The sequence below is a fragment of the Bufo bufo genome, chromosome 2, assembly GCF_905171765.1.
Source record: "Bufo bufo chromosome 2, aBufBuf1.1, whole genome shotgun sequence".
Classification (NCBI taxonomy): domain Eukaryota; kingdom Metazoa; phylum Chordata; class Amphibia; order Anura; family Bufonidae; genus Bufo; species Bufo bufo.
This window is the reverse complement of record NC_053390.1, coordinates 498733821-498805909: the sequence shown is the minus strand read 5'-3', so window position 1 is coordinate 498805909 and position 72089 is coordinate 498733821. Positions and strand designations below refer to the sequence as shown.

The 72089-nt window shown below is 44.1% G+C and overlaps 1 long non-coding RNA gene across 1 annotated transcript; it reads left to right on the top strand.

Annotated features, from left to right (window-relative positions):
- Positions 1-31591: 31591 nt before the first annotated feature.
- LOC120991640 lies at positions 31592-51788 on the top strand. Its single transcript, XR_005776747.1, has 4 exons — positions 31592-31693; positions 37831-37836; positions 39329-39336; positions 51779-51788. It is a non-coding gene; the product is annotated as an uncharacterized LOC120991640 (long non-coding RNA).
- Positions 51789-72089: the final 20301 nt, after the last annotated feature.

The window sequence follows — 72089 nt, the reverse complement described above, 5'->3', positions numbered from 1 at the left end:
GGCCATGTCTCTGAGTATTGCACACCTTGTGCTTTTGGGCACTCCAGTGATGTTGCAGCTCTGAAATATGGCCAAACTGGTGGCAAGTGGCATCTTGGCAGCTGCACGCTTGACTTTTCTCAGTTCATGGGCAGTTATTTTGCGCCTTGGTTTTCCCACACGCTTCTTGCGACCCTGTTGACTATTTTGAATGAAACGCTTGATTGTTCGATGATCACGCTTCAGAAGCTTTTCAATTTTAAGAGTGCTGCATCCCTCTGCAAGATATCTCACTATTTTTGACTTTTCTGAGCCTGTCAAGTCCTTCTTTTGACCCATTTTGCCAAAGGAAAGGAAGTTGCCTAATAATTATGCACACCTAATATAGGGTGTTGATGTCATTAGACCACACCCCTTCTCATTACAGAGATGCACATCACCTAATATGCTTAATTGGTAGTAGGCTTTCGAGCCTATACAGCTTGGAGTAAGACAACATGCATAAAGAGGATGATGTGGTCAAAATACTCATTTGCCTAATAATTCTGCACGCAGTGTAAATGGATCGTTTCATTGAATACAGTAAGGCTCAATCAAGCAGTGAACTTTAAATCCTTCTTATGAATGGCGTTTTTTTTAATGTTGTTAGGCATTTGTCTATTTTTATTTCTTATTCATTAATGTTTTTGTTTCTAGAGTCATGATGCTTCCATTAATTTTTGGATGTTTTTATCATCCTGATTATTACTGTGAAGCCTGGATGCAGCCTATATGACTATCAATCATTCTGTCATCAATTAGTCTGTCAATTCTTGTGCATTTCTTGTATTGGGACATACAAGGTACTAGTTGTTTGTGGTTATTATACATCAGATTTTGATAATATAGCCTTCCATTTATCATCTATTTTAGGTATATGTTTGCATATTTTGACACATTATTATTATCTTTCCATTATGCCTGTTGTGACATGATTTGTGGATCACACTGCTGTGTACACTCTGCATTGTTGGAGTTATCTTCAACAATATACAGCAACATCATATTTTTTAGATTTTGTACTAATAAAAATGTCTGATACTTTTATTCTTTGGCGTGCTTATTTTTCCTTTGTGGTTTAAGCTAAGTACTATAAACTGTCTCATCATTACGCAAATTTGGCGCCCTCGGAGCAACTTTGATTCATGTAGAATCAACTCGGATACAAATAAAAAAAAAATGAAAATTCAGCAAATCAAACACAAAACAAATTTCAAGAAAATTGCTCATTCTTAATCCAGATCAATCTGGTGTCCTTTTTTGTGCTAATTACATAGTATAGTATTGTTAGCAAAAATGATATTTTACTGTGCAACCCCTCTTACAAAATCATTAAAGGGGTTGTCCCACAAAAAATATTCTACATTTTTCAAACCAGCACCTACATCTGAATACTTTTGTATTTGTATGAAATTAAAAATTTTGCATAGCCACTGAGTTATTCAATAAAATCTGTATAGTGTCACCTGCTTAGTTTTTTTCTTATTTCTTTGACCTGCTCACTAAGAAGGCCACACATGATCAGTTTCATCCTTCAACTGCCTCCTGAGCTGTCACAGGGACAGCTGAGACATGCCCCCTTAGCTGCAGCAGAAAGTACACTCATCTTGAGCTTTCAGCTTGATATCAGTTTAACAGAGAAATAAATGGGGAGATCTCTGCATCCTTGTGAAGTACAGGGCTGGTTCTAGCTTTGTTAGAAAGAGACTGCCATGTACTATATGATGTCTCATTTTCATGTTTTACATTATTCATGGGATAACCCCTTTAATAAATATATTAAAGAGAATAGGACCCAATACTGACCTCTGAGGTACCCCACTGGTACCCAATTTGAGTATGTACCATTAATAACCAGTTACTTAGTCTCATACACACATTTTCTCCCAGTCCGAGCATTCTCATTTTATGTACTAACCTTTTATGTGCCACAGTATCCAATTCTTTGGCTAAGTCAAGATATATATGACATCCATTGACTCACCCTGGTGTAGTATAGAAATTATCTCTTCATAGAAACTAATTTGATTAGTTTGACCGGACCAGTCCCCATAAAGCCATGCTAACATGGCATTATACCTGTATTTCCATTGAGATACTCTAGGATAGCATCTCTTAGAAAACCTGCCAATAGTTTTCAGGCTCTATTTTGGATCCCTTTTTGATTATTAGCACCACATTTGCTAACTGCCAATCTTGTAGAACACTCTGTCTTTATAGAGTCCTTAAATATCAGAAAAAAGGGTCTATTACATTACTTAATTTTTGTAGGATCCGAGGGTGTATGGCATCTGGTCCCTGTCATTTGTCTATTTTCATCTTTTTAAGAAGCTGCTGCACTTCTTCCTGGAAAGAAAAAAGGAGTGGTGTTTGTTAGGGGTAAAAGTTTTTTTTGGGGATAAGGACGGGGGTGTGAGGCGCCAAAGGGTGAAATACCGGAGGGTGATGTGTGCAGAGGCAGATGTGAAAGAGAGGGCGGCAGCTCCCCAAACCGAAAAAAAGTATCAGTCCACAATCGTGAACTGTATGGCAAATTGTGGAGTGCAGGTTGATGGGATTTTTTCAGGAATCTCCCGAAAGAGCTCCAGGGGGCACCAAGCCACAGAGTGATTAGAAAAGGATGGACGGGTGAAAGTGCAATACCCTTGATAGGCAATATTAAAAGAATGACATACATAAAGAGTGTGTCATTGACACGTTCTCCATGTATTTATGGTTTAGCACATACTTCACAGGGGAGGAGGGTTTAGGATAAAGCTCAAGACTCTGCACAGGCCACATTTATTGGAGAATCACTGAGCAAAATAAACCCCTAAAATATAACTTTTAATAGTATACAAAATAAAATTGAATTGATAAACGCCAATGTATATATAAATAAACACAGGTATGATGACCTATATCCGATGTCCGTGCTGAAGATAAGGTATCAGCACAGTGAAAAAATACACAATAACAGCAAGGAAAAAAGGTAACCAGCCTCACATCTGCATTTCTGGTAGACTCTCTAAATCTACACACATTAGTGAAGTTATCTGATAAGGACTCACGGTTAGTTGCATAATAGCCAGCAATCTATTTGATAAAGACTCACGGTTACTTGCATACAGGAAATCTCATGATTGAGAGAGACTCCAAGTAACACATCATCAGGTTGTCTGTGGGTCAGCAGCCAGGACCATGGGGTGGGGAAGATCTAAATTCCCTAAGTTGTCGCTGCCGGCTAACCCTGCCTAAAAGCAGAGCACTCGGCCCAAAAGGGGCGACCCCACTTCTCGGTTGCTTAACCCTCAGACGCCCTAAATATCCCTGCTGAAAAGATGATCTTCTTCCCGACGCGTTTCCCCAAGTGGAGATATCCAAATGGTTAATCAGGGGACAGCGTTTTGTTGATACAAATTAGCTGCAGATCAGACACATATGATAAGGGCACCAAGGTAGAAAGAACTGCACTAGTGAATGATAATATTCCCTTTTAAAAGCCGCGCGTCTGATGTCACTTCCGGTCATGTGATCATACTGAAATTCCCAGCGAACTATAATGTAATTAAAATTCACCTCTTAGAGTCATATCCACTTCGATTTCCAGGAGATCGATGTCCTTAATGATGATAATCATAGGTTATCAGAATACATATATGTTCGGGCGGAATTACCTCATCAAAGCGCCATCAAAGCGCATCAAGGAAGCGCCGATATCCGGTGGAACGCATACTGCGTTCCAACAACCGGAAATGACGTACATCAGGCCGGATATGCCTCTTTTGGGCAGCGCAGATACCACAGAGCGCTGCTGTCATGCCCTGCTCAGACTATGTACGGAGGTCTGCCAGATTAGCAGCACGTGTCTAGTCATTTGTTTTGTTTTGGAGTCGTGCTAGATCCGCCTCCCTTCAGGTGCACTGGGTGGGGTCGTTGGTTCAAATTACTCCCCTCCCAGTGTTCCGTGTGGGTTATAGCTTCTGTCAGGCTGTGGAAGCAAGGAGTGAAGGATTGGCTTTTCCTGCTCAGATAAGATAAGTTGGTTTCTTATTTCTTTGGTTTGCTGTCTAGGCTGTTTGTGTGTCGTCTGTCCCCTCCTGGTTCTGAGGGAGCAGGCTGCCCCTTTTCCCCCTTCACCATCTCAGGGATTCTAGGGTATTCTCAGTCCAGGCACGAGGACACATTATTCCCACCTTTAGGGTCTGAATGTGGGCAAAGAATAGGGAGAGCTGTTAGGGATTTGCTAGGAGGTGACCTTATCCCCAGCTTCTCGCCTAGAAAACTTGTTTGTTTAGTTATCCGTGTATCTTATATCCTGTCTGCCATGACATTATAACCCGCCAATACTTTGACTGCCATTACTCAGCGGTTTAGTGATGGCGTCAATTGATGCGCTAGTTGACCGCATGCAGGGATTATATCTAGAGGTTGCGGATCTGCGTAGTTCGGTCACACGGTGTCAGAATGCTCTTGCATCAGGTGCAGGTCAAATTTGTGGGGAGCCTAAAGTCGCTCTTCTTGAGAGATTTGCAGGGGGTGCGGATGACTTTGTCCGCTTTAAAGAGTCATGCAGGTTGTATTTTCGGCTGCGTCCATATTCGTCAGCCTAAAGTCGCTCTTCTTGAGAGATTTGCAGGGGGTGCGGATGACTTTGTTCGCTTTAAAGAGTCATGCAGGTTGTATTTTCGGCTGCGTCCATATTCGTCAGGTGATGAAAGTCAGACTGTTGGTATAATCATTTCTCTGCTTAAAGGGGACGCGCAGTCCTGGGCCTTTTCTCTGCCGCCCGATTCTCTGGCCCTCCGGTCGGTGGAAGAATTTTTCAAAGTGTAAAAACATCGCTTTAATTGAATGAGATAAAAAGGCCCCTACTGTACAAACAACGGATAAGACGTGCCTTCTTAATAAGTTGGGCAATGACGACGCAACATGCAAAAAATATCACTAGGGAAAAGGTCAAGAACAGGGTGGGTGAATATAGGGGCGGGGGCTGTAGTGTATACCATCCACTGGCCCTAATACCTCCCTACTTGTCCTGTAACACCCTATGAGGTATCCAAAGGACGGGGTCCAAAATGCCCCGCAAGGGGTGGCCCAGACAGGAACTCTGATCCTAGTAAGTAGCCCTGTAAAGGCCCTAGTCAAAGTAATTAATCAAGGAAAAGAGTACACACTTTGGAACACAATGAAAAAATGATAAACACGAAAAAAAATGGGTATACCACCAACCAGACATAGAGAATGGATCAGGGTGGCGGCATACTCCGGTGTCCCGACGCGTTTCTTCGGTTAGAGCCCCAGGAATCTTCAGGGGACACGGGGCTAGGTGTTAGCTGTCTTTGGCTAAGCTCATTTGTGGCTGCGGTCAAGGGTGGCTGTTGGCGCACTGGACAGCAGGACCCAGGGTGGTGGTGTCCGCAAAGTTGATGGCCGGTCATCAACTTTGCGGACACCACCACCCTGGGTCCTGCTGTCCAGTGCGCCAACAGCCACCCTTGACCGCAGCCACAAATGAGCTTAGCCAAAGACAGCTAACACCTAGCCCCGTGTCCCCTGAAGATTCCTGGGGCTCTAACCGAAGAAACGCGTCGGGACACCGGAGTATGCCGCCACCCTGATCCATTCTCTATGTCTGGTTGGTGGTATACCCATTTTTTTTCGTGTTTATCATTTTTTCATTGTGTTCCAAAGTGTGTACTCTTTTCCTTGATTAATTACTTTGACTAGGGCCTTTACAGGGCTACTTACTAGGATCAGAGTTCCTGTCTGGGCCACCCCTTGCGGGGCATTTTGGACCCCGTCCTTTGGATACCTCATAGGGTGTTACAGGACAAGTAGGGAGGTATTAGGGCCAGTGGATGGTATACACTACAGCCCCCGCCCCTATATTCACCCACCCTGTTCTTGACCTTTTCCCTAGTGATATTTTTTGCATGTTGCGTCGTCATTGCCCAACTTATTAAGAGGGCACGTCTTATCCGTTGTTTGTACAGTAGGGGCCTTTTTATCTCCTATTCAATTAAAGCGATGTTTTTACACTAGTCTACTGCCCCTTTAGTTTCCTTTGTTGTATCTCTTGAGCAGTACATCAGGGAGGCTCTGACTGCCCCTCCTGAACGACCACTTTTTGAGAATTTTTCAAAGCCCTGGGATTAATTTACGATGACCCGGATCAGGTCTCGATGGTGGAATCTAAATTGTGTACTTTATTACAGGGTGAACATACTGCAGAGGTTTACTGTGTTGAGTTTAGGAGATGGGCTACAGAGTCAGAGTGGAATGACCCCGCGTTATGTAGTCAGTTTTGTCAGGGGTTATCTGAGAGATTGAAAGATGCCCTTGCTTTTCATGAGTACCCAGATTCTTTGGAGAATGCTATGTCTTTGGCAGTACGGTTAGATAGATGTATTAGAGAGAGGTGTAAGGCTCCCTCCGCGCAAGGGATCCCTTCTGTGAGTGGTTTTGTCTCTACTGCTTCCCAGGGTCATGTTACAGGTAACTCTGGGGTAGGGGAGGAACCCATGCAGCTGGGTCAGGTATCTTTCCGTTCTGGTAGTAGAGCCTTTAGGAAATTGCATAATCTATGTTACTACTGTGGGAAAAGTGGTCATTTTGTTTTTGCTTGTCCTTTTGTTAAACCGCATGATGATAAGAAAGAGGAAAAAAAAAACTTCCTGACTCTTGGTAGCGTGAATGGTGTGGTGGAGCTGGCAGGTATGCAAGCTCCCTGTAGTACTCATTTTCTCCTTCCAGCTATGGTGGCGCTAGACTCAAGATTTTTTTTTTTTGAAGTATTCATTGACTGTGGTGCTGGGGTAAACTTTATTGACTTTCTTTTCTTCAAAATCTGGGTCTAAGTACTTGCACTTTAGAAAGAGAGATTCCGGTTTTTGCAATTGATTCTTCCCCTCTTTCTCAAAGGAGTCTCACTCATATTGCTCATGGTATTCAGTTAAGGGTGGGTGATTCACATGTTGAGATTATGTCTTGTTTTGTCATGAGGGATTTGCCCGCTCCTATAGTCTTAGGGTTACTGTGTTTGACAAAACATAACCCAATTATAGATTGGCAAGCAAGACAAATCATTGGTTGGAGTGAATTTTGTTCGGATAATTGTCTTGGCACATCTATCTCTGGTGTGTCCACTTCGGCTCTACCTCAGTATCTCTCAGATTTTGCGGATGTCTTTTCGGAGGGTGGGGCTCAGGAATTGTCCCCTCATCGTGACTATGATTGTCCAGTTAATCTCATCCCAGGGGCTAAGTTGCCAAAGTCTCGGCTTTACAATCTTTCTCAACCCGAAAGAGAGGTCATGTGGAAGTATATCGCCGAGAGTTTGGCAAAGGGTCATATTAGGCCATCTAAGTCTCCGGTGGCAGTAGGTTTATTCTTTGTAAAGAAAAAGGATGGATCGCTGAGACCTTGTTTGGATTTCCGGGAATTGAACAGTATTACGGTCCGGGATCCGTATCCCCTTCCTTTGATCCCTGACCTTTTTGATCAGATTGTTGGTGCCAAGGTGTTCTCCAAGCTGGATTTGAGAGGGGCCTACAATCTGATCAGAATCAAGGAAGGGGATGAGTGGAAAATGGCCTTCAATACGCACGAGGGTCATTTTGAGAATCTGGTTATGCCTTTTGGGTTGACGAACGCGCCAGCGGTATTTCAGCGATTCGTCAATGACATTTTCCTTCATTTGGTGGGGAGGTTCGTGGTAGTTTACTTGGATGACATTTTAATTTACTCTCCTGATCTGAAGACCCATCAGGATCACGTGATACAGGTTTTGACGATCCTTCGGGAGAATAAATTATATGCCAAATTGGAGAAATGTGTGTTTTCTGTGCTGGAGCTTCCGTTTTTGGGATATCTGCTTTCTGACTCTGGTTTTCGTATGGACCCCGAAAAGGTCCGGGCGGTTCTGGAATGGGACCGACCAGAGAATCAGAAAGCATTGATGCGGTTTTTGGGGTTTACTAATTCTTATAGAAAATTTATTTTTAACTATTCTACCATTGTAAGACCTCTGACTGATATGACTAAGAAGGGCGCCGACGTCTGTCTGGTCGGATGAGGCATTGCAGGCCTTTTTGATTATTAAGAAGTGTTTTGCGTCTGCTCCCATTCTGGTGCAGCCCGATGTGTCTCAACCATTCGTGGTGGAGGTTGATGCATCAGAAGTGGGGGTTGGAGCGGTGCTGTCGCAGGGTTCATTTCCTGGCAAGTGGGTCCCGTGTCCTTTTTTTTCCAAGAAGCTCTCGGTCGCCGAGAAGAATTATGATGTGGGAGATAGAGTTGCTGGCCATCAAGTTGGCCTTTGAGGTATGGCGTCACTGGTTGGAGGGGGCGTCTCACCCCGTTGCAGTATAAACGGATCATAAGAATTTGGCTTACCTGCAATCTGCCAAGCGTCTGAACCCTAGACAGGCCAGATGGTCACTGTTTTTTACCAGGTTCAATTTTGTGGTTACTTTTCGCCCGGGGGTTAAAAACGTCAAGGCAGATGCTTTGTCTCGCAGTTTTCCTGGGGGATGTGATTCAGAGGATCCTGCTCCGATTTTGGCTGATGGGGTGGTGGTCTCCGCTCTGTACCCCGAATTGGAGATGGAGGTGTTGGGAGATCAGGAGGGGGCTCCTGGTTCTTGTCCCCCAGGGAGGTTGTTTGTTCCTGAAGGACTGCGATTCAAGGTATTCAAGGAACATCACGATACTGTCCTTGCTGGATATCCTGGTGGTAAGTCCACCTGTGACCTTGTGTCCCGGAGGTTCTGGTGGCCCGGGTTACGCAAGAGCATTGAGGATTACGTGGCAGCTTGTGAAACCTGTGCACGGTCAAAGGTTGCTCATACTCGACCGGCTGATTCACTTCTTCCTTTGTCGATTCCGTCTCGTCCTTGGACGCACTTGTCTATGGACTTTATTACGGATCTGCCGAGTTCCTCCGGGAAAACAGTAATATTGGTGGTAGTTGACCGTTTTAGTAAAATGGCTCACTTTATATCGTTAACTAGTCTGCCTAATGCCAAGACTCTTGCGCAGATTTTTGTTGATAATATCGGGAAATTGCATGGTATTCCTTCGGATGTGGTTTCTGATAGGGGCACGCAGTTTGTCTCCAGGTTTTGGAGGGCGTTCTGCTCTCGGCTTGGCATTCAACTTTCGTTCTCTTCGGCTTTTCATCCGCAGTCGAATGGATAAACAGAGCGTACTAATCAAAACCTGGAGACCTACTTGAGGTGCTTTGTGGCTGAGAATCAGGAGGACTGGTCCTCATTCTTGTCCCTAGCAGAGTTTGCTTTGAATAACCGTAGGCAGGAGTCCACGGGTAAGTCGCCATTTTTTGGCGCATACGGTTTTCATCCTCAGTTTGGTACCTTTTCTGGGACTAGTTCCTCTGGGATGCCAGAGGAGGAGAGATTTTCTTCTGCCTTGTCTTCTATCTGGCGGAGGATCCAAGTGAATTTGGAGAAGATGGGTGAGAGGTATAAGCGAATGGCTGACAAGAGACGTGTGACTGGTCCGGACCTGTGTGTGGGTGATCTGGTGTGGTTGTCCACTAAAAATATTAAACTGAGAGTGCCATCTTGGAAACTGGGTCCAAGATTTATTGGTCCGTACAAAATATCTGCGGTGATCCATCCAGTAGCGTTTCGGCTGGATCTTCCGCAGACTTGGAGGATCCATGATGTGTTCCACAAGTCTTTACTGAAAAAATATGTGAAACCGGTGGAACCATCGCCATTGCCCCCTCCTCCTGTTCTGGTCGATGGAAATTTAGAGTTCCAGATCTCCAGGGTTCTTGACTCTAGAGTTCTTCGGGGTTTCCTTCAGTACCTGGTACACTGGAGGGGATACGGCCCTGAGGAGAGGATGTGGGCCGTATCCCCTCCAGTGTACCAGGTACTGAAGGGAGGTCACCCGTAGAAGGGTGGGTACTGTCATGCCCTGCACAGACTATATTACGGAGGTCTGCCAGATTAGCAGCACGTGTCTAGTCATTTGTTTTGTTTTGGTTTCGTGCTAGATCCGCCTCCCTTCAGGTGCACTGGGTGGGGTCGTTGGTTTAAATTACTCTCCTCCCAGTGTTCCGTGCGGGTTATAGCTTCTGTCAGGCTGTGGAAGCAAGGAGTGAAGGATTGGCTTTTCCTGCTCAGATAAGATAAGTTGGTTTCTTATTTCTTTGGTTTGCTGTCTAGGCTGTTTGTGTGTCGTCTGTCCCCTCCTGGTTCTGAGGGAGCAGGCTGCCCCTTTTCCCCTTTCACCATCTCAGGGATTCTAGGGTATTCTCAGCCCAGGCACGAGGACACATTATTCCCACCTTTAGGGTCTGAATGTGGGCAAAGCTGAATAGGGAGAGCTGTTAGGGATTTGCTAGGAGGTAACCTTATCCCCAGCTTCTCGCCTAGAAAACTTGTTTGTTTAGTTATCCGTGTATCTTATATCCTGTCCGCCGTGACAGCTGCCATGGCTACATGACGCTACTCCCAAGTCACGGTGATTACTCACACTATGCAGCATAAAGTAAAAAAAAAAAAGGGGTAATCAATCACTAGAAGGCTGACTTATGGTTCCCTATGGGGAGTATAGACAGGGACAGTTATTAATAAACCCTAGTGGGTCATACCATACATAAGGTGATCCAGGGTTCCCTATATAGTGGTGTACATTAAATTGGCCATTTTTCTGGCTATGGTATACAGGCAGGATTTTAGTCTGTACACTAACGTGGTACCCAGATACTTTTTTATATATAATAAGAACACTGTTATTTAGATCATATAGGCTACAGAAAGCAAGAGTAGGAAATATGTTCATTGAGACCCATTGGATTCACTGTTTTGAGCCGGTGAATCCACTGGGCCTCCTTGCGGAGTATCCTTTTATCCCAGTCCCTGCCTCTGGCTTATTTTTGTACCACCTCAATAACTTGAAACCGTAGGGCGCTAAAGTCACCAGAGTGTGATATTCCAGGACATGCCTGGCTACCGGTTTATCTCTCCGATGTTTTACATCTCCGATGTGGTCTCCCACATGTCTTCTCAGTTCCCTTTTTGTTTTACCCACATAGTTGAGTGGGCAGGGGCAGGTACACAGACAACTCCCTCGGTTTTGCAGTTGGCAAAGTCTCTCATAGTATAGTTTTTCCCAGGGGAAACGCTGCAGAAAACCTTCAACTTCAGGATAAGTGGACAATAAATGCAGTTATTTCCACATCTAAAGGTTCCATAGACCTTCCGACTGAGCCAACTGCCAACCTGAGGTGGTGCTTTGTAATGGCTATGAATTATCCTATCCCTCAGTGATCTGCCCCTTCTATATGTTATCATTGGTCTTGGGGGCAAAAACTCCTTTAAATCCAAGTCAGATAGTAGGATACCCCAAAATCTCCTCAAGATACCCATGATTTTCTGATTCTGGACATCATAGGTGCCAACGATTCTCATCATGTTTTTATCAGGGGCAGGTTGTTCACGTGGGGACAGTAGGGATTGTCTGTCTCCATGGAGGGAGAATTGAAAAGCCTCTTTTAGAACTTCAGAGGGATAGCCCTGTTGGGTAAATCTGCTCCGCATATCCCTAGCTTGCTCCCTAAATGATTCCATAGAGGAACAGTTCCTACGTGTCCTCAGATATTGTCCCTTGGGGATCCCTTTATTTAGACTCCTGGGATGGTAGCTGTCCCACCGTAAGAGGCTGTTTGTAGAAGTGGGTTTACGGTATGTGGTTTGTAGTTCCCCATTGGCCTTAGTAATACGAATATCCAGAAAGGCGATACTTTGTGGTTTGATTTCAAATGTAAAGCCAAGGCCGATGGGGTTTCTGTTTAAACGTTGGACAAAGGTTTTAAAGAGGTCCATGCTACCATCCCAGAGAATCAGGATGTCGTCGATATAACGACCCCAAAAGACAATATGTGACGTAAATTCGCTAGTCTCATCTGAGAATACCATCGTATCCTCCCACCAGCCCAGGGGCAAGTTGGCATAACTGTGGGCACAGGGGCTCCCCATTGCCGTGCCCTTGAGCTGGTGGTGGTATCGGGATTCAAACAGAAAATAATTGTGTGTTTAATATGAATTGTAAGGCTTCCACTACAAATGAGTTGTGTGCCTAGAACTGATTGCCTCTTGACTTCAGGAAATGTGCGACCGCACAGAGACCACTGTCATGTGGTATGCTCGTATACAGGGCTTCCACATCAATGGACGCCAGAAACACATTGTCGTCAATCGAGATCAAATCAGTAGTGTCGCTGAGGTATGACGGGAGGGAAACAACAAACGGCCGAAGGATTTCATCAATGTATGTACTAATATTCTGGGTGATGGAGTCAATCTCTGACACTATGGGTCGGCCTCTATAGGGGGGGAAAGCCCTTATGGACCTTAGGTAGTGTGTAAAAAGTAGGAACCTGAGGACATTTTGGTATCAGAAATTTAATTTCATCCCTGGATATAATATCATTTTCAAAAGCCTGTAGGAGTATGGTCTCCAATTTAGCTATGAAGACAGAAGTAGGGTTATTCTCAAGTACACTGAAATCGAACCACAAAGTATCGCCTTTCTGGATATTCGTATTACTAAGGCCAATGGGGAACTACATACCACCACATACTGTAAACCCACCTCTACAAACAGCCTCTTATGGTGGAACAGCTACCATCCCAGGAGTCTAAGGAAAGGGATCCCCAAGGGACAATATCTGAGGACACGTAGGAACTGTTCCTCTATGGAATCATTTAGGGAACAAGCTAGGGATATGCGGAGCAGATTTACCCAACGGGGCTATCCCTCTGAAGTTCTAAAAGAGGCTTTTCAATTCTCCCTCCATGGAGACAGACAATCCCTACTGTCCCCACGTGAACAACCTGCCCCTGATAAAAACATGATGAGAATCGTTGGCACCTATGATGTCCAGAATCAGAAAATCATGGGTATCTTGAGGAGATTTTGGGGTATCCTACTATCTGACTCGGATTTAAAGGAGTTTTTGCCCCCAAGACCAATGATAACATATAGAAGGGGCAGATCACTGAGGGATAGGTTAATTCATAGCCATTACAAAGCACCACCTCAGGTTGGCAGTTGGCTCAGTCGGAAGGTCTATGGAACCTTTAGATGTGGAAATGACTGCAGTTGTTGTCCACTTATCCTGAAGTCGAAGGTTTTCTGCAGCATTTCCACTGGGAAAAACTATACTATGAGAGACTTAGACAACTCCCTCGGTTTTGCAGTTGGCAATCTGTGTACCTGCCCCTGCCCACTCAACTATGTGGGTAAAACAAAAAGGGAACTGAGAAGACGTGTGGAAGACCACATCGGAGATGTAAAATATCAGAGAGATAAACCGGTAGCCAGGCATGTCCTGGAATATCACACTCTGGTGACTTTAGCGCCCTATGGTTTCAAGTTATTGAGGTGGTACAAAAATCAGCCAGAGGCGGGGGACTGGGATAAAAAGATACTCCGCAAGGAGGCCCAGTGGATTCACCGGCTCAAAACAGTGAATCCAATGGGTCTCAATGAACATATTTCCTACTCTTGCTTTCTGTAGCCTATATGATCTAAATAACAGTGTTCTTATTATATATAAAAAAGTATCTGGGTACCAAGTTAGTGTACAGACTAAAATCCTGCCTGTATACCATAGCCAAAAAATGGCCAATTTAATGTACACCACTATATAGGGACACCCTGGATCATCTTATGTATGGCATGATCCACTAGGGTTTATTAATAACTGTCCCTGTCTATACTCCCCATGGGGCACCATAAGTCAGCCTTCTAGTGATTGATTCCCCCTTTTTTTATGCTGCATAGTGTGAGTAATCACCGTGACTTGGGAGTAGCGTCATGTAGCCATGGCAGCGCTCTGTGGTATCTGCGCTGCCCAAAAGAGGCATATCCGGCCTGATGTACGTCATTTCCGGTTGTTGGAATGCAGTATGCGTTCCACCGGATATCGGCGCTTCCTTGATGCGCTTTGATGGCGCTTTGATGAGGTAATTCCGCCCGAACATACGGTATATGTATTCTGATAACCTGTGATTATCATCATTAAGGACATCGATCTCCTGGAAATCGAAGTGGATATGACTCTAAGAGGTGAATTTTAATTACATTATAGTTTGCTGTGAATTTCAGTATGATCACATGACCGGAAGTGATGTCAGACGCGCAGCTTTTAAAAATGAATATTCTCATTCACTAATGCGGTCCTTTCTACCTTGGTGCCCTTATCATATGTGTCTGATCTGCAGCTAATTTGTATCAACAAAACGCTGTCCCCTGATGAACCATTTGGATATCTCCACTTGGGGAAACGCGTCGGGAAGATCATCTTTTCAGCAGGGATATTTAGGGCGTCTGAGGGTTTAGCCACCGAGAAGTGGCGTCGCCTCTTTCGGGGCGGGTGCTCTGCTTTTAGGCAGGGTTAGCCGGCAGCGACAACTTAGGGAATTTAGATCTTCCCCACCCCATGGTCCTGGCTGCTGACCCACAGACAACCTGATGATGTGTTACTTGGAGTCTCCCTCAATCATGAGATTATCTGTATGCAAGTAACCATGAGTCTTTATCAAATAGATTGCTGGTTATTGTGCAACTAACCGTGAGTCCGATTACTTCACTAATACAGTTGTGTTCAAAATTATTCAACCCCCAATGCTGTAAAGGGTTTTAGGGAATTTAGTGTACATTTGTAATTGTGTTAAGAATGAAATCTTACAAGGACTTTTTAAAGAACCAGATGCAACTAAAATGACATCAATTGTTTTTGCAATACAGTATTAAATGTTTTTTTTTGTGATTTCTTCATTGACACAAATATTCAACCCCTTAAAGACTACCGCTCTTAAGAACAGAGGTTCATTCAAGTTTTTTCGATCAGGTATTGAAAACACCTGTGGATGTCAAGGAGCAGCAATCAAGCATAATAAGCACCAATTAGGCAGATTTAAAAGGACTGTGATACTCAGCTCCTTCTAGACATTTACTGGTGTGTTTACAAACATGGTGAAGTCAAGAGAATGGTCCAGGAAGACAAGAGAAGAGGTGATTTCTCTTCACAGGAAGGGCAATGGCTATAAGAAGATTGCAAAGATGTTAAACATACCAAGAGACACCATAGGAAGCATCATTCGCAAATTCAAGGCAAAGGGCACTGTTGAAACGCTACCTGGTCGTGGCAGAAAGAAGATGCTGACTTCGACTGCTGTGTGCTACCTGAAGCGCAAAGTGGAGAAAAGTCCCCGTGTGACTGCTGAGGAACTGAAAAAAGATTTGTTAGATGTGGATACTGAGGTTTCAGCTCAGACAATAAGGCGCACACTGCGTAATGAAGGCCTCCATGCCAGAACTCCCAGGCGCACCCCCTTGCTGTCTCCAAAGAATAAGAAGAGTCGACTGCAGTATGCCAAAAGTCATGTGGACAAACCACAAAAGTTTTGGGATAGTGTTCTGTGGACTGATGAAACAAAATTAGAACTGTTTGGGCCCATGGATCAACGCTATGTTTGGAGGAGGAAGAACAAGGCCTATGAAGAAAAGAACACCTTGCCTACTGTGAAGCATGGCTGGGGGTCAATCATGCTTTGGGGCTGTTTTGCTTCTACAGGTGCAGGGAAGCTTCAGCGTGTGCAAGGTACCATGAATTCTCTTCAGTACCAGGAGATATTGGATGAAAATGTGATGCAGTCCGTCACAAACCTGAGGCTTGGGAGACGTTGGACCTTTCAACAGGACAATGATCCCAAGCATACCTCCAAGTCCACTAGAGCATGGTTGCAGATTAAAGGCTGGAACATTTTGAAGTGGCCATCGCAGTCACCAGACTTAAATCCGATTGAGAACCTCTGGTGGGACTTAAAGAAAGCAGTTGCAGCGCGCAAGCCTAAGAATGTGACTGAACTGGAGGCTTTTGCCCATGAAGAATGGGAGAAGATACCCGTAGATCGCTGCAAGACACTTGTGTCAAGCTATGCTTCACGTTTAAAAGCTGTTATAACTGGAAAAGGATGTTGTACTAAGTACTAAGATTGAATGTCACTTGGGGGTTGAATAAAACTGATAATGATGTGAGCACAGAAAAGACATTTGTGGTTATTTCATTATAATTGTTATTTTTACAAAGATCACAGCAGATAAATGAAATGTTCTTTGTGTTTTTCTTTTATTTTGTTTCAAAGTAAAGCATAGTGACATACGGCAATACGTGTAAACGTTTTCGGCTATGCAAAGCCTTCCTCAGACACTAAGAGATTACAAAAAAATGACAATCAAGCCCTATGTAGATACTATATTTGGTTAACAGCATATAGTTCTAGCAAATAATACCAATACCAATCTGACCCCATTTCCATACAATATATATTTTTCTCTCATAAGAACATAAGAGACATAAGTGAATATTGGAGAACAATGATGGGGGGGGGAGATGGGAGGCCGCACACTGGCCACCAATGTTGTTAATGCTATAGAGGGAGGGGGGGCCGATGGGGGGCGCACACTGTGCCACAAACAAATTATTACAATAGAGGGAGGGAGGGGAGGGCGCACACTGTGCCACCAACAAATTATTACAATAGAGGGAGGGGGGGGCCGCACTGGCCACCAACCTATTATTACAATAGAGGGGGGGGGCCGCACTGGCCACCAATGATATTCAAACTGGGGAGGGGGGGGAGGGTCTGCCCCCTTCTGCCTGGCAGCCCTGATCTCTTACAGGGGGCAGTGATCAGCACAATTAACCCCTTCAGGTGCTGCACCTGAAGGGGTTAATTGTGCTGATCACGGCCCCTTGTAAGAGATCGGGTGCTGCCAGGCAGCAGGGGGCAGTCTTGTACACAGTTTGTAGTGTATTCTAACTAGAAGCGTCCCCATCACCATGGGAACGCTTCTGTGTTAGAATATACTGTCGGTTCTGAGTTTTCACGAAGTGAAAACTCAGCTTTGAAAAAGCTTTTATGCAGACGGATCTTCGGATCCGTCTGTATAAAAACTAACCTACGGCCACGGATTACGGACACGGATGCCAATCTTGTGTGCATCCGTGTTCTTTCACGGACCCATTGACTTGAATGGGTCCGTGAACCGTTGGCCGTGAAAAAAATAGGACAGGTCATATTTTTTTCACGGCCAGGAAACACGGATCACGGATGCGGCTGCAAAACGGTGCATTTTCCGATTTTTTCCACGGACCCATTGAAAGTCAATCAAACCTGTGTTTATTTAGATATAAGTTGGGGTTTATCAATTCAATTTTATTTTGTATACTATTAAAAGTTATATTTTAGGGGTTTATTTTGCTCAGTGATATTCCTATTGTTTCCTCTACGCAAATACATTTGCATGTCAGTGATATTACACATTTATTGGAGAGTTTACTCTGACATTTGATTTTCCTCAGTGAATACAGTGGAGAAAAAATATTAAATAAATTCATTTTCTCCTTACCACCGTCTACAACTCCTCCTTCATCGCTATTCAAAAACTTTCAGATTTAAACTTTTTACCATTGATATACCTGAAGAATATTTTAGGGATAGTTTTACTCTTTTTGGCAATAAGCCTCTCTTTCTCCAGCTCGACTGCCTTTATATCTCTTTTACACATTCTATCTTTTTTCCTTATAGTGCTTCTTTGCTACCTTCCTGTTTTAGTAATTTAAATGCTTTCTTTTTGTTATTTATTGTGCCCTTTACATTTCTATTTATCCACATTATTTTTTCTTCTTCTTGTCCCTTTAATTCCCATAAGGAATTTACTTCTCACAATAAAACTTTAGGATTAGGATACTTTCAAAAATATCCCAGTTTGTGGCTGTAGTTATATTTCTGAGGACATTATCCCAGTTAGTGAGGCTGATGGACTCTCTAAGCTGGTCAAATCTTGCTTTTTGGCAGATCAACTATTTTCTGCCTCTGCCTGTTGTTCTGTCAGGTCTATTGGCTAATTCTAAGTCCAGTAAGACTGTCCCGCTAGTCGGATCCTGAACCAGTTGGTAGAAATAATTGTCTTTAGTTATTAACATGAACCAATTTCCTTTATAATATCCACAGGTTTGAGTTTCCCAGTCTATATGAGGGTAATTGAAGTGTCCCATAATGACTACCTTATTATGATTTGCCGCCTAATCTATTTCCCATAGTAGTAGATTTTCTGTGGACTCTATTATATTAGATAGCTTATAACAAATCTCTATCAGTATTCATTTTTCCACCATGTATTTCTATTCACAGTGGCTTCACATGTTCATTACCTTCTCATATTTTCCTGGAGTGTGGCCTTTAGACAGGAAAAAACTCCTGACAGGCAAACATTTTCTTTCTATTTTTTTTGTACAATCTAAAAGTTTCTAAGCATATTGTAAAGGTGGATTTTGATGAACCTATAATCGTCCAGATTATTGGGAATGACTATTCCTGCGAACACTAGTTGTCGATAATCTAGCAATCTAAATGTGCTGTCTATCACCTGATGAACGAACAATGCTTGTTCATTGGATGATCCTGTTGTTCATGCAGGCACACCAATTATTGTTTCTGGGCAGCAGATCATGCTGTCTAAACAACGATCTGCTGCCCTGAAACAATGATTCTGTATGGGGACGAGGGATTGTCCTCATACTGTGAAGGAGATCGCTGCATTACATGCAGTGGTCTCCTTAACTGAGCAAGCAGATAACTGTCAGGAAGGAACGCTTCCTTCCCAACAATCGTCCACTCAATCGGCCCATCTTAACCCTATAAGTTAACTGCTCAGTCATAGTGATCATCCAGCCATGTCTCAGTTATTCCCACTATGTTATAGTCCTCCTCAGACATTACTAATTTCAGTTCACCAATTTTATTGGTCAGGCTCCTGGCATTAATATACATACAATTAAGAGGTTTTTTGATATTTTTTAGCCTACAACTTTCCTTAAGAACTATTCTAGTCCTTCCCCCCCATTCCGCGCCCAGTTCCATTACTTAGTCCTAGGTCACTATCTGCACTTCTTCCACTCCTATAATGTAATTATCCATCCTCCAGTCCCTAGTTTAAATAATCCTCCAATCTTCTAGCCATCTTGTCCCCCAAAACAGCTACACTTTCCTGATTGAGGTGCAGCCTATCCCTCTGAAAGAGACTGTAGCCAACACAGAAGTAGTCCCAGTTCTACAGGAACCCCTCCTTTATACACCAATTCTTGAGCCACTGGTTTACCTCCCTAATCTCCAATCCATTTTTTAAAGAAAGCCATAAGAAGTCCCTAATAAGAGGTCTCAAATTAGTACTCTCCTTGCCTGGGCTGTCAGTTTAGGTGGATGGCCATGTCTTGTTAGGTTTGCAGTCGTGCCATACTCCTCCTATTTTCAGATGATGGATTGAACAGTGCTCTGTGAGATGTTCAGAGCTTGGGATATTTTTTTATAACTTAACCCTCCTTTACCCTTCTCCACAACTTAATCTCTGACCTGTCTGGTGTGTTCCTTGTTTTTTTATGATGCTCTTTAATCATTAATGTTCTCTAACAAACCTGTCCTTCACAGAACAGCTGTAGTTATACTGAGAATAAATAGGACATAGGACTCTATTTACTAATTAAGTGACTTGTGAAGGCATTTGGTCACACTGGATTTTATTTTGGGGTATCAAAGTACAGGGGGCTAACTTTACACTTCACATGTACTTGCTACTTTGTTTTGGTCACACATAAAATCTCAATAAAATACATTTAAGTTTGTAGGTGTAACATGAAAAATGTGGAAAAGTTTAGGGGGTATGAATACTTTTTCAAGGCACTGTATACTCAGTTAGCTAACTGTAGATATGGTCCAAGCAAAGATAAATAATTTAAATGTGAACAAGGCTCCATGTCCAGATGGATTACACCCAAGAGTTCTTGAAGATTTCAGTTCAGTTATCGCTGTGCCCCAGGTCATAATTTTTTGAGATTCTCTAGGGACTGGTATAGTGCCAAATAAATGGCCAAGGCGAAAATGGTGCTCATATTCAAAAAGGGCTCTAAGTCTTCCAAGGGTAGTTATACAGGGAGTGCAGAATTATTAGGCAAGTTGTATTTTTGAGGATTAATTTTATTATTGAACAACAACCATGTTCTCAATGAACCCAAAAAATCAATATCAAAGCTGAATTTTTTTGGAAGTAGTTTTTAGTTTGTTTTTAGTTTTAGCTATTTTAGGGGGATATCTGTGTGTGCAGGTGACTATTACTGTGCATAATTATTAGGCAACTTAACAAAAAACAAATATATACCCATTTCAATTATTTATTTTTACCAGTGAAACCAATATAACATCTCAACATTCACAAATATACATTTCTGACATTCAAAAACAAAACAAAAACAAATCAGTGACCAATATAGCCACCTTTCTGTGTAAGCACACTCAAAAGCCTGCCATCCATGGATTCTGTCAGTGTTTTGATCTGTTCACCATTAACATTGCGTGCAGCAGCAACCACAGCCTCCCAGACACTGTTCAGAGAGGTGTACTGTTTTCCCTCCTTGTAAATCTCACATTTGATGATGGACCACAGGTTCTCAATGGGGTTCAGATCAGGTGAACAAGGAGGCCATGTCATTAGATTTTCTTCTTTTATACCCTTTCTTGCCAGCCACGCTGTGGAGTACTTGGACGCGTGTGATGGAGCATTGTCCTGCATGAAAATCATGTTTTTCTTGAAGGATGCAGACTTCTTCCTGTACCACTGCTTGAAGAAGGTGTCTTCCAGAAACTGGCAGTAGGACTGGGAGTTGAGCTTGACTCTATCCTGAACCCGAAAGGCCCCACAAGCTCATCTTTGATGATACCAGCCCAAACCAGTACTCCACCTCCACCTTGCTGGCGTCTGAGTCGGACTGGAGCTCTCTGCCCTTTACCAATCCAGCCACGGGCCCATCCATCTGGCCCATCAAGACTCGCTCTCATTTCATCAGTCCATAAAACCTTAGAAAAATCAGTCTTGAGATATTTCTTGGCCCAGTCTTGACGTTTCAGCTTGTGTGTCTTGTTCAGTGGTGGTAGTCTTTCAGCCTTTCTTACCTTGGCCATGTCTCTGAGTATTGCACACCTTGTGCTTTTGGGCACTCCAGTGATGTTGCAGCTCTGAAATATGGCCAAACTGGTGGCAAGTGGCATCTTGGCAGCTGCACGCTTGACTTTTCTCAGTTCATGGGCAGTTATTTTGCGCCTTGGTTTTTCCACACGCTTCTTGTGACCCTGTTGACTATTTTGAATGAAACGCTTGATTGTTCGATGATCACGCTTCAGAAGCTTTGCAATTTTAAGAGTGCTGCATCCCTCTGCAAGATATCTCACTATTTTTGACTTTTCTGAGGCTGTCAAGTCCTTCTTTTGACCCATTTTGCCAAAGGAAAGGAAGTTGCCTAATAATTATGCACACCTAATATAGGGTGTTGATGTCATTAGACCACACCCCTTCTCATTACAGAGATGCACATCACCTAATATGCTTAATTGGTAGTAGGCTTTCGAGCCTATACAGCTTGGAGTAAGACAACATGCATAAAGAGGATGATGTGGTCAAAATACTCATTTGCCTAATAATTCTGCACGCAGTGTAGACCAGTAACATTAACTTCTGTTGTGGGACTCTTAAGGGACTATATACAGGACTGTTAATAATATCATAAGTGATAACCAACATGTGTGTACCAAGGACAGAAGTTGTCAGGTTAACCTTTGTTTTTATAAGGAGGTGAGTAGAAGCCTGGACAGAGGGGTGACTGTGGATGTAGTGTTCTTGGATTTTGCAATGGCATTTGACCCTGTCGCTCATGTTTAATAAGTAAAATAAAGTCTATAGGCCTAGAAAGTATAGTTTGTAATTGGATTAAAAACTGGCTGAAGGACCGTGTCCAGAGTTCCCAGGTTATAAGTGCTGTACCCCAAAGTTCAGTGCTGGGTCCCCTATTATTTAATTTAATTATTGATGATATTGAGGATGGGATTAATAGCACTGCTTCTATTTTTGCAGTTGACATCAAGCTATGTAGTATTATGCAATTATTTGAGCATCCACTTGGCCAATGATGTTGAATGCGGATAACTGTAAAGTTATGCCTCTGGGTAACAATGTAAGTGAACCAAATGTCATAGGGTGGGTAACACTGGAAGAGTCATGTGTAAAGAAGGATTTGGGTGTACTTGTAGATAAGTAAATGCATATAATGTCAATCACCTGTTTCTAAGGCTAGTAGGATATTGTCATGTAGTAAACGAAGCATGGACTTGCGGGGCAGGGATGTACTATTACAACTTTACAAAGCTTTGGTGTGGCCTCATCTGGAATATGTCGTTCAGTTCTGCGCACTGGTCCACAGAGGGGATGACCTGGAGCTTGGAAAAGTACTAAGGAGAGCAACTAAACTGATAAGGGGCATGGAGGGTCTTAGCTATGAGGAAAGATTAAAATAATTACATTTATTTAGTCTTGAGAACAGACATCTAAGGGGGGACATGATGAAAGTGGTTGTGCAGGGAATATTTATTGATGACCTATTCTCAAGATAGGTCATCAAATTCTGATCGGTGGGGGTCCGACACCCGACACCCCCGCCGATTAGCTGTTTGAAAAGGAGGATGCTCTCCATGCAAGCACTACTTTCTCTTCATAAAGACAGCTGAACATACCACTGGCAGACTACACACATGCTGCACACACCACTGACACACGAGAGATATGCGGCACACCCCACTGACATGGTCACATGATACAAAAATGCCACTAATACATCACACACAGTGCAACTTATCACGTCACATTTCAGTCATATACCGTACTTTTAACACCAAAACTATCACTACAAAAATGAATTAAACACATCAATTCAATCTCATAATTTAGAAACCAGTGTCAGGCAGCTGCTGCCAAGGCCAATAAGATTATGGGGTGCCTCAAAAGGGGCATAGATGACCTTGATGAGAAGATAGTTGTAACAATGGCAGCTGGCAGCCGCCAGCGTGCAGCGCATCCTGCTATTTACCTCAGTCGAACTGCACACAAGGCTCCTCTTCTCTGCTGCAGGCTTCGGACCAGCTTTCCTGCACTGTCGCGGGCGGCGACAGCTTCAGTTGCACCTTGTAGGAGCCGCACGCTTCCTGTTTCTTTAAGGGTTCGTGCACGCCCCTAATTCCGCCTTCTCTCCAAACCCGGCCAGGCACCACCTTTATAAGGGTGCTTCCCCCTTCCTGTGATGCCTGAGCAATATTGTAGTTTTCTACAGCGAAGGTTTCAGCTTGTTGTTCCTGTGTTGATATCCTGCTTCTGACCTTAGCCTGTATCCCGACCTCGTCTCTGCCTGATCCTCCTGTACCTCGCTGCTCTCAAGTGTATGATTCGGATTGTCGACCACGCATCTGTCTGCTGTTCAGCTTGTTACACCTGCTGCACCTGAGCTATTCAGCTCTGCTGTTCTAACAGCTCCAGCTCTGCTAAATCACTAACTCAGCTCTGCTTCATCTGACTCTGCTGCTGCGCTCCTTCCATCCAGTGACAGCTCGCTCCACCTGCCTGTATCCCCAGTGCTTGCACTGGGGCGTTCTGGCATGCTCGGCCAGCTGCCACTTAACAGGGACCACTCTTGCGGTAGCGACCTGGTGTCTCCCCTGCAGCTAAGACCAGCTTCCGCATCTTAGAGCGGGATAAAGGGTGAAAACCAGGGGAACACTTAGATTCCACTGCACTACAAGTCCCAGCAACTCCTGCAAATCCTGTTGCATCGCATTCACACCATGGCATAACTGCTGTCCAGCTGCCTTTGCCTCCACGCTACAGTGGCGATCCAAAAGCCTGCAGAGGGTTCCTGAATCAGTGCCTGATCTACTTTGAGCTATATAGAGACAAGTTACAGTCTGACCGAGCGAAGGTAGCTTTCTTAGTCTCTCTGCTCTCTGGAGAAGCTCTAGCCTGTGCTAACCCTGTATAGGAGTGTTTTTCGTATGGTGTTTGAGAAACCAGGTCGTGCCTCGTCTGCAGCCTCTGCGCTCCTTCGTCTGCGTCAAGGCGCAATGACAGTGGGACAATATGCAATTCAGTTCCGTACCCTGTCCGCAGAACTGTCCTGGAATGATGAAGCCCAACAAGCCGCATTCTGGGATTGTCTTAGTGACAGTATTAAAGACGAACTTGCGGGAAGGGATCTTCCTGTCTCTCTGGACGCTTTGATCACATTGGCCACACGTATTGAAGTGCGATTTCGAGAACGTTTCTCTCAAGCCGCAAGGATGAGACGGACATCTAGACTCACACCTGTCTTCCAGAGGACTGTTCAGACTCCTGCTATGGTTCTGCCTGAAGAGCCTATGCAGGTGGAACGCCTGAAGCTCTCTGACCAGGAGCGCAGCGGCGACGAGCAGAAGACTTGTGCCTCTACTGTGGCGGAAAGGGTCACGTTGTTCGTACCTGTCCCCAGAAGGCGGAACTGCTGCGCCTAGGCCCTATGGGTGAAGTGACTCTAGGTGAAAGAGGCAATTCTCCCAAACTTCTTATTCCTGTTGTCTTGTCTTCTGGGAAAACCAGTATATCTGTACCTGCCATCCTGGATTCCGACGCAGCCGGAAATTTTGTTAACTGGCACTGGGTCACCAGGGCTTGATTATCCACCACTCGTCTGGCGAAGCCTCTGGTGGCAACTATTGTAAATTGACAACCCCCACCCAGACCTATTCAGTTCCTCACGGCTTCTGTTAAACTCCAAGTCGGGGTGCTACATTCTGAAGAAATATCTTTCTATGTCCTGCCGGATTCCACGGACCCAGTGATTCTGGGATTGCTACAGCAGCATTCTCCCGTCTTAGACTGGCGTACGGGGGATATTCCCCGCTGGGGTCCTCAGTGCCATTCTTCCTGTCTGTCGGTAGTTCGCCCAACGTCTCCTCGTCCGGTCCCTATGAAACTGTCTGGTCTGCCTCCACAATATGTGGCATATGAGGACGTCTTCTGTAAGAACGTTTCTCTCAAGCTGCAAGGATGAGACGGACATCTAGACTCACATCTGTCTTCCAGAGGACTGTTCAGACTCCTGCTATGGTTCCGCCTGAAGAGCCTATGCAGGTGGAACGCCTGAAGCTCTCTAGTTCGCCCAACGTTTCCTCGTCCGGTCCCTATGAAACTGTCTGGTCTGCCTCCACAATATGTGGCATATGAGGACGTCTTCTGTAAGAAGAGGGCTGAGACCTTACCACCTCATCGATCTTATGATTGCCCGATCGATCTTCTTCCTGGGACTTCTCCACCTCCGTCCATGCATAGATTATCGTGGGCTGAACAAGATCACGGTCAAGAACAAGTACCCTCTGCTTTTGATTTCTGAACTGTTTGACCGTATCTGAGGCGCCCAGATATTTTCTAGGTTCGATCTGCGTGGTGAGTCTAACCTGATCCGAAGACGAGTGGAAGACGGCGTTCAATACCCGTGATGGCCACTATGAGTACCTGGTCATGCCGTTCGGCCTATGCAACGCTCCTGCAGTTTTTCAAGAATTTGTGAACGATATCTTCCGGGACCTGTTGTACAACTGTGTAGTGGTGTATCTCGATGATATTCTCATCTATTCCCCCGACTTGACCACTCACCGGAAGCAACTGCGTCTGGTTTTGCAGCGATTAAGGGAGAATGGTCTGTACGCTAAGCTAGAAAAATGTGTCATTGAGCAGTCCACCTTACCCTTCCTGGGATACATTGTTTCCTGCTCTGGTCTGCAAATGGACCCCGACAAAGTCTCAGCCGTCCTGAATTGGCCTCGTCCTCAAGGTCTCCATGCCATTCAAAGGTTCCTGGGGTTTGCCAACTTCTATAGACAGTTCATCCCAAACTTCTCTTCCCTCACAGCTCCTATTTCTTCTCTGACGAAGAAAGGGGTGGATGCAAAGAAGTGGACCCCTGAAGATTAGTCTGCTTTCCTGCATCTCAAAGACTGCTTTGCCGTTTCTCCTGTTCTCCGTCATCCGGATACCTCCAAACAGTCCTTCCTTGAAGTGGATGCTTCCTCTATTGGAGCAGGCGCCGTCGTGCTACAGAAGAACTCCAAAGGGAGATTTGTCACATGTGGTTTCTTCTCTAAGCTCTTCTCTTCTGCGGAAAGAAACTATTCCATCGGCGATAGAGAGCTGCTGGCTATCAAGATGGCCTTGGAAGAATGGAGATACCTTCTGGAGGGGGCTCTGCATTCCGTGGTGATATACACTGACCACAAGAATCTGACATATCTACAGTCTGCACAGCGTCTAAATCCACGTCAGGCTCGATGGGCACTTTTCTTTGCCAGATTAAATTTTCTTCTGCATTTCCGACCGGCTGATAAAAATGTAAAGGCTGGTGCACTTTCCCGTTCTTTCGACCCAGCGGATCAGATTGAAGAACCTCAACATATTATAGAACCGTCTCGTCTGGTTTCTGTGGAGCCAGTCCGTGTGAGAGATATTCCTCCGGGGAAGATCTTCGTTCCGCAGGCCAAGAGGAGGAAAATTCTTTCTTGGGAGAATGTCCGGGAGTTTGTGGCTGCCTGTACTTCCTGTGCCCGCAACAAGGCTTCCCGAACCAAACCCACGGGCTTACTACTATCGTTACCCATTCCTGAAGTCCCCTGGCAGCACATCGCTATGGATTTGTCACGGCTGAGGATGGGGGAAATCCTCAGCCGTGTGAAGCCCGGTGATGTTACGGCTGCTTGGCCATGAAGACAGGATTAGGGAGCAGGTCACCTCCTAAACGTATCCCTAACCTGACCCTGGCTCCTAGCTACATGAGCCAACCTTGATGGTAGGAGGGCCCATGCTCCGGAACCTAAAAGTCCCTGCTAGCCCTCAAGATGACCCTCACCTAGGAGCTGAGTAAGACAAGCCCACTCCTCCTAGACACGGAGGAGCAGGAGTCTCAACGGCCAAGCTGCAGGAAAAGGGGAGACATAAACAGCTCTATGGATATGGCAGGTGAACAAAGAGTTCCACCTACCTGCCACAGCCTTGCTGACTGGATCCCTGTGTTAGCAGGGTGCAGATCACAAACGCATCCCCACACAGGGACCCAGATCCATAGCTGCACAAAATCACATATAAAACATCACACGGACATCACACATAACTAGAAATAACTTAAAGCGACATTATGGTTATGACCACAGGGGTGGCTCTTACTGGCAGGTAATAAAGACATGAGGCTGCTCTCAGCTAAGCATGGCTGAAGCAACCTGCAGGCCTGCAAAAGCAGTGAGGCTTTATAGGCCAAGAAGCCACACCCCACAGTCGGACACACCCAGTGCACACACACACTAGGAAGGAGATTAACCCTTCCAACACCAGGGAAGGGAAAACACCACTTAAAGGAGACGTGCACACAATAACATAAAAAGGAAGTGCACACATACACACATCACACAAAACCGCATGCACAACGTAGCGAGCTGCAATGGCACAGCTCCGACTGCTACGCTGCCACATACATACTGTTGCCAGCGGCAACCACAGGTGAGGCAAATACCACAGCCCTCACCTGTGATTGAACACCAAAGAAAACCGCTGACAACCGCATGCGGTTCAGGAGTCACGGTCATAGCCATGGCCGGGACACTCCCACCCCTCAAAGCCCCCCCACCAAAAATGACACGTGAGGGACTCACACAAGGGGATGAGAGAAGAGGACGTCCACTCTCAGGACATGGTTCCCAGAAAGTCGCTGTCAGCTGCATCCTCTCCCAGCACAACACAGCCAGTCCGACGAGGCCTGCAGCCCGCACCAGCGACACAGGAATGGAACCACTGAGAGTGGACGAGGGGACTCTCCACTCACGTCCCCACTCCAGTCGCTGCCAGCAGACACTCCTAACCAGCACGCAGCCGGACCACTTACGGAGTGCTGCCAGCAGACGACCAGAGATGGGAACATGGAGAGGGACGAGGGATCCCCAACACGGACACGGAAGGTAAGGTGGCGGGGAATAAGCCACCAACCGTGCCGTTAACGGAGAACCCCCAGGAACGCTCTCCCTCCGGAGAACGCGCATGCAGGCCACAAGGATATGGCACTGCATGCTGCACCCTCTTTCGAAGGTATGCATACCGCATACCAAACACACACCACGTGTAACTAAAATCAGGGGGAACGCCAAACGAGGCAACGATGATGGCGGGGAAAGCCACTCACCGCGCCCTCAGAGGCGAAACCCCCAGAACGCTCTCCCTCCGAAGAGCGCGCATGTACCCCTTCCGCAGACGGCGGTACATGCTTAATCCTCTTTCGAGGGATGCATACTCCCACCCCTCAAAGCCCCTCCCAACAACAAAAGGGGAAAGTTGGTGAGGCATAAGAAACAATGGGAGGGGGGGAGGGGAAAGACAAACAAAAAGGGGACACCAACACGGACAACGGTGAGCTGGGAATGCCACTCACCGCGCCGTAAATGGTGAAAGCCCCATAACGCTCTCCCTCCGGAGAACGCGCATGCACCCCATCCGTAGACAGTAGTGCATGCTTTACCCTCTTTCGAGGGAGCGCCACGTAAGAAGCGACTGTGGTCATACTGTCACGGCTGAGGATGGGGGAAATCCTCAGCCGTGTGAAGCCCGGTGATGTTACGGCTGCTTGGCCATGAAGACAGGATTAGGGAGCAGGTCACCTCCTAAACGTATCCCTAACCTGACCCTGGCTCCTAGCTACATGAGCCAACCTTGATGGTAGGAGGGCCCATGCTCCGGAACCTAAAAGTCCCTGCTAGCCCTCAAGATGACCCTCACCTAGGAGCTGAGTAAGACAAGCCCACTCCTCCTAGACACGGAGGAGCAGGAGTCTCAACGGCCAAGCTGCAGGAAAAGGGGAGACATAAACAGCTCTATGGATATGGCAGGTGAACAAAGAGTTCCACCTACCTGCCACAGCCTTGCTGACTGGATCCCTGTGTTAGCAGGGTGCAGATCACAAACGCATCCCCACACAGGGACCCAGATCCATAGCTGCACAAAATCACATATAAAACATCACACGGACATCACACATAACTAGAAATAACTTAAAGCGACATTATGGTTATGACCACAGGGGTGGCTCTTACTGGCAGGTAATAAAGACATGAGGCTGCTCTCAGCTAAGCATGGCTGAAGCAACCTGCAGGCCTGCAAAAGCAGTGAGGCTTTATAGGCCAAGAAGCCACACCCCACAGTCGGACACACCCAGTGCACACACACTAGGAAGGAGATTAACCCTTCCAACACCAGGGAAGGGAAAACACCACTTAAAGGAGACGTGCACACAATAACATAAAAAGGAAGTGCACACATACACACATCACACAAAACCGCATGCACAACGTAGCGAGCTGCAATGGCACAGCTCCGACTGCTACGCTGCCACATACATACTGTTGCCAGCGGCAACCACAGGTGAGGCAAATACCACAGCCCTCACCTGTGATTGAACACCAAAGAAAACCGCTGACAACCGCATGCGGTTCAGGAGTCACGGTCATAGCCATGGCCGTGACAGGATTTTATCACAGATCTCCCGTCCTCTGCTGGCTGTTCCATAATCTGGGTAGTGGTAGACAGATTTTCCAAGATGGCACATTTTATTCCGCTTCCTGGATTGCCTTCTGCTAATCGATTGGCCTGTCTGTTTATAGAACACATCTTTCGCCTTCATGGTCTACCTCTGCACATTGTGTCTGATCGCGGGGTACAATTCACTTCCAAATTCTGGCGAGCGCTCTGTGGGCTACTTGAGGTTAAGTTGGATTTCTCTTCTGGTTACCATCCTCAGTCTAATGGGCAAGTTGAACGAATAAACCAGATCTTGGAGAACTACCTACGTCACTTTGCTCAGCATGATGACTGGGTTTGGCTCCTGCCTTGGGAGGAATTCTCTTACAACAGCCATTCCGGAGAATCTACAGGCTCTTCTCCCATCTATATAGTGTATGGACTTCATCCCCGTGCTCCTTTACCCCTGTCTGCATCTTTTGAGGTACCAGCTGCTAATTCTTTGTTCAGAGACTTCCTCAGCATCTGGAGACAGACTAAGCACTCTATCTCTCAGGCAGTTACCCGTATGAAGAAGAATGCAGATACCAAACGTAGACCACCTCCTCAGTTCTCTCCTGGTGACAAATTCTGGCTTTCCTCCCGGAACATCCGCATAAAGGTACCCTGTTACAAATTTGCTCCCCGGTTTCTGGGCCCGTTTGAGATCCTAGAGCGCATCAACTCGGTTTCCTACTAACTCCAGTTGCCTCCTACCCTCCGGATTCCAAACTCCTTCCATGTATCTCTCTTGAAACCATTGGTCCTCAACTCCTTCTCCAGAACCCCCTCCAGCACTACTTCCGTTCCTACTGGCGAAGAATCTGAATTTGAAGTACAGAACATCCTCGATTTCAAGGTAAGTGGTGGCAAGAGGTACTTCCTTGTAGACTGGAAGAATTATGGTCCTGAGGAACATTCCTGGGAGCCGGAAAAAAATGTACATGCTCCGAATCCTCTCAAAAGATTTTTTCAGCACATCAGGACCAAGAAGAAGAAGCGTGAGAGGGGGGAAACTGTAACAATGGCAGCTGGCAGCCGTCAGCGTGCAGAGGGTGCAGAGCATCCTGCTATGTACCTCAGTCGAACTGCACACAAGGCTCCTCTTCTCCGCTGCAGGCTCCGGACTCAACTTTCCTGTGGGTGGCGACAGCTTCAGTTGCACCTTGTAGGAGCCGCACGCGTCCTGTTTCTTTAGGGTTCGTGCACGTCCCTGATTCTGCCTTCTCTCCAATCCCGGCCAGGCACCACCTTTATAAGGGTGCTTCCCCCTTCCTGTGATGCCTGAGCAATATTGTAGTTTTCTACAGCGAAGGTTCCAGCTTGTTGTTCATGTGTTGATATCCTGCTTCCGACCTTAGCCTGTATCTTGACCTCATCTCTGCCTGATCCTCCTGTACCTCGCTGCTCTCAAGTGTATGATTCAGATTGTCAACCACGCCTCTGTCTGCTGTTCAGCTTGTTAGACCTGCTGCACCTGAGCTATTCAGCTCTGCTGTTCTAACAGCTCCAGCTCTGCTAAATCACTAACTCAGCTCTGCATCATCTGACTCTGCTGCTGCGCTCCTTCCCTCCAGTGACAGTTCGCGCCACCTGCCTGTATCCCCAATGCTTGCAGTGGGGCATTCTGGCATGCTCGGCCAGCTGCCACTTAACCGGGACCACTCTTGCGGTAGCGACTTGGTGTCTCCCCTGCAGCTAAGACCAGCTTCCGCATCTTGGAGTGGGATAAAGGGTGAAAACCAGGGGAACACTTAGATTCCGCTCCCAAGTTTGGCCCAAAGCCAAGCCGGTAAGTGGCACAGCGGGTCCACACCCGTTGGAGCTTTACAATAGTCCTGGCACTTTACAAATCATTAGTCAGACCACACATGGAGTTTTGTGTACATTTCTGGGTTCCTGTGCACAAGAAAGACAGAGCTGGAGAGGGTTCAGAGGAGGGAAACTAAAGGAATAAATGGAATGGGTAGACTACAGTACCCAGAAAGATTATTAAAATTTGGGTTATTTATTTAAGAAAATGATGACTGAGGGGCAGTGTAATAACTATGTATAAATATATCAGGGGTCAGTACAGATATCTCTTCCATGATCTATTTATACCCCGGATTGTGACTATGACGAGGGAACATCCTCTACATCTAGAGGAAAGAAGGTTTCTACACAAACATAGAAGAGGATTCTTTACGGTAAGAGCAGTGAGACTATAGAACCTGAGGAGGTGGTGATGGTGAGTTCACTAAAAGAGTTCAAGAGGGGACTGGATGTATTTCTGGAGTGTAATATATTACAGGTTATAGTTACTAGAAATGGGTTGTTGACCCGGGGAGTTATTCTGATTGCCTGATTGGAGTTGGGAAGGGATTTTGTCTCCTACAATGAGGAAAATTGCCTTCTACCCCATGGAGTTTTTTGCCTTCCTCTGGATCAACTTGCAGGATAACAGGATGAACTGTATGTATGTCTTTTTTCAGCCTTACAAAATATATTACTATGTTACATTGGTATAGTTACTTGCTTTCTTTTGGACACTAATAACTCTTGGCAAGTGACAAGCAGGATTCTGGCAGGACACAGACCTGAGGCATTCCTTCAAGCCCCTCCCATCTACCCACTAAGCCTTGCCACTTGTTCAGAAAGCCCTACTCATTAATTAAACTTGAACCTCCTTCCTAACTGTCTAATCCTCCAGCTCCTGCTATGTAAATAAGCCCTCCAACTGCCTCCTCCCATCATCACTTCAGCATGCACAAATATGCTGGCACATCAGTCACCAATATCATACCTTGCAGGGACTGGTTGATGAGCGTAATTGGCTGAGGCTTAGGGACTGGTTCTCCTCTCCACTCATGAGCTGCAAATGGTTCAGAAAACAAGTCTTCTGCACTGAAAAATGACATCACTAGAGTACACAGCACAGCATCTTCTGATAGATGTCGTTTTGAACACCATCGTTTTGAACACATCTAATATTGATGCTTCATCCCACCACTGTCTAGTGTGGGCATCCATCATCCGCTGCTTACCAATCTGACATTTTCATTAGCTACCAGATCAACAGTCCTGCCCCCAAAGAAATCTTATGGGCACATACCCCAGACTGCAAATACCCAGCAAGTTTCTATCTGCCCCTTTCAAGAGACATAACTTTTTATGTTCTAGTCAACATAATGAAATAGTTTTTTGTGGGACGAGTTATGCTTTATAATGTAAATATACTCTTTTGGGCTACAAATAATGTAGTGGGAAGCTTTTAAACATTTTTTAATTGGGGTGAATAAAAAAAAAAAAAAAAAAACATTTTTATAGCATTCACTTTACCGTAAAAAAAGACATACTAACGTTATTGTTCGTCTTATGATTCAGACGGTTAGAAACTTTTATAGTTTATGTTATGTTTTAGTGCTTTTTTCCCCCCAAAATTTATTTTGTATTACCATATTCTGACAGCTATAACTTTTTCATTATTTAGTCAATTGAGCTGTGTTAGAGCTTGTTTTTGTTGGGCAAACTGTAGTTTTAGTGTATGTGTGACTTTTTAATCACTTTTTATTCCATTTTTTGTGGCCGGTGGGGTGACCAAAAATTACCAAAAAATGTTGGCATTGTGATTTCCTACTAAGCCCTCTTGTTGCAGGCGGTCCAGGGAGCATAGAGGAGTGACGGTGCAGGGTAGAACTGGGGGTGGAGCTGGGGTCGGCCCCAAAAAAGTGTCTGCATGGACCTGAAATTCCTGATGGCAGCGCTGGCCAACACTCCCAACAAAATGGCTTGCGTGGCTACTTTGATTTCACGGGACCCCCGCCGATCAGCTGTTAGAAGAGCATAGGCCATCATTATCAATTTCTGGATAACCCCTTTAATCTTTCTTCTCCTTCTTATGTCCTAATCTTTAGTAACTAATGAGACTCTTCTATCAAACTTTTTCACTCAAGGGGAGCTCCGCATCCCTCCTATTATTTTGCATACTCCAACATCGCATTTAATCTTATAGGAAGCTCAAAAGTCTTTAGGGGCAAATGCATATTTGTGGCATCCAGACACAAGAGGGATGCTAAGTCATGGTACAGTACCTTTACTGCGAGAATGAGCTTTGACAGGTAGAACAAGCTATGACATTGCACCCTTCAAAATATCTTTTAAAAAAGCCTACTGACTTTTTCACTTTTTCATTATCTGAGGTTGAAAGATTGATTTGTTACTCTAAACATTGTTTCTATGACTATGTAAATAATGTACACACGTTATTAGTCAAACAACTAGGGGACAATAATGCTAAATCAGCCCCATTCTTGAGTAAAGATTCAGTCTAATAGGTACATCCCATTATGATCCCACTAAAGTAGCCAAACGTTTTATTTATTTATTATTATTATTCATTTTGAGTTGGAAGTGATTAAAGAAATGGATTGCCTTATTTATATAAAAAAAATATGGGGACATGCTATTCCCTCATATGGATAAATTATTCAGTTCATTTATGGTGGGTGAAAGTATCCCATATTCTATGTTGCAATCCTTTAATACAGCCATTCCTAGACTGGGGAAGGACTCCTTAAAGTGCCCCAACTACTGCCTAAGAAGCCGAGTGAATTCTGATTTAAAGATTGTTTACCATGCTACTTACTAACCGAACTGAATTGTTGGCTACTCCAACTTGATTAGGTGTAATTTGTCTGCTTTCTTCACTAGAAGGAAGGTGGACCTTGTTGATGCTGCAAATGGGGGGTGGAAGCCCTTCTTCTTGAATACAGAAAAGGTTTTTGAGTGCCTAAACTGGTCTTTCATGTTTCAGACATTAAAGAACTTAAGTTTAATGAGCCCTTCTGTGCAGGAATGGACAGGTATCTACTCCTCACCAAGGGCGTCAGTGAGATTACTCGACACTCTCTCTACTAATCTCACTATACAAAATGGTACCTATCAGGGTTGTATTTTTTCACCCCTATTGTATGTTTTAAGTATCAAGCTCTTAGCAGCTCAGATTAAAGAGAATCCTAATATAAAATAAATACAATACAAGACAATTTTTTTTACAGTTTCGTTGTTCATAGACAATGTTTAACTGACTTTGTCAGGCTCTTCAACTTTCTTTCCAACATTGAGCTAAAAAATTAATATTATCAAAACAGAAGCCCTTCAAATAAATTTATATACTTCTTTTCGTGATATCACCCTTGCTGTACTACAGAACACCAGCGACTAACTGTCCGCTGTCTCTAACATCATGTCCTCTCTCTATCTCTCTATCTAAAACTGAATCTTTCAAAAACTAAAATACTGGTGTTTTCTCCTTCCACTAACCTACCTAAACCTAATATCTTCCTTTCAGTGTGTGGCACTATCATAACTCTGTGGAAGCACGCCTGCTGTCTCAGTGTTAGGTTTGACACAGATCTTTCCCTTACCCCCTATATTCAATCTCTTGCCCGCTCATGCCGCCTTCACCTCAAAAACATCTCTAGAATTCAACTCTTTCTTATTGTGGAAACAACAAAACTCTACTTGTTGCCCTGATCCATTCCCACCTCAATTATTGCAACTCATTACTAATTGGCTTCCCCCCTCACCAGACTTTCCCCTCTCTGATCTGTCCTGAATGCAGCAACCAGGCTTCTCTATCTGTCTACTTGCTACTTCGATGCCTCTGCCCTGTGTCAGTCATTGCACTGGTTGCCCATACAGTACAAGATTTAATTTAAACTGCTCATTCTCATCCACAAAGCTATCCACAGTGCTGCACCCCCTTACATCTCCTCCATTATCTCTGTCTACCATCCTAACTGTGCTCTCCATTCAGCTAATGACTTACGACTGACATCTGAACCTCTCACTCCCGTCTCCAAGACTTCTCCCGAGCTGCATCAGTTCTCAGGAATGCCCTACCCCAAGCAATTAGGTTAATCCATAACATCCATAGTTTTAGACAGTCCAAGAAACACATCTTTTTAGGTTAGCCTATAGCATCCCCTGATCACACCCTTCTTCATTCATTGCTCCCCCCTTCATAGTTATTCTTCTGAACCTGACCTATCAGCATCCACCACACACCATGTACTCATAAGCACTATAGATATCGGCTGGCGACTGGCTCATGCAGCCTTATATCTACTCCCCCATTGTGTTAAGATGGCTGGACCATTATATAAAACAAGCACTTTTTAACTATTGTGTCACTTTTTTTGTCACTCCCATCTCCTCATTCCTATTGTTGACCTGTTTACAGCTATGTTATTTATGACTCTGTGTTATTTATGATGTTTGTACTTGAACTCCTAATTGCAAAGCACTGCAGAATATGTTGACGCTATATAAATAAAGATTATTATTATTGTACGTTTGAATTAATGGAAATCACTGCATTTTACCTAGACATTTCTATGTCTTTGAAACATTACCAATATGGATCCCATCCTATAAATTCAGAGCCATACAATCTTACTCATTAAATCTGTTTGAAATTCCAAGTGCCATAAAGGGTTTTTAAAAAAATATGATTTACAAAAAAATGCTTTGAGTACAAGTGGTAAAACTAAAAAAAAATACAGTATATTAAATTGGTATCTCTGTAATTGTACTGACCAGCAGAATAAAGACACACTATTTTCCCTGCACGGTGTACGCCGCAATAACAAGACCCAAAAAGCAATGGCAGACTTGCTGCCTTTTCTTTATCCTGCTTCCCAAAAAGCAAAATAAAAAGCAATAAAAAAGTTGTATGTACCCCCAAAATACAACCAATGATAATGACAACTCATTCCGCAAAAAAATAAGCCCCTACGGCCCCTTTTTTAGACCTGGAGTGAGTGGGGAAGAAGTCGCAAATTCTGCCAAACATGGCGTGCGACAGAATCAGAGTCTGAAAATATTGTATATCTTTTCGTAAATGACCCCCATAGTTCTCAGAAAATGGCAGTACTGGCACATAGAGACTGTTTAAAAGCAACAATTGAGCATTGATTTTTGCTAAACAGCTATGAGGTCAAAATGCTCACCGTACCCATTGAAAATAGAAAAAACACAATAATTGCAAAAATTATATATGGACCAAACCCTGATTCTGATATGATAAAATCTGATATTCTAAGCCAATATATTTTCATCAAATCGCATCTGTGCCGGCCTACCTACATCAAGGTGGTCTCAGTCAGGCAGGAGCCTGCTTTAGAACCTATCTCTGCCAGTGGGCAGACCCTGCACATGTGCTGTACTTTTTACTTCTGTAATATATTTATATTCTGTCCTCCTTATGTGTGAGGGTATATAGCTTGACAGACAGCTAAACCTTTCCCGGCAATGAATTGACAAAGGAGCAACGTCCAACTTGGACTTTATTGCAAGGATATATGAGATAAAACTGAGGAACAGAAAAAGAATGCACTTACTAATGCAGTCTGACATATGACAATGCATATAATACATTACTGTACAAAGCAATGCACATACCAACGATGCTACCGTAAGCTTGGATGAAGAGAATGGATCAGGATCCTACTAAGCCAAGTGGTTACCTCTGGAATGATGGCTGTGATGAGGAAATGGCTGCTATAGGCAGGACTGACAATGTAATCAGAGTTCATAGGCTACAAGTTATGGAAGCTGAAATGGGTCAAACTTCTAATGTGAAGAGCTGCAGTGTATGCAAACGGCCACCAGATGGTGCAGTTACACCATGAACAGAGAATTATACATTATAAATATAAAGCATACTAACCATGCCTTAATTAACAAATAACAAACTGCTGAAGGCATGACACTCTCCGCCTTGTATCTAAAGGATACCACATTAAGTCACCTCTGGAGAGAATAACAAAATCTTGTAACGGTCACGTACACACACACAGGGGGGAGGATAGTGATCACTGCGCTCCACCCTCACCCCTGGCCCTGTCTACTTGCCTCACGAGTCCTGATGACAGGGGACAACTGGACGGCAGTCCCTAACTTAGTATGAGTGCGTGAAGGACAGACAAGACAAATAACGGATAGTGAACGGACCGGGTCAAAACCAAGAGGACAACGCAGTACAGAGGGATAAGCAAAGAAAGGTCAGGAGAAGCCGGGGTCATAAATACCAGGAGAGTCGAGAAGTACCAAAGGAGTCCGCAAAGAATAGTCAGGTGGAAGCCGAGGTCAATATACCAGGAAGGATGCGCAGTACAGGAGGAGCAGGCAAAGGATCGTCAGGGAACAGGATCAGGTAAGTACACAGGTATCCAACAACTGCCAGGAACCTAAATTAACAGGCAACCTGTGGCCAGCAGGCTGCCTGTATTTATAGTGGGGAGTGAGGGTCATGTGACGTGGCCAGCGTCACATGACCGACAGACTGACCAGTCGAGCACCGAGTGATCAGCTCGGCACTCAAGGCAGACCTAGGAGCAGGGAGCCTCCCAGCTAGCAAAGACCTTATGAACGAGGGGAACGAGGTCAAAAACAGATCCTCGCTCCCGAAGCTAAGCAGCAGGTCTGCGGCTGATGGGAGACCGAGTGTGCCTTCGGCACCCCGTTACAGTACCCCCCCCTTTTACGAGGGGCCACCGGACCCAAGAATTCAGGCGATGGCCTTTCAGGGTGTTCTAAATGAAATTTTCGAACAAGTCTAGGAGCATGAACCTCCCTGGCAGGTACCCAAGATCTCTCTTCAGGTCCATACCCCTTCCAGTGAATCAGGTACTGCAAGGAATTACGCACCTTCCTGACATCCACTATTTTAGACACCACATACTCGACAGCATCATTAACAAGAACCGGCAGAGGCGAGGCTTTCGATGGTACTACCGGTTCAAAATATTTTTTAAGTAGAGATTTATGGAACACATTATGAATGTGGAATGACTCGGGCAGCTCCAACCTAAATGATACCGGGTTAATCACCTCCGTGATCTTATATGGTCCAATAAAACGAGGAGCAAACTTTTTAGAATCTACCTTAAGAGAGAGATTCTTGGAGGACAACCATACCTTATCCCCAACCTGAAAATTCACCCCCCTTGAACGTCTCCTATCGGCCTTGAGTTTCTGAGAACTTTGAGCCTTTTCTAAGTTCGATTAAACCCGGGCCCAAACTGTGCACAGTTCAGAGGAGAGCCTATCGGCCTCAGGGTTAGAGGAGGAGACGGATGACCCAGAATGAAAACGGGGATGGAAACCATGGTTACAAAAGAAAGGTGAAACCCCAGCAGAAGAATTGACACGGTTATTCAAAGCAAATTCAGCCAATGGAAGAAATTTCACCCATAATTGCTGGTCATCCGCAACATACAACCTCAAGAATTGTTCCACAGACTGATTAAGGCGTTCAGTTTGCCCATTACTCTCAGGGTGGTAGGCAGAGGAAAAAGACAATGAAATTTGACATTTTTGACAGAAGGCTCTCCAGAATTTGGACACAAACTGCACACCCCTGTCAGAAACAATATTTTACGGGATACCATGCAATCGAACAATTTCTTTCACAAAAAGAGACCCCAGGGTTTTGGCATTCGGGAGTTTAGACAGGGGAATGAAATGGACCATCTTGCTAAACCTATCGACCACTACCCAAACTACAGTCTTACCCTCCGCCGGCGGTAGGTCAGTTATAAAGTCCATCGAGATATGGGACCTGGGTCTACTGGGAATGGGAAGGGGTCGTAGGTTACCAGCAGGGTGAGTCCTAGGTGTCTTGGACCTGGCACAAACCTCACAGGCTGACACGTAGGACTTGACATCCCTAGTTAGAGTGGGCCACCAATAAGATCTAGAAACCAGATCCTTAGTGCCCTCAAAACCCGGATGTCCACAAAAGGCAGAATCGTGACACTCACCCAATAGCTGGAGACGAAATTGTACGGGAACAAGCAACTTATCTGTTGGGGTGGATACCGGTGCCAGATGTTGTTCAGACCTAATGCGATCCGAGATATCCTGCGTTAGAGCTGCTATGAAGATTTTTGCTGGTAGGATGGATTCAGGTGGTACCTCAGTAGGTTGAAAAGCATGGAAGCTCCGAGATAATGCGTCTGCCTTCACATTTTTACTTCCCGGCATGAAGGTAATTGAAGAATCAAAACGAGTAAAAAACAGAGCCCATCTGGCTTGACGGGGATTCAACCTCTTAGCAGACTCGAGAAACATAAGGTTTTTATGGTCAGTGACAACAGTTACACAATGCCTTGCCCCCTCCAGAAAATGCCTCCACTCCTCAAATGCCCATTTAATGGCCAGCAGCTCCCTATTACCTATGTCGTGGTTTCTCTCCGTGGGAGAGTATTTCCTGGAGAAGAAGGCACATGGTCTCAGGTTAGTGAGGCTAGCAGGACCTTGTGAATGGACTGCTCCTGCGCCGTCCTCGGACGCATCCACCTCCACAATAAAAGGTCTCTCCTGATCAGGCTGGATCAGAATGGGAGCGCTACTGAATGCCTTTTTTAATTTTTCAAATGAAGAAATGGCCTCAGTAGACCAATTCTCCAAATCCACCACTTTCTTAGTAAGGTCGGTCAACGGTTTAGCAATTACGGAAAAATTCATAATAAATTTATGATAGTAATTGGCGAAACCTAAGAACCGTTGTAAGGCCTTTAAGGATGAAGGTCTTACCCATTCCTTAATTGCTAGTACCTTACCAGGATCCATCTTGAAGGCGTGAGGAGTCAGAACATGCCCTAGAAACAGAATCTCCTGTACACCAAAGACACATTTCTCTTGCTTAGCGGATAGCTGATTCTCCCTCAACACCCCTAATACTTGTTTAACATGAGACACATAGGATTCGAAGTCAGGAGAGAATTTCAAAATGTTGTCAAGATAGACAATAACAAATTTACCTAAGAACTCCCTAAGAATGTCATTCATTAAGTTTTGGAACACAGCTGGGGCATTGCTGAGTCCAAAAGGCATCACCTGATATTCAAAGTGTCCTGCCGGAGTATTGAACACCGTCTTCCATTCGTCTCCCTCCTTGATTCGGATTAGATTGTATGCCCCTTTCAGGTCAATCTTGGAAAACCAGGTTGCCCCCAGAACCTGGTTAAATAAATCCGGAATCAATGGGAGGGAGTATCTATTCTGGACAGTGATTTTATTTAATCTCCGGTAATCGATACATGGCCTAAGACCACCATCTTTTTTCTTAACGAAGAAAAACCCCGCCCCCATAGGAGAGACAGAAGGTCTAATATGCCCTTTACCAAGGCTCTCTTTAATATAATCTTCCATGGCCTTGCGTTCGGGCTTAGAAAGATTATAAATTCGCCCCTTAGGAAACTTGGCCCCCTCTACTAGCTCTATAGTACAATCATAAGGTCTATGGGGGGGTAGAACCTCCGGGGTTGGTGATGAGAATACATCAGAATATTCCCTAACAACAGTGGGTAAAGTATCAGACTTTACTGAGACCCCAGCCTGTACCACGGACAAGCATGAGTCACACTTAGGCCCCCATCTCACCAACTCCCCCTTGGACCAATCTATAGTGGGGTTATGTAGTCGGAGCCAAGGCAACCCTAGTACCACCTCAGCCGGTAGGTTCTCCAGGACTAAAAGGGAACATCTCTCTGAGTGGCACACACCCACGGTTAGAGAAATCTCTGAGGTACATGAGCTCACCGTACCACCAATAAGAGGAGTAGCATCAATAGCCATGACATGGATAGGAGTTGGTAAAGCAAACATTGGAATACCCAATCTTACAGCGTACTCGGAGTCAATAAAGCTGGCCGCTGAGCCAGAATCAATAAAGGCCTTACCCAGCCATTTATCTACCCCCAGAGAAATCGTAATGGGTACCAAAAGCTTACATTTAGAAAAATCAGGGTGTACCTGGTCTTTAGGTTGCCTTGCCTTAGGAGACTTGACAGAGAGGACCTTCTTAGGGCACTGGTTGATCCAATGGTCAGGATCTCCACAGTAAAAGCATTCTCCACGTCTGAGACGAAGATTCCCTCGGGTCATGCCAACCTGCATGGGTTCCTCGGTGGAGATCTCAGCATTGTCTCTGGGATAGGCCTCTGCCTGGACCACCATCTGGGAAGAGAACTCTTGTTCCTGTCGTCTCTCTCTAACCCGTCGGTCAAGTCGGACAACAAGGGTCATCATCTCCTCTAAGGTCTCTGGAAGTTGATAACTGACCAGAAGATCCTTTAAATTATCAGACAGACCTGACTTGAACTGACTCTTCAGGGCTGGTTCGTTCCATCCTGAGGGGACACACCACCTTCTGAATTGGGTGCAATAATCCTCCGCAGGTAGATTGCCCTGAACCTGTGCCTTTAGAGCCGTCTCAGCTACTAGAGCCCTGTCTGGTTCATCATAGATGGTACCCAGGGCCTGAAAGAACCCCTCCACAGAAGTTAAACAACTGGCGCCAGCAGGTAAAGAGAGTGCCCAGTCCTGGGGATCACCCTGTAGTCGGGAAATTATAATGCCCACGCGTTGACTCTCGGGGCCAGAGGACACTGGGCGCAAACGGAAGTAAAGTCTGCAACTCTCCTTAAAAGAGAGAAACTTCTTCCGGTCTCCAGAAAAGGGTTCTGGGAGCTTAATCTGGGGCTCAAAATGCGTACTGGAGGTGTCACGAGTTGGAGGTCCCAGGAGAGACCACCGCATCGTCAAGCAATAAACAAACGGAAATCAGGTACAGACACACAAGAGTTTATTGCACAAACAAAAACCAGGGAAGGCAGCACAGACAAAACATGAGCTCTATGTACCGTCAGCACAGTGGGAGAAAACCCCCACTGCGCCACTGTCTAGTAATACTCCACAGGGGCGTGATTAAGCAACTCCTGGTATTCACTAGTGCCCCAGATGGTAGGGTTAGGCTTTTCCGCAGGGAGTTGCCAGGGTCCACTCTGGAGCATGAACTAGACAGTGACAACAGGAGTAAATGGACAACAGGTACCAGAAGGTACCGACGGCACATAGGCATACATAACATAGACATGCAAATACAAACAGGGCAACTAATAACACAAGCAGGAGTACATAGCAAGGAAACATGAGTGACAATGAGCAGAGAAGGACTTGCTCCACCAGTAGTAAACTGAATGGCCTTGTGCATGGCACTCCGCTGCAAAGAAAGGTGCAGCAAGGACTTGCTGAACAGAGACATGAATACACACAAGGTAACTAAAACATAACTGGCAGAACAGATAACAGAAAGACAGGAAAGAGGACATCAAAGAGGACGGGAATGAACAAGTAGGAAACCCACAGAGCACAGACAGACAGACACGAATCCCATGGGTCAGCAGCATGGGAGAGTGAGTACAAACAGGAGCAGGACAAGACAACACACACCAGGAGAGCTGACCCAGAACTGAGGAAACCTCAGCCTTATATACAGGTTCCATGGGTGCAGCAGAGAGGCCACACCCATGGAGCAGACAGAGGATTAACTCCTAATAGGAACACAGTTAACCCATACAGAACCACAAATAACACACAGAAACGAAACTTCAGCGATGAGCGCCGAACAAGCAAGGACGGAAGGTCACAGCCAAAGGTAACGACTGTGACAGGAGGCCTGAGGAGTGGAAGAACCTTGCCCTAACTCAAAAGAACTGAGTTTTTCCCCTAGCTCCTGCACCATCTGCGTCAGATTAGAGACATGGTCAGTCAGGGTCACCAGAGGATTCATTATACAGTGGTTATCAGGCCTGTTAATCTGTAGTGGTCACGTGCACACACACAGGGGGGAGGATAGTGACCACTGCGCTCCACCCTCATCCCTGGCCCTGCCTACTTGCCTCACGAGTCCTGATGACAGGGGACAACTGGACGGCAGTCCCTAACTTAGTATACGTGCGGGAAGGACAGACAAGACAAATAACGGATAGTGAACGGACCGGGTCAAAACCAAGAGGACAACGCAGTACAGAGGGATAAGCAAAGAAAGGTCAGGAGAAGGCGGGGTCATAAATACCAGGAGAGTCGAGAAGTACCAAAGGAGTCCGCAAAGAATAGTCAGGTGGAAACCGAGGTCAATATACCAGGAAGGATGCACAGTACAGGAGGAGCAGGCAAAGGATCGTCAGGGAACAGGATCAGGTAAGTACACAGGTATCCAACAACTGTAAGGAACCTAAATTAACAGGCAACCTGTGGCCAGCAGGCTGCCTGTATTTATAGTGGGGAGTGAGGGTCATGTGACGTGGCCAGCGTCACATGACCGACAGACTGACCAGTCGAGCACCGAGTGATCAGCTCGGCGCTCAAGGCAGACCTAGGAGCAGGGAGCCTCCCAGCTAGCAAAGCTGCCCTGGGAACGAGGTCAAACACAGATCCTCGCTCCTGAAGCTAAGCAAAAGGTCTGCGGCTGATGGGAGACCGAGTGTGCCTTCGGCACCCCGTTACAAGTCTGTTCAGTAACAGGTCTGAGGAAGAGTTTAGGCTCATGTTGCCTGCAGACCTTGACTTCCACCTTTCTGACTTTCCCATCTACACTTTGGAACACCTTGGTTATCAGTGCCAAAGGCCAGTCATTTCTTCTTGACTGAGAGTCTTTGACAAGAACAATATTACCTACCTCCATGTTGGGTTTTCTGGTTTGCCATTTATTCCGGACATGTAGTGTAGAGATGTATTGTTTCCTCTATTTATCCCAGAAGGCATCTGCTAGGGTTTGCACTCGTCTCCACTGACACTTGTACAAGTCTTTAGTACTAACTATTCACCAGGAGGAGCTGATGCTGTACTGACTTTTTGGGTGAGAAGAGTGGAAGGGGTGAGCAAGAAAGGATCCTCTGGATCATTGGATATTGAAGTCAAAGGTCTGGCATCTGGCATTCATGATCGCCACTACTTCAGCATGAAGGTTGAGAGGGTCTCATGTGTGAGCTTCGAAGTTCCCAGCTGTAGAAAGACAGAATCAAGAAAACAGCGGGCTATGCCAATCATACGCTCCCAAGAGCCTCCCATGTGAGAAGAATGTGGGGGCTTGAATGTCCATGTACAGTTTTGGTCAGCAAGATATCTCCCTACATGGTCGCTGTCAATGTTTGAGGGGATATGCAGTTCTTTGCAGGCTCCAACAAAGTTGGTACCTCTATCAGAGCAGATTAGTTTAACTGGGCCTCTAATGGAAATGAAACGTCTGAGAGCATTTAAAAAGCTGAATGTGTCTAAAGACTCGATAACTTCTATATGCACAGCCCTGATACTCATGTACGTAAATATGACTGCCCAGCGTTTGCTGTTTGCATGAGTCGGTCAGCAGGGAGGTTAGCCATCTTCTGTGACTGAAAAATACCATGTAGTTTTTGGCAAGTGACACATTTGAAAATGAGACTCACAAGTCTTTTTGCTCCCACTATCCAGAATCCAGCTGTGCGTAAAGCTCCTTCAGTGAACAAACATCCCTGGTGTTTAGTCTTCTCATGATAGTGTTGCACAAGTAAAGATGCAATATGATTGTTTGGGAGTATTATGGGATTACATTCATTACTCTTGAATTTTGCATTCGAAATATGTCCCTCAACTCTCAACAATCCATTAGCATCTATAAAGGGGTCAAGTCTCTTGAGGGAACTGTCTTTAGGAACACTCTTTTGATTTTGGATGAGCTCAAATTCTTGAGCATAAACCTCTTGTTGGATAAAATGGATGATAACGTCTCGGGCCTGTGTGAGCTCATCCACTGTATGTGCCTTATGACAGTAATGCCAACCTTTGCAGTGCTCTGATCCTGTAGGTGTGGCTCTAAAGGATCTGGCTATGTGGATCAAGCCAGCTATAGCTCTGTTCAGTGAATTTCCATGTAGAAAACTTATTGAATTGTTTGGATCCAAGCTCTCTGTTAGAAACTCTTGTGGTGAGTATAGAAACGTGAGGACGAATATCTGCATCAGCATTTGGCTCTAGCAGCTCAAATGTGTGCAGCGTACTCAAGTTGTGTGCAATAGGTGTTTCTGGGTGATGTAGTGCAATATACACTAACCTGGTACGGCTGACTCTCTGCAAGGGCAGGTATAGGTAGAAATAGTTCGTGACGCCAGTGCCAAGTAAACGGTGGCACGCCGTTTGCGGATGCAGGAATAAATTGAGGAAACGTAGCTTTAAAACAGAACTCCAACTTTAGTAGTTTTGCAAGCAGAGACAATAGTGGAAATGCAGTTCCTAAGCATACAGTCGATTTTGCAATTCGGTCGATGCAGGCAATTCAGTTATAGCAGGGTAATTACAGAGTGTTGAACACAGGACTTGCAGCACAGGAGCTTGCACTCTAATTCTGTCTGATCCTGGAATACAGCAATTCTTCACCAAGGCCCATTAACCTAATTCTGGCTTTATATCCTTGGCTATGGCTTTAATAAGTACCTCCTCTGTCTTTCTGAGTACCTCTTGCTTTCCTGATCTTTGCCTCTGTCTCTCTCAGCTTCTGGATGGTTCCTCAGGCTCTTAGTCTAAGGTATTCCTGCTTCTGCATATGGGAATTCAGGAGGGAATCTTCTCCTGAACAACAGGCTTCAGGCCTGGACTTGTCTCGGACATTGTCTACTCTCCAACTGTAGATTACAGATACTAGACTCCGTCCTCCTTGCACTTCCCTGACTGGCCTTATATAAACTAGGGCTCCCTAGCTCCCTCTAGCGACTAGAAGCTGGAATGACACCCCTGCAGGCCCATACATGCAAGTTTCAGTAACAGAAAAATACATACATTACATGACATTTTATAAAACTGACATATAACAACTTCCCCATAATTAGGAGGGACGACAGCACACCAAGTGACACTTTGGTAGTGACGGGTATTACAGTTCCCGTACACTACATACCCCACTGCTTTAAGCTGAGTACGGCCTCGTACTCCATCATGGGTCGCCCAACTGGAATCTCTACCTGAAATAGAAAATAGAGACATGCAGGCATACATACATGTAATTCATCTGCATTTACATTTACATCAGGTCCAATTGGCAAAGGTGAAGGGTAGTGACAAGGGGCGTCGTTCTCTTCTCTCAGGATAATGAATGGAACGGGGGCGCTGACCTGGCACAGCGTAACATTATAACCAGGATAGTCCATGACAATGAATAAGTCCATGATAGAACAGAAGAAAACGGTATAAAAGTTCTTGGAGGCTCAAATAACAAACATGAGTCCGTACCCAGGTCATTTCTTATTAAATCACAGAGGCTCTCATGCGGTGGAGTCCATCTCTGGGCACATTACTTTTAAAAGAATAAGAATCTCAGAGGCTCAGGTACTTTTGAGTCTGTCTCCGGGCACGGTTCCTTAGTATGAAGTTGCACAATAAAAGGACAGCAAAGACAAGTGCTGTAATACCCCTGATCAACCTGAAAAGGGGGTGAAGGGTAAAAGGTGCAACAAAGGAACAGGCACAACTTGGTGTGGGTAGCAAAAGCAGGCAGGAGGTCCTGGAAACAAGCCTGGCCTTGCTGACTTTGTAATTTCAGTGGTCAACACCTACCACTGAGCCGTGGACAAACTGGCAGCCGCAACAAAGGACCAGGAAACATAGGACTCCTGTCCCGAAAGGGTGAACATCACTTCTGATGAAATCAATCAAAGGCCTAGCAGGCTGATTCACAGTGAAATATTGTAATCACTTGGCTCCGCTGGCAAGTATCGTCTGTAGTAGTCCTCTACAGGAGGATGGGCCCACATAACAGTGTCAGGGGGCAGCTGTAGAGTAAAGGGGCCCCTAATAGGTATTGGCCCCATAGGCCTAGGGGTGAACCCTCTGATGGACCGTGCCGGCCCTGGCATGATCACTGCAGGGTGTGACGTGCTTGGCACCGCCGCAGCAAGCGGTCCGGTGCTCTGGGTGCAGCAGTTTACGGCAATCGCGGGTCCGGTCTGGGACACTGACGGAGCGGTGGCAACAGAAGGCGGTTTACGGGTGGTGACAGGCACCCCTACCTCATCCTTCCTCGGCGGCGTCTGGATCCTGGCGGTGTATGTCCTGCGCAACTCCCGCAACTTCTCCTCCAGCCGGACGATCTGCTCACCGATGCTCTCTGTGTCGGAGTCGCTGTCCTCTGCTGGCGCCGCCGGCGCAGGTACAGTCACCGATGACGCGGACTCGGCCTCTGCAGGTTCTGGCGATGCGACTGGTCTCCGTCCCATCCGGATGTTCTGAAAGGTAGCACTAAGTCCTTTTAACTGCTCCAGCTCCGATATTGTCTTCTCCCGACGAGGCAACTCGGGGGAAGGGTAGGGGCTCACCCATTTTTCCAACACGGTTGGCTGCCAGAAGACGTTTGGCCCAATGAAGGAGCTCCGCTCCTGAAAGGCGTGATGGGCCGGCTCTGGGGAGCGTTACGGTTCCCGCTCGCAGCCAGAGTAGTCTTCTCCTTCTTCTGCCTCCCAGTCCTCAGGTACACGCTTGGGACGGGTCACAGCAGTCGCATAAGGGCCTCGTAGGCTCTCGGCAGGGGTGTACTCCACTTCCTCTCCCTCGCGGAGGCTGTGTTGGTACGAAGGGAGGTAGTCTCTTTTGACAGGCCTTCGGTTAACATAGAGGTCTCTGCCAGTTAGATAGTCCTGAATAAACCCGTAGCCACGGGATTTGTCAAATGAAAGCACCACTCCCTTTCTCCTTTCCAGGCGGGGTTGGGTGTGCGTATGTTTCTCATGTATGGTCTTGGTTAATTCCTCATAGACGATTTTAGTCTTTGTATTCCGCTTTATAGCGGCCTCTCGGATCTCCGCCATCAGGGAGGACCATTTGAAAGATGGCTGGAAAAAGTCCCTCCACGAGCCATAGTAGGACTCGGGTTCTTTCTCCCTTGGGCGGCAGGCGGGTTGCTCCGGTCCCGGAGCGTAGGCCGGTGGAGCCTCCTCTAGCTCTACACCGATGTCAGTCATCTTTTCAATTTCAGGTGCGGACGCTGCAGCAACACTCTGCTCACAATCCAACATGCTCGATCCTTCTGAGGAGAGCTATAGGGTCGCGTCAATTAGAGTAGCCAGCTCCTCCCATTGCCCTGGGAGGCCGCCCCCCAGGTATTCTAGTATAGGGAAGGCGGTGTCCATGCTGGCAGACATGCGAATGTCCAGATAAGCCGTGGCGCCTGCCCTTGACCTTCTTCCCGCTTTTTCCTCAGAAAGGCGCCAATTTTTCCCGCCTTTTCGGGATGAAGGTGACGCAGCAGTAAATTCAGCAAGCTCAGCGGCCATCTTTAGGTACAAACGCTGTCTATTCACTGACGGCAAGCAGGAATGTTTAAAGTCCACAAAACCACACTCCAATGCGGCGATTTTCTTCCTCTGGGTAGCGCAACACTGCACAGCGCTTTTTAGAGTTTTTTGGTACACTTTGGGTATGATTTTCAGTCCACAAAGTCCACTTGAATAAAACAGGTTATTTGTCACTTTGGTCACAGGGCAACTGTATAAGGCACAAAGTTCACGCTTCTTGCACTAGAAAGCGTGCGTATCCTGTTCGTGACGCCAAAAGAGAGGTGCAGCGTACTCAAGTTGTGTGCAATAGGTGTTTCTGGGAGATGTAGTGCAATATACACTAACCTGGTACGGCTGACTCTCTGCAAGGGCAGGTATAGGTAGAAATAGTTTGTGACGCCAGTGCCAAGTAAACGGTGGCACGCCGTTTGCGGACGCAGGAATAAATTGAGGAAACGTAGCTTTAAAACAGAACTCCAACTTTAGTAGTTTTGCAAGCAGAGACAATAGTGGAAATGCAGTTCCTAAGCATACAGTCGATTTTGCAATTCGGTCGATGCAGGCAATTCAGTTATAGCAGGGTAATTACAGAGTGTTGAACACAGGACTTGCAGCACAGGAGCTTGCACTCTAATTCTGTCTGATCCTGGAATACAGCAATTCTTCACCAAGGCCCATTAACCTAATTCTGGCTTTATATCCTTGGCTATGGCTTTAATAAGTACCTCCTCTGTCTTTCTGAGTACCTCTTGCTTTCCTGATCTTTGCCTCTGTCTCTCTCAGCTTCTGGATGGTTCCTCAGGCTCTTAGTCTAAGGTATTCCTGCTTCTGCATATGGGAATTCAGGAGGGAATCTTCTCCTGAACAACAGGCTTCAGGCCTGGACTTGTCTCGGACATTGTCTAATCTCCAACTGTAGATTACAGATACTAGACTCCGTCCTCCTTGCACTTCCCTGACTGGCCTTATATAAACTAGGGCTCCCTAGCTCCCTCTAGCGACTAGAAGCTGGAATGACACCCCTGCAGGCCTGTACATGCAAGTTTCAGTAACAGAAAAATACATACATTACATGACATTTTATAAAACTGACATATAACAACTTCCCCATAATTAGGAGGGACGACAGCACACCAAGTGACACTTTGGTAGTGACGGGTATTACAGTTCCCGTACACTACATGTGTCTTTCTCAAGAGTGTCAAGTACAGGTTTGTAGAGGAATGTGGCTTTGTGAGCCACCTAGTATCTTTAAGGTTGGCTTCTGGAACAGCTCTTGTAGCATGGTCTGCTGGGTTGAGGTCAGTTGGTACATAGCACCACTGGATAGGCTGTGTTGACCTCCTAATTCTTTGAACTCTGTTATGAACATAGACATACAATCTCCTAGTCTCATTGTAAATGTAGCCCAACACTACTTTGCTGTCTGTATGAAACACTGTACTATCAAGTTTTATATCTATTTCTGACACGATAAGATCTGCTAGCTTCACTGCCAGAACAGCAGCACAAAGTTCCAGTCTTGGTATGGTAAGCTCAGGACTTGGTGCCAGTTTTGCCTTGCCCATTACAAAGCCAATTTGGACCTGATATTTAATGTCTATAGTTTTAAGGTAAACGACTGCAGCGATTGCTTTTACTAAAGCATCACAAAATGTGCACAGCTGCCTAGACTGAACCTCTGCATGAGAGAAGTGGGCATATGGCCTATATACAGTCAGGTCCATAAATATTGGGACATCGACACAATTGTAACATGTTTGGCTCTATACATCACCGCAATTAATTTGAAATGAAACAAACATGATGTGCTTTAACTGCTGACTTTAATTTTAGGGTATTTACATCTAAATCAAGTGAACAGTGTAGGAATTACTACAGTTTGCATATGTGCCTCCCACTTGTTAAGGAACCAAAAGTAATGGGACACTTGGCTCCTCAGCTGTTCCATGGCCAGGTGTGTGTTATTCCCTCATTATCCCAATTACAATGAGCAGATAAAAGGTCCAGAGTTCATTTAAAGTGTGCTATTTGCATTTGGAATCTGTTGCTGTCAACTCTCAAGATGAGATTCAAAGAGCTGTTACTATCAGTGAAGCAAGCCATCATTAGGCTGAAAAAACAAAACAAACCCATCAGAGAGATAGCAAAAACATTAGGCGTGGCCAAAACAACTGTTTGGAACATTCTTAAAAAGAAGGAATGCATCGGTGAGCTCAGCAACACCAAAAGACTCGGAAAACCACGGAAAACAACTGTGGTGGATGACAGAAGAATTCTTTCCCTGGTGAAGAAAACACCCTTCACAACAGTTGGCCAGATCAAGAACACTCTCCAGGAAGTAGGTGTATGTATGTAAAAGTCAACAATCAAGAGAAGATTTCACCAGAGTGAATACAGAGGGTCCACCACAAGATGTAAACCATTGGTGAGCCTCAAAAACAGGAAGGCCAGATTAGAGTTTGCCAAATGACATCTAAAAAAGCCTTCACAGTTCTGGAACAACATCCCATGGACAGATGAGACCAAGATCAACTTGTTCCAGAGTGATGGGAAGAGAAGAGTATGGAGAAGGAAAGGAACTGCTCATGATCCTAAGCATACCACCTCATCAGTGAAGCATGGTGGTGATAGTGTCTTGGCGTGTGCATGTATGGCTGCCAATGGAACTGGTTCTCTTGTATTTATTGATGATGTGACTGCTGACAAAAGAAGCAGGATGAATTCTGAAGTGTTTCAGGCAATATTATCTGCTCATATTCAGCCAAATGCTTCAGAACTCATTGGACGACGCTTCACAGTGCAGATGGACAATGACCCAAAGCATACTGCAAAAGCAACCAAAGAGTTTTTTAAGGGAAAGAAGTGGAATGTTATGCAATGGACAAGTCAATCACCTGACCTGAATCCGATTGAGCATGCATTTCACTTGCTGAAGACAAAACTGAAGGGAAAATGCCCCAAGAACAAGCAGGAACTGAAGACAGTTGCAGTAGAGGCCTGGCAGAGCATCACCAGCGATGAAACCCAGCGACTGGTGATGTCTATGCATTCCAGACTTCTGGCTGTAATTGACTGCAAATGATTTGCAACCAAGTATTAAAAAGTGAAAGTTTGATTTATGATTATTATTCTGTCCCATTACTTTTGGTTCCTTAATAAGTGGGAGGCACATATGCAAACTGTTGTAATTCCTACACCGTTCACCTGATTTGGATGTAAATACCCTCAGATTAAAGCTGTCAGTCTGCAGTTAAAGCACATCTTGTTCGTTTAATTTCAAATCCATTGTGGTGGTGTATAGAGCCAAAAATATTAGAAATGTGTCGATGTCCCAATATTTATGGACCTGACTGTATATGTAAGTTAGATAATGCCTTTAGAGAGTCTCTCCATGTTATCCATAGTGCCTCTTTCTCTGAGGGAAGTGGCGTATCCCAATCACATGTATCTGTGGTTAACTCTCTGAGCAGAGTCTTACCTTGGATGATCATAGGTGCTGCAAATCCAAGTGGATCGTATAGACTGTTAATGGTGGATAAGACTCCACGTTGTGTGAAAGGTTTTTGCTCTTGATTGACCTGAAAGGTAAAGGTGTCAGACTTGAGGTCCCAGCTGAGCCCTAGGCTGTGCTGCATGGGTATAGGGTCTGTTGCCAAGTCTAGATCTTTCAAATCACTGGCATTATCTTGAGTAGGGAAGGCCTCCATAACAACTTTTCTGTTTGAAGCTATCTTATGCAGCCTGAGGTTTGAACAGGAAAGCATACTTTGAGTTCTTTTGAGTAGACTGATTGCAGCCTCTGGTGAGGAAAGCGACTTTAAAGGGATTCTGTCATCAGAATTTAGGCCTATACCCTAAACATATGGCGAGGTCCCTACTAATACACAGAATCCTAAAGTGACCTTATCAAATGCGCCTGTGGCTCTATAATCATATAAAACAGGTTTATATAACCTGTCACTCACGTCAAAATGTGTCCAAGGGGACATCTCACGATGCAGGGTGCCCGGCTGCAGCCATCTCCTTTCGGTGCCCAGCACCGCCTTCTGAATTGAAATCTCCACCCTCCCTTCCATTAGAGCCGCCTACCTCAGTTCATCGTTCACTCCTGGCAGCGGCCTCGTTATGCGAAGTGCGCATGCGCCGGCTGGCACACTTCGCTAGAACCTGCCTTGGCCCCCTGATTACAGCCTGTAATCGGGCGGCCAAGGCAGGTTCTAGCGAAGTGCGCCGGCCGGCGCATGCGCATTTCGCATAACGAGGCCGCTGCCAGGAGTGAATGATGAACTGAGGTAGGCGGCCAGGATTTAAGGAGTCGCAGTTTCTCATATCCAGCTTGTAAGAAGCCATTGTTTCACTGTCTGTCCTCCTTATGTGCGAGGGTACATAGTTTGACAGACAGCTAAACCTTTCCCGGCAATGAACTGACAAAGGAGCAACGTCCAACTTCAACTTTATTGCAAGGATATGTGAGGTAAAACTGAGTAACAGAAAAATAATGCACTTACTAATGCAGTCTGACATATGACAATGCATATAATACATTACTATACAAGGCAATACACATCAGGATCCTACTAAGCCGAGTGGTTACCTCTGGAATAATGGCTGTGATGAGGAAATGGCTGCTATGGGCAGGGCTGACGATGTAATCAGACTTCATAGGCTACAAGTTATAGAAGCTGAAATGGGTCAAACTTCTAATGTGAAGAGCTGCAGTGTATGCAAACGGCCACCAGATGGTGCAGTTACACCATGAACAGAGAATTATACATTATAAATATAAAGCATACTAACCATGCCTTAATTAACAAATAACAAACTGCTGAAGGCATGACAATATATATATATATATATATATATATATACACTCACCTAAAGAATTATTAGGAACACCATACTAATACGGTGTTGGACCCCCTTTTGCCTTCAGAACTGCCTTAATTCTATGTGGCATTGATTCAACAAGGTGCTGATAGCATTCTTTAGAAATGTTGGCCCATATTGATAGGATAGCATCTTGCAGTTGATGGAGATTTGAGGGATGCACATCCAGGGCACGAAGCTCCCGTTCCACCACATCCCAAAGATGCTCTATTGGGTTGAGATCTGGTGACTGTGGGGCCATTTTAGTACAGTGAACTCATTGTCATGTTCAAGAAACCAATTTGAAATTATTTGAGCTTTGTGACATGGTGCATTATCCTGCTGGAAGTAGCCATCAGAAGATAGATACATGTTCTCATTCTGTTTATGCCAAATTCGGACTCTACCATTTGAATGTCTCAACAGGAATCGAGACTCATCAGACCAGGCAACATTTTTCCAGTCTTCAACAGTCCAATTTTGGTGAGCTCGTGCAAATTGTAGCCTCTTTTTCCTATTTGTAGTGGAGATGAGTGGTACCCGGTGGGGTCTTCTGCTGTTGTAGCCCATCCGCCTCAAGGTTGTGCGTGTTGTGGCTTCACAAATGCTTTGCTGCATACCTCGGTTGTAACGAGCGGTTATTTCAGTCAATGTTGCTCTTCTATCAGCTTGAATCAGCCGGCCCATTCTCCTCTGACCTCTAGCATCCACAAGGCATTTTTGCCCACAGGACTGCCGCATACTGGATGTTTTTCCCTTTTCACACCATTCTTTGTAAACCCTAGAAATGGTTGTGCGTGAAAATCCCAGTAACTGAGCAGATTGTGAAATACTCAGACCGGCCCGTCTGGCACCAACAACCATGCCACGCTCAAAATTGCTTAAATCACCTTTCTTTCCCATTCTGACATTCAGTTTGGAGTTCAGGAGATTGTCTTGACCAGGACCACCCGCCTAAATGCATTGAAGCAACTGCCATGTGATTGGTTGACTAGATAATTGCATTAATGAGAAATAGAACAGGTGTTCCTAATAATTCTTTAGGTGAGTGTATATGACCTAATCAAAGTTACCTGTTGGATAGATGGGACAAAAGTGGACAAGAAACTATGCCCAAGATGGAATAATAGAAGTGCATACAGACCTGAATGTGCCACTCCTTCAAGTATATTATACAGACAGAAAAAATTCACTGAAAAAGATAAAAATCATCCTGCACAATGTGATAAATAAATATGGAGATGTACATGGCTACATTTAGAAAAAGAAAAATCACTGAACATAATTGCACAACACAATAGATGCAAAAATTATATATATTGTAGACTAAACCCTCATTCTGATATGGTAAAATCTGAGATTCTTAGCCAATATAATTGTTAACCCATGATAAACCAATGCTTAGATCTTATAAATTGTTACTATATGTTGTTTATTTTTCATTAAGTGACAATGTGCATTGATTTATCATGGCAGGGACGCGCTGAGCTGGGGGGCACATGCCCCCCGGGCCAGTAGATGTTCAGGACCACCAGGACAGCGCAGGCGGGACAAGGGAACAAGGGGACAAGGAAACCACCCGCTATTCCCGGCGCATCGATGTGACATAGGCAGCGCAATGACGTTATCGCGCCGCCTGCGACGTTCCATAGGAGCATACCTGCCTGAAGAGCCTGGGTCTACATCACTTCATCGTGGGACCACGCCGGAATAGATGAGTATAGTCTGCCCTCCCTTATTCTCTCCATATGCCCTAACCCTAATACTGACCCCTAGCTCTAATACTGACCCTAAACCTAATGCTGGCCCCTGACTCAAATACTGGCCGCTAATTCTTAGGGTCCATTCACAACCATATATCTGGGGCCACATCTGTCCCGCAATTTTGCGGAACAGGTGCGGACCCTTTCATTTCAATGGGGCCGCAAAAAATGCGGACACCACGCGGTCCCGTTCTGTGCCCTGCAAAAAAGATAAAGCATGTTCAATTCTTTTGTGCGATTGCATTTGCGGACAAGAATAGGCATTTCTATAATAGGGCTGGTACCCACGTTTTGCGGATCCACAAAAGACTTACGGTCGTGTGAATGGACCCTAATTTTGACCCTTAACTCTAGTACTGACACCTAACCCTAATACTGACCCCTAACAGTGACCCCAATACTGACCTCTAACCCTAATACTGTCCCTTACCCTAATACTGACCCTAATACTGTCCCTAACCCTAATACTGACCTTAACCTAAATACTGGCCCCTAACTGTAATACTGGCACATATAAGAGGCACTATACATGAAGGGGGCACATATAAGAGGAGCTATACATAAAGGGCTATATGTATGTATGTATATATATATATATATATATATATATATATATATATATAAATATATCTATAGCACTATTTATAAGGGGCACCAAGCATGTGGCAATATATACAGGAGGCACAGAGCCTGTGGCACTAGCATTAGGGGCACTGTGTGTGGCATTATAAACAGAGGGCACAGGGAATATGGCACAATATACAGAGAGCACAAAGCATGTTGCACTATAAACAAAGGGCACAGGGCACATGGCACTATATACAAAGGGCACAGAGCATGTGGCACTATATACAGAGGGCACAGACTATGTGGCACTGTATAAAGAGGGCACCAAGCATGTGGCAATATATACAGGAGGCACAGAGCCTGTGGCACTAGCATTAGGGGCACTGTGTGTGGCATTATAAACAGAGGGCACAGGGAATATGGCACAATATACAGAGAGCACAAAGCATGTTGCACTATAAACAAAGGGCACAGGGCACATGGCACTATATACAAAGAGCACAGAGCATGTGGCACTATATACAGAAAGCACAGAGTGTGTGGCACTATATACAGAGGGCACAGAGCATGTGGCACTATATACAGAGGGCACAGACTATGTGGCACTGTATAAAAAGGGCACAGAGCATGTAGCACTATATACAGAGGGCACAGAGTATGTGGCACTACCATTGGGGGCCCTGTGTGTAGCACTAATGCTGCTGCTATATTTAGGGCACAGCATGTTGCACTAAGATAAGTTTGTGTTAGTATGCAGGGTGCCAACGTGTTGGTAAAGTGAGAAGCTAATGCAGCCAGCCAGTAGCGCAGGGGCAACACGTGAGGTGCACGGTGGACCGATGAGGGGCCAAAATATAACACACAGTTCATAAGTTTACTCACGGTTAGCAGAAAGCCTCCCTGGGCTGGCAGCACAGTGTTGAGGTGGACAGCACGAAATCCTCCGGGGCACGCTCTGTGGTAGGGAAGCATCAGCCAAGATGGTAGTTGAGGTGCCCTTGATGTTAGGGGTGCTTAGGGTGCTTGTTGTGGCTGAGTCCCTTGATGTTTTTTTATCGTGACGCTAGTACCGTTAATGGTGGTACAACCATTAGTAGTAATAATGAGGTAGACAGTGGTAAGATGCGACTCACAACTTTTACTGTTGATGACTTTGGTTGGTAGCAGTACAAAATACAGTCTCTTGATGTTTTTAGAGTTGGTCTGCAAATCCACTGTTTCTAGGCTTTTTAGGTTTGCCTTGGAGCTGTGGGTAAGGTGAACCTTGTTACTGTTGATGGGCTCAGTCCTATTCCTTGTCCTTTCCCTACAAGCTGAACATTGGGAACAGGTAAACTCGTCTGTTTCCCAGAGTTATGGTGTGACTGCCAGAAGCTATAAGTCCTCCACCATGCGCAAAGGTGTCTGTAGCCCTCAATAATGGCTGTTATCACCGATGATTCCTTAGGAAGCTTGTTTCTATTCCAGGGAGGCAAACTCTATCCTACTGGTCAGGGATGCAAGTGTATAGTCCGGCCACAAAAGGAAAACGCTCTTCTGCGCCTCACATGTTAGTACTACCTCATAGCGAAGTTGGTTCCACTCACTAATCTGTGTCATGGAGTCTTCACTCTACATTCTCTCCCACTAATCTAATCTGATCTACTCAGATCTGCTCTAGACTCTGATCCATTCTCAACCCTGATCTCCACACCCACTAACTAGGCCTGACCTAGGTATATATATAAGTCCTAAGTTTTATCCCCATCTAGTGGTGGGATGTATAAATTACACCTAATCTGCCTGGTAACAGGGATTTTGCAGATAAATTAGTACAAAGTTACACAATACAGCATAATACCGTTTTTAGGGTAAAAAGTGCTTTTAAGCAGTACCCACATACAAGTAGTGGGACGCTGCACTAAAGACATCTTCTCGGCAAAATCTGTAGAGCCAAATTGTGGCCGGAAGAAGTCATCATGGTGGCCTGAACCAGATGGGGAAGAACTCAGGAGGAGACTTCACCTCTAAATCACTAAATGGAAATTATTATTCTGCTACTGAATGTTTATGACGAGTGCTGTAGTGACCTGTATGATCTACAGCTGATGATGGGTGGTAGCATGCTGTTCTGTGAAACAACTCCCAGCATCCCTTTACTGCTGTTCAGGCCATACTGGGAACTGTAGTTTCACACCGTACAAGCTTATATGGAGAGGGCTGACCTGACTACTCAAATGGTATCTGTATTGAACTTTTAAAATCTGGTGATGTGTATATGTACTGCACATGATTCTGGTGCTGTATTTATGCAGTGAACTTGCTTCTGGTGCTGTATTTAACTTATGGGTTTGGTTCTGGTGCTATATTTATGTTGTTAATTCTGTTTCTGTATTTGACTTAAAGGCTTGGTTCTGGTGCTGTATGTATGTAGCAATCTTGGCTCTTGCTCTGTATTTGTGTGTAAGGTACTTTCACACTTGCGTTGTTTGATTCTGGCAGGCAGTTCCGTTCTGATCAGGCAAACTGTATGCAAACGCATGTCATTTTTCTGAATGATCAGGCATTTTTCAGACTGCTCAGGATCCTGATCAGTCTGAAAAATGCCTGATCAGTCAGAAAAATGCATTGCAATACCGGATCCGTTTTTCTGGTGTCATCAGGCAAAACGGATCCGGTATTTATTTTTTATTCATCTTTAAAGGTCTGTGCATGTGCAGACCGGACGGATGGATCCAGCATTCCGGTATTTTGAATTCCGGATCTGGCACTAATACAATCCTATGGAAAAAAATGCCGGATCCGGCATTCAGGCAAGTCTTCAGTTTTTTTCGCCGGAGATAAAACCGTAGCATGCTACGGTTTTCTCTTTTGCCTGATCAGTCAAAATGACTGAACTGAAGACATCCTGATGCATCCTGAACGGATTGCTCTCCATTCAGAATGCATGGGGATATGCCTGATCAGTTCTTTTCCGGTATAGAGCCCCTGTGACGGAACTCTATGCCGGAAAAGAAAAACGCAGCTAATCACGTTGATTGGGTTATGTGACCCCCTTTTTTCTTTTAAAAGCTATGGCCACATATGGAATATTTCTATGAACTGCAGAATAAAAAAAAGTGAAATTGTAAGCCCCACAAACTGACTTCATGACTGAATTGGTCGCCTAAAAAGTGAGTTTTTAATAATTTTCTTAAACTTCCTAAAAAATTTAATGAAATTGAACCACTCAATTGAGTAAAGAGGAACAACAGTCTAGAAGAAGGTCAGTCAATTCGGTAAATTTACAGAAGTTTAAAGACGTCCTCAAGTGCAGTCATGAGAGTTTCCAGCCTCAGAAATAGTGTTGGGTGCGAATATTCAAATCGCGAATTTTAATCGTGAATATCGTCACTTTGAGAATTTGCAAAGATTTCGAATATAGTGCTATATATTTCTATTTGCAAATATTCTAGATTTTCTTTTCATTAGTAACCTCCCTTCTTGCTTGTGGGCCAATGAGAAGGCTGCAATGTCTTTGTCTGAGCTTAGCAACATACCTAGCAACCAATAGGTTGCCTACCGTTTACTATATAAGAACCTCCCCAGCAGCCATTTTCTGTAGTTTTATGGAGTTCTGAGAGAGACAGCAGTGACATTGCTGTGCTCTGTGCTTTACTGTTTAATTACATTAAATAGTTAATTAGTTAGCGTATATATAATACAGATAGTTAGTGGGAGATTGTTAGTGTAGGTTAGATCATGATATAGTGTAGCTGATAGGTTCCAGTGCAGGGTGTTAGGTAGTGTTATAGGTTCTGCTGTCCATACATAACATGCTACAGACATAGTGCCATGATGTCACAAGTTCACAACAATACTTAGTGCCTGTTAAAGGAAATATTAATTACTGAAATTTATGCAAACTTCAATAATTAATATTCATAAATAGGTATGAGTCATCTAGTGATGACTACGCCTATTTATGCCTAAAATAGATAAATATCTCTGTTAGTTAGCTAATTGCCTCACTAACTAACTGACTACCTCTGATTGCATATACATTACACTGAACTACACTACATGTGACTTACTATCACTATACTAGGGCGGCGACTACTAAAAACACTACACGCGGTATTATGAACAATAAAGTATTTATTACACAATACAACTATACAATTCCAATAATACGCTATATCTATACAGGGAGTGCAGAATTATTAGGCAAGTTGTATTTTTGAGGATTAATTTTATTATTGAACAACAACCATGTTCTCAATGAACCCAAAAAACTCATTAATATCAAAGCTGAATATTTTTGGAAGTAGTTTTTAGTTTTAGTTATTTTAGGGGGATATCTGTGTGTGCAGGTGACTATTACTGTGCATAATTATTAGGCAACTTAACAAAAAACAAATATATACCCATTTCAATTATTTATTTTTACCAGTAAAACCAATATAATCATCTCAACATTCACAAATATACATTTCTGACATTCAAAAACAAAACAAAAACAAATCAGTGACCAATATAGCCACCTTTCTTTGCAAGGACACTCAAAAGCCTGCCATCCATGGATTCTGTCAGTGTTTTGATCTGTTCACCATCAACATTGCGTGCAGCAGCAACCACAGCATCCCAGACACTGTTCAGAGAGGTGTACTGTTTTCCCTCCTTGTAAATCTCACATTTGATGATGGACCACAGGTTCTCAATGGGGTTCAGATCAGGTGAAGAAGGAGGCCATGTCACTAGATTTTCTTCTTTCATACCCTTTCTTGCCAGCCACGCTGTGGAGTACTTGGACGCGTGTGATGGAGCATTGTCCTGCATATAAATCATGTTTTTCTTGAAGGATGCAGACTTCTTCCTGTACCACTGCTTGAAGAAGGTGTCTTCCAGAAACTGGCAGTAGGACTGGGAGTTGAGCTTGACTCCATCCTCAACCCGAAAAGCCCCCACAAGCTCATCTTTGATGATACCAGCCCAAACCAGTACTCCACCTCCACCTTGCTGGCGTCTGATTCGGACTGGAGCTCTCTGCCCTTTACCAATCCAGCCACGGGCCCATCCATCTGGCCCATCAAGACTCACTCTCATTTCATCAGTCCATAAAACCTTAGAAAAATCAGTCTTGAGATATTTCTTGGCCCAGTCTTGACGTTTCAGCTTGTGTGTCTTGTTCAGTGGTGGTCGTCTTTCAGCCTTTCTTACCTTGGCCATGTCTCTGAGTATTGCACACCTTGTGCTTTTGGGCACTCCAGTGATGTTGCAGCTCTGAAATATGGCCAAACTGGTGGCAAGTGGCATCTTGGCAGCTGCACGCTTGACTTTTCTCAGTTCATGGGCAGTTATTTTGCGCCTTGGTTTTTCCACACGCTTCTTGCGACCCTGTTGACTATTTTGAATGAAACGCTTGATTGTTCGATGATCACGCTTCAGAAGCTTTTCAATTTTAAGAGTGCTGCATCCCTCTGCAAGATATCTCACTATTTTTGACTTTTCTGAGCCTGTCAAGTCCTTCTTTTGACCCATTTTGCCAAAGGAAAGGAAGTTGCCTAATAATTATGCACACCTAATATAGGGTGTTGATGTCATTAGACCACACCCCTTCTCATTACAGAGATGCACATCACCTAATATGCTTAATTGGTAGTAGGCTTTCGAGCCTATACAGCTTGGAGTAAGACAACATGCATAAAGAGGATGATGTGGTCAAAATACTCATTTGCCTAATAATTCTGCACGCAGTGTATATACAGTCCTGATCAAAAGCTTAAGACCACTTGAAAAATGGCAAAAAATGATATTTAGCATGGCTGGATCTTAACAAGGTTCCAAGTAGAGCTTCAACATGCAACAAGAAGAAATCGTAGCGAGACAAAACATTTTTTGAGCATTCAATTTAATGAAAACAACGAATAAACTGAAACAAGCTGTTTTTTAGCTGATCAAAAGTTTAGGACCACACCTCCAAAAATAAACTAAACCCCCACAAAACAGAAACCCAACTTCCAAACATGAACTCAGTAATGAGTAGCTCCGCCGTTATTGTTTATCACTACAAAAATTTGTTTCGGCATGCTTGATGCAAGCGTTTCCATGAGGTGAGTGGGAACATTTCTCCAAGTGGTGAAGACAGCCGCACGAAGGCCATCTACTGTCTGGAACTGTTGTCCATTTTTGTAAACTTCCCTTGCCATCCATCACAAAGGTTCTCAATTGGATTTAGATCATGGGAACACGCAGGATGGGCCAAAAGAGTGATGTTATTCTCCTGGAAGAAGTCCCTTGCCCTGCGGGCATTGTGTACTGTAGCGTTGTACTGTTGAAAAACCCAGTAGTTACCACACGGACGAGGGCCCTCAGTCATGAGGAATGCTCTCTGCAACATCTGGACATAGCCAGAGGCCGTTTGAGGCCCCTGCACTTCCTGAAGCTCCATTGTTCCACTGAAGGAAAAAGCACCCCAGACCATTATGGCGCCCCCTCCACTGTGGCGCGTAGAAAACATCTCAGGTGGGATCTGCTTGTCATGCCAGAAACGTTGGAAACTATCAGGACCATCAAGGTAAAAAAAAAATCTCATCAGAGAATAAAACTTTCTTTCACCTTTGAATGTCCCATGTTTGGTGCTCTCTTCCAAAGTCCAAACGAGCAGTTCTGTGGCATTCAAGGAGACGAGGTCTTTGTTTTTAAAGCCCTTCAGTCTCAGATGCCATCTGATGGTTATGGGGCTGCAGTCAGCACCAGTAAGGGCCTTAAATTTGGGTCGAGGATCGTCCAGTGTCTTGACGGACAGCCAATTGGATCCTCCGGCTCAGTGCTGATGAAATTTTTTTGGGTCTTCCACTTTACTTTTTTGTTCCATAACCCTCAGGATCATTTAAGAAATTCCAAATGACTGTCTTACTGCGTCCCTCCTCAGCAGCGATGGCGCGCTGTGAGAGACCCTGCTTATGCAGTTCAACAACCCGACCACGTTCAAAAAGGGAGAGTTTTTTTGCCCTTGCCATCACAACGTGTGACTACCTGACAGAAAATGACAATGAATCCACATCTTTGCACAGATTTGGCCTTTTAAAGGCATGTGGTCCTAAAATTTTGATCAGCTGAAAAACAGCCTGTTTCAGTTTAATCGTTATTGTCAATTAATTGAATGCTCAAAATTTTGCCATTTTTCAAGTGGTCTTAAACTTTTGATCAGGACTGTATTTATAGATCAATGGATATAAATATATATACATATAGACGCACACACCACAGCAAAGTAACAGTACTACAATAAACAATATTATTAAACACAATACAAACCTAACTACACTACACAATACACAATACCCATTCCACCCCACACACACTATCTATACTTTACACTCACATACACATTAGCAGCCCACCCAACCTGGCTTTAAGCTATCCCTATGGGAGAAACAAAGGGTTAACACACACTCAGCTGCTGCTGGGGTAGGCAAGGCAGCAGTGAAGGGGTAAAGGATTACACGGCAGCTACAGGGGTAACTGGGGCTGCCTCAAGGGTCAATGGGTGGTGGCAGACAGGGCTGAGGTTAATGCTGCAGGAGGTGAGCAGCAGGGGTAAATACTGACTGCAGGAGTTCAGCAGCCGGGGTTAGGGGATGGTTGGTGGAGCAGGGGTTAATGCAGCGGTTATCTGTTGTATAGGGAAAAAGGGGTTTAATGCAGCTACAGCAGGGGTAAAAGACCTGCAGGACAGTGCAATAGGGGTTAATAATACTCAGCCAGTGCTCGTTTCTAGGGAGTTACGCTCGTCCCAGGAGAGATCCTCGCTTGCTCATTTTCCTGGGGATGGTTCTCCCTCATCTATGGGGCTGCATGCAATCCACTTCAGTCCCCTCTACCAAGTGTCCCTCTCTTTATCCTCAAATCCCAAGAGCCCTCCCGCCTAATCCCAAATGCTGGAGGGGGGATGGAGTTTGGCCATGGAAACAGGTGTGAAAACAGGTTTATGATGTCTCTGGTTAGAAAGCCCCCTGACAAACGGTGCCAGAGAGTCTGCAATCGCTTTGTCCTGAGGTGACCAGCAAAAGGGCCCATCCTACTGTTTAGGGCGTGAACAAAAGAGGACTAGGTACTGATCAGCTGTTATCCTACAGGCTATCAGCACAAGTTTTTCTCTAAACATGGGGGATGTGTTGATAGGGAGTTGAATCTATGAAATATTTAATACACTTCCCTCTACATATATATATATATATATATATATATATATATATACATATCCCACTTGGCCATACAAGGCCAATATATATATATATATATATATATATATATATATATATATATATATATATTAGTGTTGATCACGAATATTCGAATTTCAAATTTTTATCGTGAATATAGGTACTTTGAAAATTCGCAAATATTTCGAATATAGTGATATATATTCGTAATTTTGAGTATTCGATTTTTTTTTTTAAATCAGTACACATGATCCCTCCCTGCTTCTAGCTTGTGGGCCAATGAGAAGGCTGCAGTATATTTGACTTTAGGAGTAGTGTTGTTTGCGAATTTTCGTAATGCAAATTTTTGTAAAGCAAATTCTTCAACTTACAACTATTAGACAAAGAAGATTATATATTTGCTATATTGCTATAACTTTGTTTTTTCAAATATTCGTAATATTCTAAAACAAGAATATATAGCAATATAGCGAATATTCGGAAAAAAAAAAACGAATATAGAGCAATTTAGCTAATATAGTGCTATAATCTTCTTTGTCTAATAGTTGTAATTTTTTTCTCATCTGAAGCTCAGATTTGAAAAAAATTCCAACTATAAAAAAAAATATTATAGCACTATATTAGCTAAATTGCTCTATATTAGTTTTTTTTTTGAATATTCGCTATATTGCTATATATTTTTGTTTTAGAATATTACGAATATTCGAAAAAACTAAGTTATAGCAATATAGCGAATATTCGTAAAAAAAAAAAATATATAGAGCAATTTAGCTAATATAGTGCTATAATCTTCTTTGTCTAATAGTTGTAAGTTGAAAAATTCGCATATTACACGATCATTACCTTGCCGATTTTTTGAGTAAAAAAAATCGAAGAATATAACGAATATTAGAATTTGCGAATATTCGACGAATATTCTACAAAATATTTGTGAAATATCGCGAATTCGAATATGACCCCTGCCACTCATCACTAATATATATATATTCAAATATCACCCTTCCCTCTACAGTGCCCCAATCAGTAATATGTAGTCAGACCTGCTTAAATGTGAAGTTGCAAGTATTGCACAAAAATATGCGCATCATTAATTGCCAATATTGGAGCACTCTATCTGCATATAAAGCTATTGTAATGTTCTTCCTTGCCAAGCATTTTCTCCAGTCTCAGGAAACTTCTAGCATCTTGAAAAATGTAGCAACAGTAGTAGTATGTCTAGTCAAACTCAAAGTGACAGGTGCCCCGCCCCCTTTTCACACCATAACCCCGCCCAGAAACGCCCTTACCCCGCCCAGATCCACCCATTTCTCTCCCTTTCGCCCGTCCCAAACCACGCCTAAATGCCGCCCACTTTGATATGCTTTTCATATCATTTTATACGGCTTAATATAAATTTTATATCAAATGATAAGCTTTTCATATCACTTTATAAGTCCTTATCAAATGATAAGCTTTTCATATCACTTTATAAGTCCTTATCAAATGATAAGCTTTTATTAACACTTTTTATGCCATTTATAACATTTTGATACGATTTTGTGCATTGATATCAAAATGATAACATTTTGAGATGCCTTTTATATACGCCCATGCTTTTATCATATCACTTTATAAGCTTTTATAATCACTGCCTTACAGACAATGACATGTCTGGACAAGCGTTTTTGAATCGGATACGTCAGCGTCGTGCAGCGCAGGCATGCCCTGGCATGTCCGAAAGACGTATCCCACACGGCCGGGCATCTTTTAATTATAATAGCAACGATAAAAATCAAGGATGACAAAATTTAACCCCTTAAGGACTCAGCCCTATTTCACCTTAAAAACCCGGCCATTTTTTGCAAATCTGACCAGTGTCAATTTAAATGGTGATAACTTTAAAACGCTTTGACTTATCCAGGCCATTCTGAGATTATTCTGTCGTCACATATTGTACTTCATGACACTGGTAAAATGAAGTCAAAAAAATAAATTTTTATTTACCAAAAATTAGTAAAAAATTGCAAATTTCCAAGTTTCAATTTCTCTACTTCTATAATACATAGTAATACCTCCAAAAATAGTTATTACTTTACATTCCCCATATGTCTACTTCATGTTTGGATCATTTTGGGAATGATATTTTAGAAGTTTAGAAGCAAATCTTGAAATTTTTCAGAAAATTGAAAAAACCCAATTTTTAGGGACCAGTTCAGGTCTGAAGTCACTTTGCAAGGCTTACATAATAGAAACCACCCAAAAATTACCCCATTCTATAAACTACACCCCTCAAGGTATTCAAAACTGATTTTACAAACTTTGTTAACCCTTTAGGTGTTCCACAAGAATTAATGGAAAATAGAGATACAATTTCAAAATTTCACTTTTTTGGCAGATTTTCCATTTTAATAATTTTTTCCAGTTACAAAGCAAGGATTAACAGCCAAACCAAACTCAATATTTATGGCCCAGATTCTGTAGTTTACAGAAACACCCCATATGTGGTCGTAAACCGCTGTACGGGCACACGGCAGGACGCAGAAGGAAAGGAATGCCATACGGTTTTTGGAAGGCAGGTTTTGCTGGACTGTTTTTTTTTTACACCATGTCCCATTTGAAGCCCCCCTGATGCACCCCTAGAGTAGAAACTACATAAAAGTGACCCCATCTAAGAAACTACACCCCTCAAGGTATTCAAAACTGATTTTACAAACGTTATTAACCCTTTAGGTGTTCCACAAGAAATAATGGAAAATAGAGATACAATTTCAAAATTTCACTTTTTTGGCAGATTTTCCATTTTAATAATTTTTTTCCAGTTACAAAGCAAGGGTTTGCAGCCAAACCAAACTCAATATTTATGGCCCAGATTCTGTAGTTTACAGAAACACCCCATATGTGGTCGTAAACTGCTGTACGGGCACACGGCAGGGCACAGAAGGAAAGGAATGCCATACGGTTTTTGGAAGGCAGATTTTGCTGGACTGTTTTTTTTGACACCATGTCCCATTTGAAGCCCCCCTGATGCACTCCTAGAATAGAAACTCCAAAAAAGTGGCACCATTTTAGAAACTATAGGATAGGGTGGCAGTATAGTTGGTACTAATTTAGGGTACATATGATTTTTGGTTGCTCTATATTACACTTTTTGTGAGGCAAGATAACAAGAAATAGCTGTTTTGGCACCATTTTTATTTTTTGCTATTTACAACGTTCATCTGACAGGTTAGATCATGTGATATTTTTATAGACCAGGTTGTCACGGATGCGGCGATACCTAATATGTATACTTTTTATTTATGTAAGTTTTACACAATGATTTCTTTTTTGAAGCAAAAAAAATCATGTTTTAGTGTTTCCATAGTCTGAAAGCCATAATTTTTTCAGTTTTTGGGCGATTACCTTGGGTAGGGTATGATTTTTGCGGGATGAGATGACGGTTTTATTGGCACTATTTTGGGGTGTGTGTGACTTTTTTATTGCTCGCTATTACACTTTTTGTGATGTAAGGTGACAAAAAATGGTTTATTTAGCACAGTTTTTATTTTTTATTTTTTACGGTGTTCATCTGAGGGGTTAGATCATGTGATATTTTTATAGAGCCGGTTGATACGGATGCGGCGATACCTAATATGTAAACTTTTTTTTTATTTATGTAAGTTTTACACAATAATATCATTTTTGAAACAAAAGAAAAATCATGTTTTAGTGTCTCCATATTCAGAGAGCCATAGTCTTTTCAGTTTTTGGGCGATTATCTTAGGTAGGGTCTCATTTTTTGCGGGATGAGATGACGGTTTGATTGGCACTATTTTGGGGTGCATATGACTTTTTGATCGCTTGCTATTACACTTTTTGTGATGTAAAATGACAAAAAATGGTTTATATAGCACAGTTTTTATTTTACATTTTTTACGGTGTTCATCTGAGGGGTTAGGTCATGTGATATTTTTATAGAGCCGGTTGTATCAACGCGGCAATACCAAATATGTATACTTTTTTTTATTTATGTAAGTTTTACACAATAACAGCTTTTTAAAAACAAAAAAAAATGATGTTTTAGTGTCTCCATATTCGGAGCCATAGTTTTTTTATTTTTTGGGCGATTGACTCAGGTAGGGGCACATTTTTTGCGGGATGAGGTGACGGTTAGATTGGTACTATTTTGGTGGGCAAACGCCTTTTGTGACCAAAAAATTGTTTATTTAGCACAGTTTTTATTTTTTATTTTTTACGGTGTTCATCTGAGGGGTTAGGTCATGTGATATGTTTATAGAGCCGGTCGATACGGATGCGGAGATACCAAATATGTATACTTATTTTTTTTCCCTAATCCTTACCAATTTTTTTTTACTTTATTTGGGGAAAATGACGTTTTTGTTTCTTTTTACTTGAAACTTTTAATTTTTTGGGGGGAAAACTTTATTTTTTCAACTTTATTTTCACTAAAATTTTTGTCCCACTTTGGGAATTGAACTTTTGGGGGTCTAATCTTTTACAATGCATTCCAATACTTCTGTATTAGAATGCATTGGCTGTATGAGTAATACTGTGTGTATTACTCATACAGCTTCCGGCCTGTGAGATCCAGGGGGCTGGATACAACAGGCTCGTCACCGGAAGGCAGCGCGATGCCTTCCTTAGGCATCGCGCTGCCTTCCATGCCATCGGGTCCCCCCTACAGCTGCATGGGGACCCGATGGCACGGCCGATCACCGCCGCAACCGCAGGTAAAAGCAGCAAACCGCAGGTCTGAATTGACCTGAGGTTTGCGCCGACATGCGGGGGTCACGGGTCGCCCCCCCGCGCATTTAGCCAAGGTGCCTGATCAATGATTTGAGCAGGCACCGGGTTCCTATCATCGCCCGCCGGGCGGCGGTGATCGGAACAACACATGACGTACCAGTACGTCATGGGTCCTTAAAGGGCTTCTGTCACCCCACTAAACTCATATATTTTTTTTTGTGTACTTGTGTACTTTTATGATATGCTAATTACCTTTCTACCAGCAAGTAGGGCGTCTACTTGCTGGTAGCAGCCGCAGAAAACCGCCCCCTCCTCTTGTTGATTGACAGGGCCAGCCGCGATCTCCTCCTCCGGCCAGCCCTGTCAGCATTTCAAAAATCGCGCGCCTGTGTTGATTCAGCGCAGGCGCTCTGAGATAAGGAGGCTCGCCTCCTCAGCACTCCCTCAGTGCGCCTGCGCCGATGACATCACCAAAAGAGAAAACGTCATCGGCGCAGGCGCACTGAGGGAGTGCTGAGGATGCGAGCCTCCTTATCTCAGAGCGCCTGCGCCGAATCAACACAGGCGCGTGATTTTTGAAATGCTGACAGGGCTGGCCAGAGGAGGAGATCGCGGCTGGCCCTGTCAATCAACAAGAGGAGGGGGCGGTTTTCTGCGGCTGCTACCAGCAAGTAGACACCCTACTTGCTGGTAGAAAGGTAATTAGCATATCATAAAAGTATGTTTTTTGATAAATCTACTGAACGAAAATTATTAATAACATAATGTATGGCAATATGGCAGGATAGGGATTATAAGTACACAAAAAAAAAAAAAAAAGAGTTTAGTGGGGTGACAGAAGCCCTTTAAGGACTCGCCATAACCATGCAGTACCGGTACGTCTCAAGTCCTTAAGGGGTTAAATCATTTATTAATTTTTCTTTATTTACAACACGTCAACTTACATTTTTAACAACCACTTAGGGACCGACAAGTTTGTGTGTAATTACAACAGCGTATACATAATCGTTTCCCCCGCCTCGCTACAAAAAAATCGCACAACACGATAATTTTTTCTAAAATCACTCGTAAACATTTTTAACACACTTTCAAAAGGCACTCCTTTAGCTATACAGTGTAAGATATACAGTTGCAAGAAAAAGTATGTGAACCCTTTGGAATTATATGGATTTCTGCACAAATTGGTCATAAAATGTGATCTGATCTTCATCTAAGTCACAACAATAGACAATCACAGTCTACTTAAACTAATAACACACAAAGAATTAAATGTTACCATGTTTTTATTGAACACACCATGTAAACATTCACAGTGCAGGTGGAAAAAGTATGTGAACCCCTAGACTAATGACATCTCCAAGAGCTAATTGGAGTGAGGAGTCAGCCAACTGGAGTCCAATCAATGAGATGAGATTGGAGGTGTTGGTAACAGCTGTCCTGCCCTATAAAAAAAACATACCAGTTCTGGGTTTGCTTTTCAGAAGAAGCATTGCCTGATGTGAATGATGCCTCGCACAAAAGAGCTCTCAGAAGACCTACAATTAAGAAGTGTTGACTTGCATAAAGCTGGAAAAGGTTATAAAAGTATCTCCAAAAGCCTTGCTGTTCATCAGTCAATGGTAAGACAAATTGTCTGTAAATGGAGAAAGATCAGCACTGCTGCTACTCTCCCTAGGAGTGGCCGTCCTGTAAAGATGACTGCAAGAGCACAGCGCAGACTGCTCAATGAGGTGAAGAAGAATCCTAGAGTGTCAGCTAAAGACTTACAAAAGTCTCTGGCATATGCTAACATCCCTGTTAGTGAATCTACGATACGTAAAACACTAAACAAGAATGGATTTCATGGGAGGATACCACAGAGGAAGCCACTGCGGTCCAAAAAAAACATAGCTGCAAGTTTACAGTTTGCACAAGAGCACCTGGATGTTCCACAGCAGTACTGGCAAAAATATTCTGTGGACAGATGAAATTAAAGTTGAGTTGTTTGGAAGAAACACACAACACTATGTGTGGAGAAAAAGAGGCACAGCACACCAGCATCAAAACCTCATCCCAACTGTGAAGTATGGTGGTGGGGGCATCATGGTTTGGGGCTGCTTTGCTGCGTCAGGGCCTTAACGGATTGCTATCATCGAAGGAAAAATGAATTCCCAAGTTTATCAAGACATTTTGCAGAACTTAAGGCCATCTGTCCACCAGCTGAAGCTCAACAGAAGATGGGTATTGCAACAGGACAACGACCCAAAGCATAGAAGTAAATCAACAACAGAATGGCTTAAACAGAAGAAAATACGCCTTCTGGAGTGGCCCAGTCAGAGTCCTGACCTCAACCCGATTAAGATGCTGTGGCATGACCTCAGAAAGCGATTCACACCAGACATCCCAAGAGTATTGCTAAACTGAAACAGTTCTGTAAAGAGGAATGGTAAAGAATTACTCCTGACCATTGTGCACGTCTGATCTGCAACTACAGGAAACGTTTGGTTGACGTTATTGCTGCCAAAGGAGGTTCAACCAGTTATTAAATCCAAGGGTTCACATACTTTTTCCACCTGCACTGTGAATGTTTACATGGTGTGTTCAATAAAAACATGGTAACATTTAATTCTTTGTGTGTTATTAGTTTAAGCAGACTGAGATTGTCTATTGTTGTGACTTAGATGAAGATCAGATCACATATTATGATCAATTTGTGCAGAAATTTATATCATTCCAAAGGGTTCACATACTTTTTCTTGCAACTGTAGATACAGTAATGACCGCAGACCGAACTAGCGACGTCCTGTATTTGTCTGTTTTGATACCTTATAGTCTTAGAATTTTTATATAAAAATTTTATAAATTCAGCAGGAAATAGCTCACTCGACAGCGATAATCCATAGCTATCAAAAAATATAGAGACGTCGTCAGGTTGTAATATACACTGCTCCAAAAAATAAAGGGAACACAAAAATAACACATCCTAGATCTGAATTAATTAAATATTCTTCTGAAATACTTTGTTCTTTACATAGTTGAATGTGCTGACAACAAAATCACACAAATATAAAAAAATGGAAATCAAATTTTTCAACCCATGGAGGTCTGGATTTGGAGTCACACTCAAAATTAAAGTGGAAAAACACACTACAGGCTGATTCAACTTTGATGTAATGTCCTTAAAACAAGTCAAAATGAGGCTCAGTAGTGTGTGTGGCCTCCACGTCCCTGTATGACCTCCCTACAATGCCTGTGCATGCTCCTGATGAGGTGGCGGACGGTCTCCTGAGGGATCTCCTCCCAGACCTGGACTAAAGCATCTGCCAACT